At 40.5% G+C, this 72,089-nt stretch overlaps 1 protein-coding gene across 1 annotated transcript; it reads right to left on the bottom strand.

Annotated features, from left to right (window-relative positions):
* Positions 1-33,764: 33,764 nt before the first annotated feature.
* On the bottom strand, positions 33,765-38,395 carry LOC110542718 (cystatin 10-like). The gene is made up of 3 exons (XM_021629245.2): positions 38,147-38,395; positions 35,038-35,151; positions 33,765-34,035 (listed from the first exon to the last, which is right to left on the bottom strand). Exons 1-3 carry the CDS (start codon positions 38,393-38,395, stop codon positions 33,952-33,954), a joined length of 447 nt encoding a protein of 148 aa, XP_021484920.1. The 3' UTR covers positions 33,765-33,951.
* Positions 38,396-72,089: the final 33,694 nt, after the last annotated feature.

The raw sequence follows: 72,089 nt of genomic DNA, 5'->3' as shown, positions 1-72,089 counted from the left end.
ACAAGAACTAAAGGAATTTTGGAAAACTTACATTTTTTTTCTGCCCTGCAGACTATCAAAGCAGATGCTGAGACTTATGGCCAACTGTTGGGCAGAATGCATGGAGCCTTATGAATTAAGTGGGAAATAGTAAAATCTGGAGAGGACAGGAACTCCACAAGGAGAGCAACAGAACCAGAAAATTTGAACACACGGGTCTTCCCAGAGACTCATGCTCCAACCAAGTGTCCAAGTGGGTTCCATAGTAATGGGAAGAGGGACTGCCTCTGACATAAACTGATTGGCCTGTTCTTTGATCACCTTCCCTGAGGGGGGAGCAGCCTTACCAGGCCACAGACGATGACAATGCAGCCACTCCTGATGAGATCTGATAGACTAAGATCAGAAGGAAGAAGAGGGGGAGGGGCATGCATGAAGAAGGGGGAGGGAAGGTGGGATTAGGAGAGGAGGAGGGAGGGGTTTATGGGGGGATACAAAGTGAATAAAGTGTAATTAATAAAAGTTAAATAAAAATAGAAAAAACAAAATAAAATATAAAAAAGGAAAACTTACATTTTAATTTTTTTTTTACTTTTATTAATTACACTTTGTATCCCAGCTGTAGCTCCCTCCCCTATCCTCTCCCAATCCTATCTTTCCTCCCTCTTCTTCTCCCACACCTCTCCCCCAGTCCAATGATAAGGGAGGTCCTCCTCCCCTTCCATCTGACCATAGTCAATTAGGTCTCATCAGAACTGGCTTCCTTGTCCTCCTCTGTGGCCTGGGAAGACTCCACCTTAGGTGGAGGTGATCCAAGAGCCAGCCCATGAGTTCATATCTGAGATGGTCCCTGGTCCTATTAATGGGGAATCCTCTTGGATACTGACCTGCCCTGGGCTACCTCTGTGCAGAGGTTCTAAGTTATCTCTTAGGCTCCCCATTGGTGTGGTCCTTGTTTGGAGTACCTGTCTCAGAAAAGATCCCTGTGCCCAGATTTTTGGTTCTGCTGCTCCCCCTGTGGAGCTCCTGTTCCCTCCAGATCCTTCTATCTCCCCCCTCCTTCGCAAGATTCTAGGCACTATGTCCAAAGTTTGGCCATGTATCTCAGCATATGTTTTGATACCCTGCTGGGTGGAGTCTTTCAGAGGCCAGCTGTGATAGGTTCCTCTCCTGTTCCCTGAAAAACTTATATTTTTTTCAGAAACCATCACCAGAGACAAAGCTGGATATTATATTAGAGCCACTACCTTCCGGGAGAAGCATAATCCTCTGTGTAGAGTAACTCCAATTGAACCCGATTGCATGGACTGGGGAATTGAGTCCATTGATATTAAGAGATGCTGATGAGCAAAGGTTGTTAATTCTTTTTGTTGATGTTGTTATTGCCAGTAGTATGTTTGTGTATTTATGTGTGTATGTGTGTGTGTGTCTGTGTGTCAGTGTGCATGCTTCCCTTTTGGTTTTGCTGGTATAAAATTATTCATTTTCTGTTTTCAAGGGTGTAGTTAATATCCTTGTGTTGGAATTTTCCTTCTAGTATCTTCTGTAGGGCAGGATTTGTGGAAAGATATTGTTTTGACTTGGTTTTGTCAAGCTAGGTATGGTGGCTTACCTCTTTAATACCAGCACTCAAGAGGCAGAGGCAGGTGGGTCTCCATGAGTTGGAGACCAGCCTGGTCTGCAAAGACAGTGTCAGGGCACCTTGTCTCCAAAACCATAAAAGAAGATGTTTCTCCATCTATGGTGGTTGAAACTTTTGTTGGATATAGTAGTCTGGGCTGTCATCTGTGCTCTCTTAGAGACTGCAAGACATGTGCCCAGGCCCTTCTGCCTTTTAAAGCCTCTGCTGAGAAGTCTTTTGTAATTCTTATAGATCTGCCTAAATTTGTTAATTGGCCCATTTCCCATGCAGCTTTTAGTATTCTTTCTTTGTTCTGTACATTTTGCGGTTTGATAAATATGTTGTAGATTATTATGTGGTAGAATTATTTTCTTTTTTTGATACAATCTATTTGGTGTTCTGTGAGCTTCATGTATATTTATAGGCATCTCATTATTTAGGTTAGAAAAATTTTCTTCTATGATTTTGTTGGGAATATTTTCTGGGCCTTTGAGTTGGGATTCTTCTCTTTGTATCCCTATTATTCTTAGCTTTGGTCTTTTCATAGTGCCCCAAATTACCTCGATTTTTCGTGTTAGAAACTTTTAAAATTTAACATTTTCTTTGACCAATGTATCAATGTCTTTTATTGTATCTCCTATGCCTAAAATTCTTTCTTCTTTCTTCCATTTCTTGTATTTTGTTGATGATGCTTGTGTCTATGGTTTCTGTTCACTTACTGAGGTTTTTTATCCTCAGGAGTCCTTCAGTCTGTGCGTGCATGTGTGTGTGTGTGTGTGTGTGTGTGTGTGTGTGTGTGTGTTTTCATTTTCTTCACCTGTTTTATTGTATTTTGCTGTATTTCTTTAAAATATTTATTCATTTTCTCTTTTAAAGCCTCTATCATCTTAAGATTGGATTTTAGGTTATTTTCCTTTGCTTCAGCTGTGTTAATATATACAGAGCTTTAGTAAGATGACTAGGTTCCTTTGGTACCAGATTGCCCTGACTCTTGTTGATCCTGTTCTTAGGCTCCCCATTGGTCAGCTGGTCGTACCCAGTGATGGCAGGTCTACGACAGTCCCTGATAACAGCAGACCTCTGGAAATGCAGGTAGTGCTGTGGGCTGGTAATGAAGCACACAAGGGAACAGGGAAGGGGGCTCACTGATGGTTGGCTTGGTTCTGGGGCCACCAAGCAGGCAGAGGATTCGGGTGTAGGAGTCTCATCCAGTTGTCCTGGGTGACAGCAGACCTCTCAAATGTGGGCAGAGTGATAAAACAAGAAATGGAGCGCACAGGGGACAAGGCTACATTTATTTTCAAACTTTGAATTCACTCTCGTTTTTTAACTAGAGGGTTAGACAGATTTCCACTATGGAAAGCAGCTTGTGAAGAAAAGTTGCACTTGGCTTATAGTTTCAATCTGTGACCATTCATCCCCCTTATCTTTGGACCTATGGTGGGACAAAGCAACATGGTAGGCACATACTATGGGAAAAGTTGCTTACTTTGTGGCAGCCATGAAGCACAGAGAAAGGAAAGAGCCAAAGGTCCCACTGTGTCCTACAAGACCCCGCTCCATTGATTTAAGTTCTTATTAACGGGACATTTAAAAGGTTTTATCCCCTCTCAGCAACATCACAGGATAGGAAAAAATTCTTTAGCACATGGCTAATGATGCTATTAAGGATAGATGGTAATTATGCTCAGCTTTGTCTTTGTTGGCACATGTGTTCTGAGAAGAAGGTTGTGCTTTTCTGATACACGAGTGACACATGCATTCTTCTGTCTCTCAGAGATGACTGTCCCATCCACTCAAACTGTATTTACCCAGTGTATAGCCACAGAAGCTAAGTGTGAAAATGCAGCACTTTATTCTCTAGGTGCCCAGTCTGTTGTTAATCTGCAAAGCAAAGCAAATCAACTTCTTTAAGAAACCCCTTTTCGGAGAGGGGCAAGATGGTGGCACCGGGAGGACTCTCATTCTGAGCAGCAGCAGCAGGATCAGCACAGTGACCAGTAATCAGAACTCGCAGCCATAAAACAGAGTCATTGTGTTTCCCAGGTGAGAGGATACCCCACGGTGGGGGATTCAATCAGCTTTTAACTCACCCAGCTAAACCGTGTAAGAGATCCCGGTTCCGCCAGACGCTTGGCTGCCGGCCACCAGCCCCAGCACCAGCCCCAGCACCAGCCCCAGCCCAGAGCCACAAGCCAGTGTCTCTGGTCACAGTCCCAGACTGAACCGTGTGCACCACACTATCAGAGACTGGAATTTTCAGTCGAGAGATAACCCCAGGGTACAGGAAATGATTGGGACTGGCCTTAGGTCACCCAGACATCCCTTGGAAAAGACTCGGGTTCCACGGGAACCCCAGGACCCAGCCCGGAGCCAGAGCCCGAGACCCAGGCTCCAGCACAAAGCCCCGCTTGCCTGTGCACCTGATTCGCCACCTGAGATAGAACTGTGGGCACCAGGGCACCAGCGAATGAATTTCACTGTCCAGGGCAAACACACAGGGAGGGAAACGGCTGGTCTGATCTCAGAGCACTCAGCTGACACCCCTAGCCTGAAAAGGTCCCCGGAAAAATTACCCAGCTTAGGAAGGCACCCAGGCTCCCAAAGGCCGCAAAGGCAGACACAGGCAGCTTCTGCGCACCAGACAACTGGCAGAGACTGAGCCTCAATCACTCAACTGTGCTCCAGGCACAGGCAGTTTCTGTGGCCAGCCAGCTGGCAGACACTGAGCAGTGTGCACCAGGGCAAAAAAAAAGACCCTGGGAGTCCGTGTCTTCAGAGAATCCACAGGGAAGGAAGGAAACTGTACTGACTTAAATCAACCAATCCTTCCCTAGAAAAAGTCTAGTAGACCAGTGGGGCGGAGGCGCGATCACTCAGCTGTGCTCCAGACACAGGCACAAATAGTTGCTGCGCACCCGATGTCCAACTGGGTCACAGCAGCTGATCATTAAATTTACAACAAGAAACCCAGAAACAGGGCAGCTGCCCTCAGGACTTCCCTGGGTGAGAGGAGAACCCTCTTGACTAACAAGGACCACAGTTACCACTCAGGTCTATATACCTGAGGTGAGCAACTCCTGAAAAAAACACCAGCCTTCCAGGGACTATACCCAAAAAGCTGAGAAGACATCCTTCAGGAAAAACCAGCTTTCTGCAAAGGGGATTCTCTCCACCACAGGATCCCCAGGAACCACCAGAAAATAACCACAAACACCTAAGATAGCACAATGGGTAGAGGCCAGCGTAAAAGCTAAAGCAACAAAAGATAGAGCAATATGGCATCTCCAGAACCCAGTTACCCAGGGGCAAGTAGCCCTGGACACCCCAGCATAACTGAAATCCAAGAAGATGACCTAACAACTATGCTCATGAAGATGATAACAGAGGAAACAAATAAGATACGTAAAGACATAGAGGAAGATAAACTCAAACAGAATATTGCCATCCGTAAAGAAATAGAGGAAGCTGCAGCCAAACAGTTTATGGCCTTTAGAAAGGAAATGCTTAAAGCACTGAAGGAAATAAAAGAAACAGAGTTGAAGGAACTAAAAGAAAAACAGGAAAGTACAATCAGACAGGTGAAGGAAGTAAACAAAACAATTCAAGACCTAAAAATAGAATTGGAAAAATTAAAGAAAACACAAATGGAAGAAATAATGGAAAGGAAGAATCTAGGGAAGAAAACAGGAACTACAGACGTAAGCATAACCAACAGACTACAAGAGATGGAAGAAAGAATCTCAGGTGTAGAAGATACAATGGAAGAAATAGATGTATCTGTCAAAGAAAATGTTAAATCTAAAAAATTCCTGACAGAGACTGTCCAAGAAATCCAAGACAATATGAAAAGACAAAACGTAAGAATAATAGGTATAGAGGAAAAAGAAGACTCCCTTCTCCAAGGCCCAGAAAATATTTTCAACAAAATCATTGAAGAAAATTTCCCCAAGCTAAAGGAGAGGCCAATTAGAATACATGAGGCCTACAGAACACCCAACAAATTTGACCAGAAAAGAAAATCCTCCCGCCACATAATAATCAAAACAGTAAGTATAAAGAACAAAGAAAAAATACTAAAAGCTGCAAGGGAAAAAGGCCAAGTAACATATAATGGCAAACCCATTAGAATCACACCTGACTTTTCAACAAAGACTATGAAAGCCAGAAGGGCCTGGACGGATATCATGCAGACCCTAAGAGAACACAGATGTCAGCCCAGGCTACTATACCCCGCAAAACTCTCAGTCCTCATAGATGGAGAAAACAAGATATTCAATGACAAAAACAAATTTCAACAATACCTACAAACAAATCCAGCATTACAGAAGATACTAGAAGGGAAAATACAACCCAGGAAAATTAGCTACATTCAAGAAAACACAGGAAATAAATAACCTCACTTCAGTAAAACAAAAAGCAACCAAGCACACAACCTGATGGCCACAGCCAATATCAAAATCAAGGGATCTAACAGCCACTGGTCATTAATCTCTCTCAACATCAATGGACTCAACTCTCCAATAAAAAGACACAGATTAACAGAATGGATATGTAAACTAAACCCAGCAATCTGTTGCATACAAGAAACACACCTAAGACACAAAGATAGACATTACCTGAGGGTAAAGGGTTGGAAGACGACTTTCCAAGCAAAAGGACCCAAGAAGCAAGCAGGAGTAGCCATTCTAATATCTGATTAAATAGACTTTCAACTAAAATTAATAAAAAGAGATGGGGAAGGACACTTCATACTCATCAAGGGAAAATTCCACCAGGAAGACATCACAATCCTGAACATCCATGCCCCAAATACAAGGGCACCCACATTTGTGAAAGAAACATTGATAAAATTTAAAACATATATAGATCCCCACATATTAATAGTGGGAGACTTCAACACCCCACTCTCAACAAAGGACAGGTCAACAAAACAGAAATTAAACAAAGAAACAATGTCTCTGACAGAGGTCATGAATCAAATGGACCTAACAGACATTTACAGAACTTTACACCCAAACACAAATAATTTACCTTCTTCTCAGCACCTCATGGAACCTTCTCTGAAATAGACCATATAGTGGGTCACAAAGCAAGCCTCAACAGATAAAAGAAGATTGAAATAATCCCTTGTATCTTGTCTGATCACCATGGAATAAAGCTGGACCTCAACAATAACAGAAATAGCAAAAAGCCTACACACACATGGAAACTGAACAACTTGTTACTAAATGACAGCTGAGTCAGGGAAGAAATAAAGAAAGAAATTAAAGTCTTTCTAGAAATCAATGAAAATGAAGACAAAACATACCCAAACTTGTGGGACACAATGAAAGTAGTGCTAAGAGGAAAGTTCATAGCACTAAGTGCCTTCAAGAAGAAATTCGAGACAGCTCATTCAAGCACCTTAATGGCTCACTTAAAAACCCTAGAAAAAGAAGAAGCAAACACACCAAGAAGGAGTAGATGGCTGGAAATAATCAAACTCAGGGCTGAAATCAATCAATTAGAAACAAATAAAACAATTCAAAGAATCAATGAAACCAAGAGCTGGTTCTTTGAAAAAATCAACAAGATCGACAAACCCTTAGCCAAGCTAACTAAAAGGCAGAGAGACACCACCCAAATCAACAAAATCAGAAATGAAAAGGGGGATATAACTACAGACACTGAGGAAATCCAAACAATCATTAGGACTTACTTCAAAAGTCTATATGCCACGAAATGAACAATTTTCTTGATTGATTCTACTTACTAAAGCTGAATCAGGGCCATGTAAATCAATTAAATAGTCCTATATCCCCCAAAGAAATAGAAGTGATCATCAAAAGTCTCCCATCCAAAAAAATCCCAGGACCTGATTGCTTCAGCGCAGAATTCTACCAGACCTTCAAAGAAGAGCTAACACCAATACTCTTCAAACTATTTCACAAAATAGAAAGGGAAGGAACACTACCAAACTCATTCTATGAAGCCACAGTCACCTTGGTACCTAAACCTCACAAAGACTCAACAAAGAAAGAGAATTTCAGGCCAATCTCCCTTATGAACATTGATGAACATTGATGCAAAAATACTTAATAAAATATTTGCAAACTGAATCCAAGAACACATCAAAGATATTATCCACTATGACCAAGTAGGCTTCATCCCAGGTATGCAGGGGTGGTTCAATATACAGAAATCCATCAATGTGATCCATCATATTAACAAACTGAAAGAAAAAAAACCACATGATAATCTCCCTAGATGCTGAAAAAGTATTTGACAAAATCCAACATCCATTTATGTTTAAAGTATTGGAGAGATCAGGGATACAAGGCACATATCTAAATATAGTAAAGGCGATATACAGCAAGCCTATAGCCAACATCAAACTGAACAGAGAGAAACTTAAAACAATCCCACTAAAATCAGGGACAAGACAAGGCTGCCCACTCTCTCCATATCTCTTCAACATAGTGCTGGAAGTCCTTGCTTGAGCAATAAGACAGTTGAAGGAGATCAAGGGGATACAAATTGGAAAGGAAGATATCAAAGTATCACTATTTGCAGATGATATGATAGTATACGTGAGTGACCCCAAAAACTCTACCAGGGAACTCCTACAGCTGATAAACACCTTCAGCAAAGTGGCCAGATACAAAATTAACTAAAAAAAATCAGTAGCCCTCCTGTATACAAAAGACAAAAGGGCTGAGAAAGAAATTAGGGAAACAACACCCTTCACAATAGCCACAAATGACATAAGGTACCTCGGAGTAACCCTTACCAAGGAAGTCAAAGACTTGTATGAAAAGAATTTCAAGTCTCTGAAAAAAGAATTAGAAGATATGAGAAGATGGAAAGATCTCCCATGCTCATGGCTTGGCAGGATTAACATAGTAAAAATGGCCATTTTACCAAAAGCAATCTACAGATTCAATGCAATTCCCATCAAATTACCAACACAATTCTTTACAGACCTGGAAAGAAAAATTCTCAACTTCATATGGAATAACAAGAAACCCAGAATTGCTAAAACAATCCTCTACAATAAAAGATCTTCTGGAGGTATCTCCATCCCTGATCTTAAGCTGTACTATAGAGCAACAGTTTTAAAAACTGCATGGTACTGGCATAGAAACAGAATGGTGGATCAATGGAACCGAACAGAGGACCCAGAAATGAACCCACACACTTATGGACACCTGATCTTTGACAAAGACGCCAAAACCATTCAATGGAAAAAAGATAGCATCTTCAAGAAATGGTGTTGGTCCAACTGGATGTCTACATGTAGAAAAATGAAAATAGATCCATACTGATCACCCTGCACAAAACTGAAGTCCAAGTGGATCAAAGACCTCAACATAAAACCAGACACATTAAATCGGCTTGAAAAAAAAGTGGGAAATACCCTAGAACTCATTGGTACAGGAGAAAACTTCCTGAACAGAACACCAACAGCACAGGCTCTAAGAGCAACAATCAATAAGTGGGACCTCATGAAACTGAAGAGCTTCTGCAAAGCAAAGGACAGAGCATCAAAACAAAGCGACCGCCTACAGATTGGGAAAGAATCTTCACCAACCCTTTATCTGACAGAGGACTCATATCCAGTATATATAAAGAACTAAAGAAGCTGAAAAGCAGCAAACCAAGTAATCCACTTAAAAAATGGGGAACAGAGCTAAACAGAGAATTCTCTGTAGAGGAATATCGAATGGCAGAGAAGCACTTAAAGAAATGCTCAACCTCACTAGCCATTAGAGAAATGCAAATCAAAACAACCCTGAGATTTCACCTTACACCCATGAGAATGGCCAAGATCAAAAACTCAAGTGACAACACATGCTGGAGAGGTTGTGGAGAAAGAGGAACCCTTCTCCACTGCTGGTGGGAATGTAAACTTGTACAACCACTCTGGAAATCAATCTGGCGCTTTCTCAGACAACTAGGAATAGCGCTTCCTCAAGATCCAGCCATACCACTCCTGGGCATATATCCAAAAGAGGCTCAGGTACACAAAAAGGATATTTGCTCAACCATGTTTGTAGCAGCTTTATTTGTAATAGCCAGAAGCTGGAAACAACCCAGATGCCCCTCAACTGAAGAATGGATGCAGAAATTGTGGTACATCTACACAATGGAATATTACTCAGCAATGAAAAATAAGGAAATCATGAAATTTGCAGGTAAATGGTGGGATCTGGAAAGGATCATCCTGAGTGAGTTGTCCCAGAAGCAAAAAGACACACATGGTATATACTCACTCATATAGACATACAACATAGGACAAACCCACTAAAACCTGTGCATCTAAAAAAACTAAGCAAGAGAGAGGACCCTAACTAAAATGTCCAATCCCCATCCGGAAAGGCAAAGAGGATGGACATCAGAAGAAGAAGAAAACAGGAAACAACCTAGGAACCTATCACAGAGGGCCTCTGAAAGCCTCTGCCCTTCAGACTATCAAAGCAGATGCTGAGCCTGATGGGCAACAGTTGGGCAGAGTGAATGGAATTTTATGTAAGAACTGGGAAATAGTAAGAGCTGGAGAGGACAGGGTCTCCACAAGAGAGCAACAGAACCAGAAAATTTGAACACAGGGAACTTCCCAGAGACTCATACTCCAACCAAGGACTATTCATAGAGATAACCCAGAACCCCTGCACAGATGTAGCCCAGGGAAGTTCAGAGTCCAATTGGGTTACATAGTAATGTGAAGAGGGACTGCCTCTGACAGAATCTGATTGGCCTGCTCTTTGATCACCTTCCCCTGGGGGGGAGCAGCCTTACCAGGCCATAGTAGAGGAGAATGCAGCCACTTTTGATGTGAACTGATAGACTAAGATCAGAAAGGAGAGGAGAACTTCCCCTTTCAGGGGAGTGGCATGCATGCAGAGGGAGGAGGGAGGGTGGGATTGGGAGGGGAGGAGGGAGGGGCTTATGGGGGGATGCAGAGAAACACTTAAAGAGATGCTCAACATCGTTAGCCATCAGGGAGATGCAAATCAAGACGACCCTGAGATTTCACCTTACACCCATCAAAATGGCTAAAATTAAAAACTCAAATGACAACACATGCTGGAAAGGTTGTGGAGAAAGGGGAACCCTCCTCCATTGCTGGTGGGAATGTAAACTTGTATAACCACTTTGGAAGTCAATCTGGTGCTTTCTCAAACAATTAGGAATAGTGCTTCCTCAAGACCCAACTATACCATTTCTAGGCATATACCAAAAATTTTCTCAAGTACACAACAAGGACATTTGCTCAACCATGTTTGTAGCAGCTTTATTTGTAATGACCAAAACCTGGAAAGAGCCCAGATGTCCATCAACGAAGGAAGGGATACAGAAATTGTGGTGATTTTACACAATGGAATAGTACTCAGCAATCAAAAACGAGGAAATCATGAAATTTGCAGGCAATTGGTGGGATCTAGAAAAGATCATTCTGAGTGAAGTATCCCAGAAGAAGAAAGACACACATGGCATATACTCACTCATATAGACCTATAAGATGTGATAAACATCATGAAATCTATACACCTAAGAAGATAAACAAAAAAGAGGACCCAGGGTAAGATGATCAATCCTCACTTAGAAAGACAAATGGGCATTGGACATAGGAGAAAACAAGTAACAGGACAGGAGCCCACAGCAGATGGCCTGTGAAAGACTCTACCTAGCAGTGTATCAAAGCAGATACTAAGACTCATAACCAAACCTTCGACAGAATGTAGGGAATCATATGAAAGAGGGGAGGAGTTAGTATGATGTGGAAAGGATAGGAGCTCCACAAGGACCAAATATATCTGGGCACAGGGGTCTTTTCTGAGACTGACACTCCACCACTTTTAAGAACAGAGTTTATTGGTACTAACATTATTGTACCCATTCTTCCTCTCTCAGCCCCTACAACTGGTTAGGATTATAATTATTCCCATGTTTGCTTGTTTTTTTCTGAATTTGACTATCTTGTATAAGCAGAACTATATAATTTATGTCTTTTTATGTATCTTATCTTACTCAGCATAACTTCAAGATTCCTCTGCACTGAAGCATGCATCAGAAGAATCTTATTATTTTGTAACTTGTAGGAATGAATATACGTTTTATCAGTCCGTTCATCCATTCGGCAACACTGGAGACAATACCGTGTTATGACATTGCTGGTAGGAACAGGGTACACAAATAGCTGCCTCTGATCTAAGTGTATTTCTATATTTCCTGAAAAGTAAAACTCCTAGCGTTGCATGCTTGGTTTCTGAGGAACAATTGTCTGACACAGACAATCTCTGTCCACCCAGAACCAGCCCTGAAAAACTAATCCATAATAAAAAAAAAAGTATATCTAGATTTGTATTATGAAACTGTAAATGAAGAAATAACCTTTTTATTTGATGCCTACAAATGGCTGTTACAAAGGAAACATCATCTGCATACATGTCAGCCCATGCTTGCTGTGTAACCTTTTTAGTTTTCTGTAACCTTGAACATATTCCTTCTCTAGAAACACAAGCCTTTGTATAGCTTCTATTAAATCCTGTATGAGGACCAGCTTTTCCTGTTTAGGTCTCATGTTGTATGAGTGCCCCTGTCCCCACGTTAATATACATAATAAAATGTGTCTGTTTTCCTGTTATCTATACATTGTCACTTTATTTTATAGGTTAAAATAGACTAAACTTCATGAGAAAAAAAAAAAACAAGTTTAAAGATCCCCTAAGTGGTTGTGGTAATGATTCTATCTGTACACAAGTGATTCTATGGAAACAGATTATATCATAAATGCTAGCTTTATTAAAGCACAGTCTTTAGGGTACTCTTTTCTTCCTGTTTAATCTAGATTCCCTCATTTTTCCTCCTTTCATTTCCTGATCCCACATGGCTCTTATTAATTTCTCAAAGCTTGTAAGAAAAAAGTGTTCAGGTCCTACTTATAAAATGGCATAAATTCTGCATGCATATTTGTCAGTGAGTGTTACTCTGGCTTGCCTCTGTTTAACCACATTGCAGCCACCATATATGCACTGTTACTTGATGCTGTGTCTTGCCTTGATAGAGACCGTATCAGCAACCTTTTGGGGCTACTCTATGTGAATTAAACTACTCTGTGCTTGCTGCTTCATTTAAATGACTCTGGAGTCTTGTATGTGGACAAATCATGATGTATTCATAAAATTGTCCTTGATATTGGTATGATTGCTCTATTAGTATTTTGTTTTCAGAGTTTGTGCTGTGTGTGTGTGTGTGTGTGTGTTTGTGTTTGTGTTATTAGTGCTGGAGACTGAACACAGATTCCATGTACTGTACCACTAAGCTGCATCTCAAGTTCTTCATTTTGGGGGAACAGGATGTCACTACACAGCCCCAACTGACTTCAAACTTAAGATCCTCTTGCCTCCTGAGTGCTAGGTTTACAGGCGTAAGCCACCATGCAGAGTTAGCTTCCAATGCAATTTTTAGCACTAAATGACAAAATCTGCATAAAAAAAATCCATGAGACAAAATATTTCTATTATCTGATAGTTTCATCTCCCCGGTATGGACTCATAGAAGTGGAATGTCTGTGTAATGTTTCCTTTGCAAGTTTTAAAACCTACAGCTAAAACTACCATCACCTCATTTCTACCAACTGTAGATGAGAGTTCTTGTCACTCACCTTCTCCCAGCAACAGAACACAAACAGCAAATGCACTAAGACAAATGGTGTTGTAATGTTCTAGGAATATACTGAGAGACCCCGTGGAAACTTTGTGCTGGTATGGTTTTGGCCTTACTAATAGAAAGGAGCATATTTTAACACTCTCGTATTAGATCCTAGCACTCTGCAAAGGATGATGAGCTCCTCTGAACTTCTCCAAGAATTAATAAACAAGTTCATAGATGTGTGATTTGGTTTTGTGGCCTAGCACTGCCTCAAGGGAAATTACACATTATAGTGTAGTATTGCCCTGGAAGAGGGTTACGGGGAGCTTTAAACATTCCAGCCAGCTACCAGTGCAGACTAATCAAAGGAGACCACTCTGGAGGTAGGAGGTGTGTGACTAGAAGTCATACATTAGCTCTATTAACTTCAGCAAATATAGTTCCTGGGACACAGGAAAATCTGTTTATCAAGTGGCTCATGCACTTGGTAAATAATTTTTGAAGTCTCATAAGAACCTGTACATTTTGAAGTTGCAGAACATGAGGAAGAGGCTTTTAGGGTAGATTTTTTTTTTCAATGCAGTTTATTCAGGAACCTTGAACAATCCTCGGACCCTGGGGAAAGCCAGCCCACAGCTTAAATAGCCTCTGGGTAGCCAACCCCAGCGTGCCACGGGGGCAATGCAGATACGTCCACATACATGGAAGCAAGCCAGATCCTCAGCCTTAGCCAAATGTGGAGTTGTTCGTGACAGAGAGCACTCACCATCGGGAAGGTGGGAGGCAGAAACCAGCTCCATCTTTAAGGCATAGCATTCCGCAGCTCTCTATAGTTCCCCCTTTTTTGTTTTAGACGCATCAGGCAAGAGTAGAGGTCTGATCTCTGATATTAGAAATAAATTGGGACTTTGTACTGATGTTCATTTAGGTGTCATCCACCCAAAGAGCATCAGACCCGTCCGATACCTTTTTCTCAGAGGCGGGACCTGGGGCATCAATCCGCATGCAATCAGACATGCTTTTCTTTGGGTCCAAAGCGGCTGACCTGAGTGCAGTGTTTAGCCTCGCATCCTGAGCGTAACATTTTAGCTTTTTATGGTAGTCAACCATGCTTGGGGAGACTGTCCTGCTTCAATGGCTGTAAAGGCCTGAATGATCATGGCTGCATTACACTGTTGTGAGACTCTAATCTTGCATATATACCACAGGCAAACCAAGGAGACCAACACCAGAAGGCCTGCTAACGCTCCCATGCCCGCCCATTCCTTCAGATGATTCATGGCTGCAGCAATCCATGATGATAATCCTGTGGCTAGTCCTGCGTCCACTCTGGTAGAATTTACTGTGACAATGGCCACTCTCAGCTGCTCCATCGTAGTATCGAATTCTCCAGTCCAATTACCTAAAATATAGCTCGACAATTGTTTAGACAGATTTGCAGCACAGGAAAAATTCTCATTTGTTTATATCCCCCATTTTTATTCATTATTAGCCAGATAGAGCCAAGTAATTGTGGTAATGATACTTGCTTTTTTGCCCAATGCTGGAATGCTAGTGAATTTAGGTATGCCCTGGTTACTCGCATGCCTCGCTGGGTGCCTGTGCCCATTGATGCCCCTCACGCTATGACTCTCTTCAGACAGAAAAGGGATCTTGGAACTACAGCCACCATTGTTACTGCCATCTCATTGGCGGCTGTTGGAGCTACCACCAGGGCATTAGCCAGGAGCCATACTGGGCAGACTGCTCAGACCCTGAATAATCATTTAGCCAATGTAGCTCATGCCTTAGATGTACATAAAGGAATTAATGCTCAACTAAAAGGAAGCTTGATGGTGTTCAATCAGAGGATTGACCTTGTGCAGGAGCAAATTGATACCCTATGGCAAATCGCTCAACCTGGCTGTCAGTGAAAGTATGCTGGACTTTGGGATTTTTTTTTAATTTCATAGCAGATGTTCCTATATACCAAGCACCTTTTCAGTGACCTGTGCGACCTGAGTCTCCCTCTACCGCATGTTTTCATACTGTCCACACATGACCATCACTGTGGGCCCCGTTTCTTGAGAGTTGCACTCTGCTCAGAGACCCAGAGTGCAAGCTAGTCATAGCCCTTATATAGATACACCAGGGATCCACTTGAAATTAAAATCATGATTGTCACCTTTGACAGCCAGGAGACACTGGCCCTGAGAATGTTTGTATTCCTAGTAGAGTGCAAAAGGGATCTTGTGAAGGTCTAGATTGGAGTCAATTAGAGAGGTTAAAGGAGTAGGAGTTTGCTCTAGATGCTATCAGAAGTATGTGATTAAGTTTGAGAAGTAAGCTTGTCCTTGAGAGCATAATTTGGATAGATTTGGAGACACTGGACATAGAGAATTGTTTATGTCTCTACTGAGGGGCCATCAGACACACTGCTCATGTTCAATTTGCTCCAGCAAGGCTTTCTTTTCACCTTTCCATGATCTTAGAGCAACTGACTGGGGCTTTGTGCAGCCCAAGATCATCTTTCTAAGATGCAAATGAGTTGTCTTTTATAGTACAATTTAAATTTGAAAAGTAGAAGAACAATTTTTTAAATACCAGGACAACCAACACATTCCTGATCTGCATCATTTTGAGCATTCTCTGACAGGTGGGTGTGGTATTTACCAATCTTATCTGTATTTATTTACCTAATGTGCATTATTTTATGTGGATGAACTCGATTTATAATTTCTCTATCCCACACCTTCAACCTTCTTATTTCATGTGCCCAGCAATCCAGGACTAAGTACCTCACATACTGGCCTGTCAAGCCTCACGTCACTCCTTTAAACACCTTTTTACTATAGCAGATGGTTTAGGGAAGAAACAGGTTTGGACACAGAGTTCAGCTGTTGGCCACCACTGCACTTGCTAACAATGCTGTGGAGGAAATGACATAATTTAATGCATGACTGTTCCAGGTTTGACCCTTTCCCTAGCCACTGTGAAAAGACCCCAACTGTGCATAAGCCTGAGAAGTACAAGTGCCCAGGCATGATGATTTCAGACAAATCTTTAGCTAAGAGCATTCTTTGTGGTCATAGTCAATGGGAACTATCCCCAACTTTAGGTGGCAGAGTGCAGGGAATTTTATGGAAGAAGGGGAAGATAGAAAAACCTGGAGGGGACAGGAGCTCCACAAGAAGACCAACAGAGCCAAATAACTATGGTCCCAGGAGGCCCTGCAGAGGCTGATCTTCCAACCAAGTACATGCAAGGAGAGGACCTAGAACCCCTGCTCAGATGTATCCCATAGTCAGCTGAGTCTCCAAGTGGGTTCTCTAGTAAGGGGAGCAGGGGCTGTCTCTGACATGGACCCAGGGGACAGCTCTTTGACTACCACCCCCTGCTGGGGGGCTGGTTGAAGCCTGGCCAGGCCACAGAGGAAGATACAGTCAGTCCTGATGAGACCTGATAGGCTAGGGTAAGATAATAGGGAAGGAGTGGACTGGGAAAGGACATAGGGGGAGGAGGAGGAGAGAAGGTAGGTTAGGGAGGAGGTGAAGGAGGGGACTACAGGCAGGATACTAAGTGAATAAATTGTAATAATAAATAAATTAATAAATAAAAATTTAACAAAAAAGTGGCCTAAAAGAACAGTATCATCCTGTATGTGTATGTATGATATGATAAGATATGCATCATATATATCACATGTACACGTGTCGCAGGGCTAAGGGTCTATTAAAAAACTGAGACTTCTGGTAATTCAATGACCATATATTTTCTTCTGTGGAAACCAGCAAATAAGTACCTTCCCTAAAGTCTTAAGAAGATTTATTGTCATAAAAACTGGTACCCAGGGCAGTTCAGAGTCCAATTGGGTTACATAGTAATGTGAAGAGGGACTGCCTCTGACATAATCGGATTGGCCTGCTCTTTGATCACCTCCCTCTGGGGGGGAGCAGCCTTACCAGGCCACAGTAGAGGACAATGCAGCCACTTTTGATGTGAACTGACAGACTGAGATCAGAAAGGAGAGGAGAACCTCCCCTATCAGTGGACTTGGGGAGGGGCATGCAAGCAGAGGGAGGAGGGAGGGTGGGATTGGGAGGGGAGGAGGGAGGGGCTTATGGGGGGATGCAGAATGAATAAAGTGTAATTGATGAAAATTAAAAAAAAAAAAAACTGGCCAGCACTACTTTGGGGACACGGAACATGTATACTAAAAAGGTATATACACATATTTAACTTACATGACTTAATAGAAATAAAATTACACTAATATGAAAATAAAAACTGGTATTAACCAGACATTCATTTCTCTGTCTAATACTGTCAGAGAGAATGAGCTCAGATCAATCATTTTAAAACTAAAATCAATTATTTTGAAATGTTTCATTCAAAATTTACCTTATAATCAATAATGCTAGAGCAAAACAATTCCTTTAGCTATTTTTGAATATATTTTATAAGAATCTCCTCCTGATATTTCACCAGAAACAAAGACTGCCAGTCATGTTTTTCAGTATTGATTTGGGAAAGGTCTGTTTATAGGAGGGCTAGAACACTTGCTTCAAACTATTCCAAGGTGAGAATTATTTCAAACATGCTCTGTCTCTGATTCACATCCTCATTTCTTCATATGTTGAAGGAGATCCCAGATATTAAAGGTCATAATTTCCAAATTGCTTGATGGAGTTCTAGGTTCTGCCTGTTTGTATGTGTATAGCTCTGTTCAACTGCTCAAGAATTTAGTTAAGCTCTGCTTTCCACAAAATGAAGAGAAGTCAAGCTATAACATATTTCATCTTCAAACTTATAGCAGGCCTAGTTCCCAAAGTCCTGCTTGGTCCTGCACATATGGATTAAGAGCCAAGTATGTGATGTGTAAGAGTCTGGCCCACACAAAATTGAAACACGGTACCCCTCAGAGGAAGGGTACTCTAAATTGGATCTTATTTAGCTGTTTTATGTAAAGGTGGGGTGTGATTCCGTGAGCAACAAAGAAGCCTGGGAAGCAAGATTCTGGTTGTTCAAAGATGGCATGGGGCATGGGGTCGCTCCCTCCTGTCACTACTGTGAGTCGGTTGTAGATACCCATTGAAGCAGTGCAGGCAGAGGGAAGAGTAGGCATTCCCAGTTGATTTACACTTAGGTTGAGGTAAGCACATTATACACTGTGTGGCTTATTCTGATTAGAAAAGTTTTCTCTGTGTCTGCCAATCTGCTGAACATAGGGAATTGATGCCATTTAGTGTTACATGTTCCATAACCTAGTGAGACTCACACTTAGATTTCCTCAGTCAGGGGTTACTCATCTCAAGCTCCCATCAAGCAGGGCACTGCTGAAGGGAGTCTGAGGTCTAAGTATTAGCACATACACAGTATCCTATTTTATGTTTTGTTTTGTTCGTTTGTTTCGTTTGATTGTTTGTTTGCTGGGAAGGTGGGGAAACTCATGGCAGAGAGTGCCATTCTTCCAATTCCACAGCAGATGTTGCTTTCAAAGTTTTTCTGACTGAGATGCATGCAGGGAGCTTGATCTCAGATCCCTTACCTCTTCCCTTAATCAAGGGTGGGACCTGTGACTTTGCTCTGTTAGTGTACAGTGCAAAGTAACTGAGTCTGCAGGTAGGACTGAAGCCAGGGGCTCCTACAGAGGTACCTTCTTGCCGCCTGTCTGTTAGCTCCGTAAGTGAAATTGTCGTCCTGCCATTTAATAGAACCAAAGAATTAAGACCAACATTTCTTTCCTATTCCACCTCCCAATGAAGATTCAAACAAAGGTTGAAGCCTCGGGAGGATCATGTTAGATTCAAACTCCCTCACATACATCAGATGCCTTCAGTACATCCAGGTGATATCATGGTAACAGGCTAGGCATGTGCAGGCTGTTGTCCAGAAACAAGGTTGAGTCTCTGGCCTTTGCTATGCCTGTATCTACCTGTTCAGGTGTGGCTGTAAAGATCCCAGGAGAGCAGTAGTCTGCTGGAAGTTTTATGCCTTGGGCACATCCAAGAACCTATAGTCAGGCTTAGTAGCATGTTATTTCTTTGGAACTTTGAGTGCCATTTTAAAAAGAAAAAAAAATTTACATTTGTTTGTTTTTTGTTGTTGTTGTTTTGTTTTGTTTTAAAGAACCCCTGGTGAGTGTGTGAAGATTCACAAGCTCACAGATTGGCTACCTGGAAGATAATCCCAACTCTTGATTTACTTAGGTCATGCCCTGGGATTAAGATTTGATCCTTTGTGGTACACTTCTGTTTTGTTCCTTGTTTTTACCCTCTTCCTATGTCTATCCTGTTTGTCTTTCTGAATGTGGAATGAGCATCTTACCCAGGGTCCTCCTTGTTTAGGTGTATGGATTTTAGTATGATTATCCTATATTATATGTCTAATATCCACATATAAGTGAGTATATCACAGAGGGCCTCTTAAAGACTCTACCCAGCAGGGTATTAAAGCAGATGCTGAGACTCATAGCTAAACTTTGGGCAGAGTGCAGGGAATATTACAAAAGAAGGAAGAGCTAGAAAGACCTGGAAGGGACAGGAGCTCCACAAGGAGAGCAACAGAAGCAAAAATTCTGGGCTCAGGGGTCTTTTCTGAACCTGATACTCCAACCAAGGACCAAGCATGGAAATAACCTAGAACCCCTGAATAGATGCCCTGCATAGATGCCCATGGCAGCTCATTAGCCAAGAGGGTTTCCTAGTAATGGGAACAGGAACTGTATCTGACATGAACTCAGGGGCTGGCTCTTTGATCATCTCCACCTCAGGGTGGTCAGCCTTACCAGGCCACAGAGGAAGACAATACAGTCAGTCCTGATGAGACCTGATAGGGTAAGGTCAGTTGGAAGGGTAGGAGGACCTCCCCTATCAGTGGATTGGGGAAGGGGATAGGGAGGAGAAGAAGGAGAGAGGGTGGGGTTGGGAGGGGACAAGAGAGGGGGCTACAGCTGGGATACAAACTGAATAAATTGTATTAAATAAAAAAATTTAAAAAGATTTGATCCTTTAATTCTTTTGCTTTTCTTTATTGAAGTTATGAATGATCACACTTAATAATCTTGTTCTCTATGACTTAAAAGGATGTAAAATCTCAAGATTACCTACCTGAGCATGTATGTCTTTTAATTATACCAGTTCCCATCAGGAAGATGACTCAACTTATTTTTTGTGCATTAACTTTGAGATTTGATTTATCTTAATTTTTATTACTAATTCTTCTGTATGATAATTTATTATTTTTTATTATGTCGACATAATAATTTTGAAACGCACATCACCCCAGATATCTAGAAACAGGACATAAATGCAAAACTCTGTGTAGAGCTACACTGCTATGTACTGGATTTTTGAGAGATGATAGAGCTTTCTAGAGCACTGTTTTGCCAGATGGCTTTAAAGAAAAACTTATGAAGTGTAAGAAATCGTACCATTTAGTTTATCAGTAAAACAAGGACATCGGGCAGCAAGAAACTAGGAGGTTTTGTGTGAGAGAGAAGCCATATTTCATGCAACTCAATCTTGGGGCACCTTGTGCTGTTCTTAAAGTAAGACTTTAGGATGAGCATGGTGAGGCTGCCACCCAGTGGACCTATGAACGCAAACAGCTTCCTCCAAGGCTAGAAGTTTAGATTTTGATAATCTGAGGCTTTTAATGAATGCTTAAAACATATAGAACATGCGAATGACGTACTAGGTTTAGTGGACCTTCAATATAATTTCCACCAGACATTTTTAGCTGCTCAATGGTATGAACATACTTCTGCACAGGTATTAAAATTACTGCTGCTTCCTTCTGAACTAGTGACAAACATGTTTAAGACAGACTGTTTTGGCTAAGGTTTACAGACTTATTATTATTATTAAAAACAGATTCTTCTCTCATACAATACAATTAGACAACAGGTTCCCTTCCTTCTTTTTCAGATTGTACAGCTCTAAAAACAGCCTACTACTGGGTGCCTTTCTGAAGCATTTCTCATTACAGGGTGATGATGACATGTTAACAGAAACAAGCATTACTTCCTTGTTCTTCAAGTACATGGCTATCTGCCCAATTTCCTTTCACTTGGAGGGGTCACTCTCTTCAGAGAAACATTGAACTTCATTACCATACGCTCATTTCCAAATGAGAAACATTCAAACAGAGAACATTCAGCCACTAGCACCCTGGAAGCTGTCTCAGTTCTCTCTAATCTTAAAATCTTTTAAAAATTATGGGTATCTGTGTTCTGGTTCCATGTATGTTTGTGTACTAGGTGCACATATAAGGACATTGTTTATCTCTTCTCCAAAAAAAAGATCAAATATTTTCCTTGATCAATGTTATTGAGCTCCTAAAGTGCCCTACACATTGAAAAGTCATTCAAAATGACACAGTGATCAGATTTACCTTTTGTCTTAAAAGTGTTTGTAATGCCATTGATAGAATGATTTATCCAGAAGGCTGGATAATGGTTTTAAAGGAGCTGTGACAGTAACACATTAAATGTCATTGAAATGTCACTGAAGATGAATAAAATAAATTTTAAGAATTGTAAGAAGTAGGTAAAAAGCTGTTGTGATTGGTAAGTAGTTACATACAATAGAAAATTCTTTTCTCTAATATTTCTTTCCCCATGCCTCAATCTACTCCTTTTGCTCATCCTCCTCTTTAAATATGGATGGTCTTGTTGTACTGCCCAGTTTGTCCTTGAGCAGAAAAGCTTAAACCATTCTCTTGCCTCAGTTTCTCAACCGCCTGGGGCTTGTACCTGGCATCTTAGAGTCAATCTCCTAATCTTGTTGGCTGCACAGAAAAAGACGTGACCGTTAGAGGCTGGAATGTACTCAAGAAGCAAGTTGACAGATGAGCCACCACAGGCCCAAGCATAGAACCTTAAGCTGCATTTAGAGACTGTTTGAGGCTGTGGTAGAAGAACTAGCGGATATAGATCCCTGAGAATAAACTGCCTTGCTTCAGGAGAGTAGGAAGTCATTCTCCCCAACCTTTCCAAAGTCCCAAAATGCGGTATATGTCTGGCCTCCTCTACCTGTCTAAAGTCATTGTTTAAAGTGTTATGTTATCTTATTTCTGAATTTACTCTAGTGTTCACAGTGCCTCAGAGAGAGGTGCTTTTGTATGTAAATGTTACTGCTGCTTGAGAATATGTCCCAAAATAAAACCTAAAGTCCTCAGGCCAAGTTAGAAACAGAAAGAAATCAAGCGTTAGTAGCAGTGGGAAATCAACAACTAGAAGAAAAGACATGAGGACTTCCTGCAATGCACGTTTGTTCATCTGTAGACGAGCATGCACCTGGAGGTGACAGAAGGGTCTCATGGAGGTGATTTCATGACTGCTATCTTTACTGTCTTCCCTGCAGGTGAGCTAGTACATTTTAAGATCTGGGATTTAAGATGTCAGCTGAACTCAAGGGGAGAAGGGTCTTCCAACACCTAATTCCAGAGAACAACTTGTGAAACAAAGCAAAAGGTAGCTGACAGTATCTGTGGCTGAGACACGGGTAGAATCAGCCAGAGGCCTCTAGGACACTGCTGAATACCCAGCATAGTATCTGTTGAGACTCAAATTTTAAATTGAATAATCAGATCCATGTTAGTATTGTGACAAAAGGCAATCATTGGGGAAAGATTAAGCTCTGAATCCCCAAATGTGGAAGAAAAACTCAATAATTCTTAATATTGTAAAGAGCATACAAGCAGCTTTGGGCTTGAACAAAGCGTTCCACATAGGACCCCATGGACACCATACTCAAGTCCATATGTGTGTGTATGTATATAAGCATGACAACATGCATTATTTTGTTATTTTTACTTAAATTTTTTTGAGAAGTTTGTGTATGAGAATCATATTAACATCATTTCATCTACCCATTCCCTGACAGCCCTCCCCAACGTCCTTCAAATTTAATGACTCCTTCCAATTTCTCGACTTCTTTTATTGTCATTGTTACACTTATGTGTGTTTGTGTGTGCATGTGTGAGCATGTGTTTTGTACAGAACCTACTGAATCCACTTAGTGTTGCTTGTGTGTTCAGGTATTTAGGACTAACCTCTGGAATTGAATGACTCAACAGGGACTTGTCCCATAGTCTATGTACTTTAAATATCCTCCTAAGTGACCCAGAGCACCAAGTACAACATATTCCTAGAAAAATAGCAACAAGATGTCTGTAGCTACTTAGTTCAGATACACCCTTTTGAAAACGTTCTTTCTTTAATGCTTTGATTGGGAGAACTGACTGCATTCAACAGGTGGTGGCCACTGTGTTTCTAATGTATTTCATGCACACTTTATTCCAACAAAAGTCATATTTCTTCTTCTATGACTGAAATTCAAGATTTACTAAGATTTACAAGTTTTCTTGTTAATTTCTGGCATTACACTAGGATCAAAATGCCCCTTTTATCAGATTTTAACTAAACTTATACAGTTTTAACTAAATTTCAGTCTTTTGTGCATTCAAAGCTTTCTCCCTCTCTGCTCTGAAAAATAGGGGCAAAACAAATAATGTGAAGTGAGGTGTGTCCAGAAAATAAATATTCTCAGGATCTCTGTTGTATCTCTCTCACACTGGGGACAGGAGCCAGGGCTTCAGTAACTCATAGACATCCAGAGGGACAGTGGAGCCTGCCTTCCTACAAGTTACCGTGCATTGATGGGCTTTGATTATCAAGAAGACAGAAAGTGCTGTGAGGCCTGGTGGTGCAAGTCCAGCTGCCTCAGAGGCTGAAGAAGGACGGCTTTATGTTCAAGGATCACTGAGGCTACCAGGAAATTTCATAGTCAGTTCTTACTAACTTAACAAGACTATTTCTCAATAATGAAAAAATAAATAATAATTTAATAACATGTTGAGGATACAGTTTTTTGTGTTAGAACATATATGGGGCACTACATTCAACTTGCACTACTGCCACAAATAAATTAAAATTGACAGTAAATAGAAAAGAGGAGAAGGCAAACTTATGGTGCAGTCAGCTTTCACCATTATGTTCTCTAGAAGACTCTAGATTTCTGTTCTAGGAATATGTGGTGCTGTGGAAGTGATAGAGAAGGAAGATACTTTAAAATACAGTGTGAAAATGAATATTTAAAATTTTATCATGCAATTCCATTTTAAGAATGATCGATGTTTGTAATGAAATGTTACTGTCACTTGTCCACATTTCAAATTAGAAGAAAAGAATATTCTAAAGAGTCTGGAGGCTCTACTGATCATTCACTGAAAACAACTTGGAAGAGACTAGAGAGATAGGTTGGTGGTAAAGAGCACTGGCTGCTCTTCCAGAGGCCTGGTGTTGAATCTCAGGACCTAAATGGAATCTCATGGCCTTCTATAACTCAAGATCTGCATTGTATTAAATAAAAAAAAATAAAATACATGAAAACAGTTCTCATAACATCTTCAGCTATACCTGTATATGTGAAGATGTAGATAAACAAAGTTGTGCATGTTCACATGACATATAAACATGTATGTTTTAAAATTTTAATTATTTTTATTAATTACAGTTTATTCACTTTGTATCCCAGCTGTAGCCCCTCCATCTTTCCTCCCATTCCCACGCTCCCTCCCTATTATTCTCCTATGGCCTTCCCCCAGTGCATTGATAGGGGCTGTCCTCCTCCCCTCCCATCTGAATGTAGTCTATCAGGTCTCATCAGGACTGGCTGCATTATCTTCCTTTGTGGCCTGGTAAGACTGCTTCATCCTCAGGTGGAGATGATCAAAGTGCCAGCACCTGAGTTCATGTCTGAGACAGTCTGTTCCCATTACTAGGGAATCCCTCTTTGGCAATGAGCTGCCATGGGTTATATCTGTGCAGGGGTTCTAGGTTATCTCCATAATGGTCCTTGTTTAGAGTATCAATCTCAGGAAAGACCCCTGGGATAGAATTTTTTGGTTGTGTTGCTCTCCCTGTGGAGCTCCTGTCCCCTCCAGGTCTATCTCCCGCTTCTTTCATAAGATTTTCTGCATTCTGCCCAAAGTTTGGCTGTGCGTCTCAGCATCTGTTTTGGTACCCTGCTGGGTAGAGTCCCTCTGTAGTAGGCTTCTCTTCTATTCCCTATTTTTTTCCTTTCTTCTGATGTCTCTCCCATTTGCCTTTCTGGATGAGGATAAAACATCATACCCAGGGTCCTCCTTCTCGCTTAGCTTCTTTAGGTATACAGATTTTAGTATGATTATCCGATATTATATGTCTAATATTGACTTATAAGTGAGTATATACCATGTGTGTCTTCTGCTTCTGGGATACCTCACTTGGATGATCTTCTCTAGTTCCCACCATTTGCCTGCAAATTTCGTGATTTCCTTGTTTTTAATTGCTGAGTAGTATTCCATTGTGAAAATGTACCACAATTCCTGTAGCCATTCCTCAACTGAAGGACATCTGGGTTGTTTCCAGCTTCTAGCTATTACAAATAAAGCTGCTCCGATCATGGTTGAGAAAATGTCCTTGTTGTATACTTGAGCATCTTTTAGATATATGTCCAGGAATGGTATAGCTGGATCTTTTTTCTTTCCACAGAACCAGAGAAGTGTGTTTATTGGTTTATTGTAAAGGACAAACTAAAGGGCACAAACACATGGCAGGGATCTGAGAGGTTCTGAACTTGGAGAAGAGCATAATAGGAGATGAAAGAGGATGGATGGATTAAGAGAGGATGAGGGAAGGGGCTATAGTTGGAATAAAAAAGCAAATAAACTCTAATTAATATAAGAAAATCATTCATAGTATAGCTGGATCTTTAGGTAGCACTATTCCTAATAGTCTGAAAAAGCGCCAGATTAATTTCCAAAGTGGTTGTACAAATTTATATTCCCATCAGCAATAGAGGAGTGCTCCACTTTCTCCACAGCTTTTCCATCATGTGTTGTCAAATAAGTTTTCGATCTCAGCCATTCTGATGGGTGTAAGGTGAAATCTCAGGGTTGTTTTGATTTCCATTTCCCTGATAGCAAAGAATGTTGAGCATTTCTTAAATGTTTCTCTGCCATTTGATATTCCTCTATTGAGAACTCTCTGTTTAGCTCTGTACTCCATTTTTTAATTGGATTACTTGATCTGTTGCTTTTTAACTTCTTGAATTTTTTATATATACTGGATATTAGCCCTCTGTCAGATATAGATTTGGTGAAGATCTGTTCCAAATCTGTAGGCTGTCGTTTTGTTCTGACAACAGTGTCCTTTGCTTTACAGAAGCTTTTCAGTTTCATGAGGTCCCATTCATTGATTGTTGATCTTAGAGCCTGTGCTGTTGGTGTTCTGTTCAGGAAGTTGTCTCCTGTGCCAATGAGTTCTAGGCTCTTCTCCACTATTTCTTCTAAACCGTTTATTGTGTCTGGTTTTATATTGAGGTCTTTGATCCACTTGGACTTCAGTTTTGTACAGGGTAATAATTATGGATCTATTTGCACTTTCTACATGTAGATATCCAGCTAAAACAGCAATGTTTGTAAAAGATGCTATCTTTTCTTCCATTGTATGGTTTTGGCATCTTTGTCAAAAATCAGGTGTCCATTGGCATGTGGGTTTATTTCTGGGTCTTCTACTTGATTCCATTGATCGACCAGCCAGTTTCTATGCCAGTACCATGCAGTTTCTTTTACTGTTGCTCTGTAGTACAGCTTGAGATCAGGGATGGAGATACCTACAGAAGATCTTTTATTTTAGAGGATTGATTTTGCGATTCTGGGTTCTTGTTATTCCATATGAAATTGCAATTTTTTTTTCTTTCAAGCTCTGTAAAGAATTGTATTGGCAATTTGATGGGAATTACATTGAATCTGTGATTGCTTTTGGTAAAATAGCCATTTTTACTACATTAATCCTGCCAAGCCATGAGCATGAGAGACCTTTCCATCTTCTGATATCTTCTTCTATATCTTTCTTTAGAGACTGAAAGTTTTTTTTTTCATATAGGTCTTTGACTTGCTTGGTTAGAGTTACACCAAGGTAACTTATGTCCTTTGTGGCTATTGTGAAGGGTGTTATTTCTCTAATTTCTTTCTCAGCCCCTTTTGTTTATAGGATGGCTACTAATTTTTTTTTTTAGTTAATTTTGTATCCAGCCACTTTGCTGAAGATGTTTATTACATGTAGGAGTTTCCTGGTAGAATTTTTGGGGTCACTCCTGTATACTATGTTGTCATCTGCAAATAATGATATTTGACTCCTTCCTTTCCAAAATGTATCACATTGATCTCCTTTAATTGTCTATTGCTCTAGCAAGGACTTCAAGAACTATGTTGAAGAGATATGGAAAGAGTGGGCAGCCTTGCCTTACCCCTGATTTCCATGGGACTGATTTGAGTTTCTCTCCATTTGTTTATTTTTTCTTTTCTAATTCTTTATTAATTATACATTATTCATTTGGTATCCCCCCTGTGGTTCTCTCCCTCCTCCCATCCCAATCCCTCCCTTCCTCCATCCTCTGCATACATGCCCTTCCTCAAGTCCACTGATAGGGGAGGTCCTCTTTTCCTGTCTTCTGATCCTAGTCAATAAACAATGGCTGCATTGTCTTCCTCTGTGGCCTGGTAATGCTGCTTCCCCCTCAGGGGGAGGTAATTAAAGAGCAGGCCAATCAGTTCATGGCAGAGACAGTCCCTATTCCTATTACAATGGAACCCACTTGGATACTGAACTGCTATGGGCTACATCTGTGCAGGGGTCTTAGGTTATCTCCATGCTTGGTCCTTAGTAGGAGTATAAGTCTCAGAAAAGACTCCTCTGCTGAGATTTTTTGCTTCTGTTGCTCTCCTTGTGGAGTTCCTGTCCTCTCAAGATCTTACTGTTTCCACTTCTTTCATAAGATTCCCTGCACTCTGACCAAAGATTGGCCATAAGTCTCAGCATCTGCATTGACAGAAAGCAGGGCAGAGCCTTTCAGAGGTCCTCTGTGGCAGGCTCCTGACTTGTTTCCTCTTTTCTCCTTCTTCTGATGTCCATCCTCTGCCTCTATGGATAGGGATTGAACATTTTAGCAAGAGTCCTCCCTCTTGATTAGTTTCTTTAGGTGTACAGATTTTAGTTGGTTTATCCTATATTATATGTCTGTATGAGTGAGGATATACCATGTGCCACAGAGGATCTCTGAAAGGCTCTGCCCTGCAGAGAATCAAATTAGATGCTGAGACTTATGGGCAAACTTTGGGCAGAGTGCAGGGAATCTTATGAAAGAAGTAGGAAACAGTAAGATCTGGAGAGGACAGGAACTCTACAAGGAGAGCAACAGAACCAAAAAATCTGAGCACAGGGGTCTTTCCTGAGACTGATATTCCAACCAAGGACTATGCATGGAGATAACCTAAGACCCCTGCACAGATGTAGCCCATGGCAGTTCAGTATCCAAGTGGGTTCTATTGTAATAGGAAGAGGGACTGTCTCTGACATGAACTGATTGGCCTGCTCTTTAATTACCTCCCCCTGAGGGGAAAGCAGCCTTACCAGGCCACAGAAGAAGACAATGCAGCCACTCTTGATGAGACCTAATTGACTAGGATCAGAAGAAAGGAAAAGAAGTCCTCCCCTATCAGTGGACTTGGGGAAGGGCATGCATGCAGAGGGTGGAGGAAGGGAGGGATTGGGATGGGAGGAAGGAGGGATCCGCAGGAGGGCTACAAAGTGAATAAAGTATAATTAATAAAGAATTTAAAAAAGAAAAGAAATGCTCAACATCCTTAGTCATCAGGGAAATGCAAATCTAAACGACTCAGAGATTTCACCTTACACCCATCAGAATGGCTAAGATCAAAAACTCAAGTGACAACACATGTTGGAGAGGATGTGGAGAAAGGGGAACCCTCCTCCACTGCTGGTGGGATTGTAAACTTGTACAACCACTTTGGAAATCAGTCTGGCGCTTTCTCAGACAATTAGGAATAGCACTTCCTCAAGATCCAGCTATACCACACCTAGGCTTATATCCAAAAGATGCTCAAGTACACAAAAAGGACATTTGCTCAACCATGTTTGTAGCAGCTTTATTCGTAATAGCCAGAAGCTGGAAACAGCCCACATGCCCCTCAGTGAAGGGATAGAGAAATTGTGGTACCTCTACACAATGGAATATTACTCAGCGATAAAAAAACAAGGAAATCATGAAATTTGTAGGTAAATGGTGGGACCTGGAAAGGATCATTCTGAGTGAGCTTTCCCAGAAGCAGAAAGACACACACGGTATATACTCACTTATAGAGATATAAAATAAGATAAACCTACTAAAAACTGTACATCTAAAGAAACTAAGCAAGAGAGAGGACCCTGACTAAAACGCTCAATCCCCATCCTGAAAGGCAAAGAGATTGGATATCAGAAGAAGAAGAAAAGAGGAAACAACCTAGGAACTTGCCACAGAGGGCCTCCAAAAGCCTCTGCCCTGCAGACTATCAAAGCAGACGCTGGGACTTATGGCCAAATGTTGGGCAGAGTGCATGGAATATTATGTAAGAAGTGGGAAATAATAAGAGCTGGAGAGGATGGGAACCACACAAGGAGAGCAACAGAACCAGAAAATTTGAACACAGGAAACTTCCCAGAGACTCATACTCCAACCAAGGACTATTCATGGAGATAACCTAGAACCCCTGCACAGATGTAGCACATGATAGTTTAGTGTCCAAGTGGGTTACATAGTAATGGGAAGAGGGACTGCCTTTGACATGAACTGATTGGCCTGCTCTTTGATCACCTCCCCATGAGGGGGGAGCAGCCTTACCAGGCCACAGAAGATGACAATGCAGCCACTCCTGATGTGATCTGATAAACTAAGGTCAGAAGGAAGGAGAAGAGGACCACCCCTATCAGTGGACTTGGGGAGGGGCATGTATGAGAAAGGGGGAGGGCGGGTGTGATCAGGAGGGGAGGAGAGAGGGGCTTATGGGGGAATACAAAATGAGTAAAGTATAATTAATAGTAAAAAAATTAAAAAATTAAAAAAAAAACAAGGAAATCATGAAATTTGCAGGTAAATGGTGGGATCTGGAAAAGATCATCCTGAATGAGGTATCCCAGAAACAGAAAGACACACAGGATATATATTCACTCATAAGTGGATATTGGACATATAATATAGGATTCAACTACTAAAATCTGGTCACCTAAAGAAACTAATCAAGAAGGAGGACTCTGGCTAAATGCTAAAACCCCATACAGCAAGGTAATAAGGATGAACATCAGAAGAAGGAGAAAACGGGTAACAGTACAGTAGCCTGCCACAGATGCCGATGAAAGGCTCTACCCTGCAGGATATCAGAGCATCTGCTGAGACTTATGGTCAACCTTTGGGCAGAGTGCAGGGAATTTCATGAAAGAAGTAGGAAACAGTAAGACCTGGAGAGGACAGGAGCTCCATAAGAGAGCAACAGACCCAAAAAATCTGGACACAGGGTCTTTTCTGCGACTGATATTCCAACCAAGGACCATTGACGGAGATAAAGTAGAACCCCTGCGCAGATGTAGCCCATGGCAGTTCAGTGTCCAAGTGGGTTCCATAGTAATGGGAACAGGGACTGTCTCTGACATGAACTGATTGGCCTGCTCTTTGATCACCTCGCCCTGATAGGGGAGCAGCCTTACCAGGCCACAGAGAAAGACAGTGCAGCTACTCCTGATGAGACCTGATAGACTAGGATCAGAAGGAATAAAAGGAAGACCTCCCCTATCAGTGGACTTGGGAAGGGGCAAAGCAGTGCAGAAGGAGGAGAAGGGTGCAATTGGGAGGAGAGGAGGAAGGGGGCCATGGGGTGATACAAAGTGAATAAAGTGTAATTAATAAAAATTAAAATAAAAAATGGAAAGAAAACAAATTTAAAGAAAAGAAACCAGGAGAGATGAGCAGAAGGGCATTGACAGAGGACTCTGGGTAGAATAGTAGGAGCAACCTAATGATTATGAATCTTGGCAGCTTCCTCAGGCCTCAGGCCATGTCTATAAAGGAAGGTCCTCCCACTGTAAGCCCTGGCAGGAATACTAGCCACTCCTGGTGATATGGACTCTGAGCCTCTGAGATTCAGTAAGTAATGGCAAAACTTGCAGGGTGCTGCAGGTAAGCTGTCAGAGCAAAGAAAAGCAGAGACATAGAGTTTCTTAGAGTTATCCCTGGAAACATAGTGAGACTTGGTCAGTTTTGACCACTTGTCATATAAAGCAGAAATCTGAGACTCTCCTGTATCACTACTGCTGCCAGAGCGTCCTAAGTACAGAGCTGGTCTGCTTCTTCCATGCCGTCCATATGGAGACCACATAGTTACAGTGAGGGGAAAAATTAACCAGGTACCATCAGGCCACCTCATGCCTTTTTATGAAGCTGAAATACAAATTTTATGTCGAGTAAATGTACATGCCTACATTCTCTAGAAGATACAAATGTAGTTTTAATATTAAAAATGTGGTGATTCACACCTGTAATCCCAGTATTCAGGAAATAGAGGCAGAAAGGTCAACAGTTCAAGTCATTAGACTACAAAAATCATACTTCAAAAAGCAAAGATACACTCACCTAGCATGTAGATGGCTCTGGGTTCAGTCTCAGCACTAGAAACAACATTTAGTGTATTAACTTTTAAAAAACCTAACAAGTGCATTATATCTTTCTCTACCTAAGCATCTCTTGGTAAAGTCAGTGCTTTCATAATAATTTGAGAGTGTAATCGCAATACTCAATGTTATCCTTTAGTGGCATACTGAGAGCCCACTAAGATATTAGGTACTAATAGTCCTTTTTCTGTTCTTGTTCATTCCTGAAATATTGTCTACTATTTCTCAACATCTTCCTCAGCATGTATTGTTGTTGGTGTCCCCTTTATCTGGAACTAAAAGTCCTACAATTTTTAACTACAGTCTAAATGAGTACCACAGTTCTGTGCTCAACATTTGAAGTCAATATCCTTTTACTATTTAGAAACATTCCTTTGAAAATATCACTGCCCACAAAAGTTGGAAATGAATTGAGTGCAATCAAATCAAGTAGACAGGAGGAGCTGGCCTGCTGTGCTTCCTGGATCAGGAAGACTGTTGGGGAAAAATCTGTCTATGTGGAGAATTTGGATATAGAATTAGAGAGATATGTGTGTTGGGTGGTAAGTAGGTAGAGTCCTGGCAGAAGCCTAGAGATAACTTGTGGTGCAATCAGGAGGTTAGACTAGGCCAAGGCACTGGGTTTGTGGACCCAGGCTAGACATGGCTGGTTGGGAACTAGGTAAGGATGGGGATGTCACTGAGACTCTAAAGGCTAGACCTTGGAGAAGGAGGTGAGAAACCTGGCTGGGTAGAGATGTCAGAAGCAGCACAGAAGGGACCTGGGAGTGGGTCATGGATGATTTTTTTTTCTGTGTTCATGAAGTCAGATTACAAGTGTTTATGAGAATTTTTGCTTCAGAGTTCATAAAAAAGATTAGCCTGTACTCTTTTATTGTTGTATCTTTGTCTAGTTTTATTAGCACAATGCAGGCTTCATAAGGCAATTTGGTAGCATTCCGTTCTTTTATATTTAATAAAATAGTTTGAGAAATATTTGTGTTAGTTCTTCTTTAAAGTTTAGGTAGAATTCAGTAGTAAAAATCTATTTCGTTTTAGAGGTTTTGTTTGTTGTTTGGGAGGTTTTTTAAATTGCTTTTTCTATTTCATTGTTTAGTATAAATGTGTTTACGTTGTTTGCATGCTCTGCATTTAAATTTGATAGTTCTTATGTATCTGGAAATATACCCTCTCACTTGGATTTTCCAATTCATTGAACCATACGTATGCTCTAATTCTGTTGGTATCTGTTGTAATGTCTCATTCTGTTTGTTTTTCTTTTTTGTCTCTGTCCTCATCAATTTGCATATTCTGTCTCTCTCTTTTGGTTGTTTACCTAAGGGTTTGCTAATCTTGTTTATGTTTTCAATAACCAATCTGATTTATATATTTCATTGCTTTCTGAGTTCAATCTTTTTCTATCCTTTTATTTGCAGTTGAGTTTTTCCTTCTTTTTCCACGGTCTTATTTTATATCATGAAAAGAGAAAGGCCTGAGAACATTCATCTATTGCCTCACAGGTTCACAGGAGCATTTAATATAAAGAAAGGGGAGATTATAAGCTCCTACACCTACCATAGATAGGAGTATAAGTGAATCGTTGTGTATAGCATTTCTGGGGATTTGAGGTATGACAATCATCAACCCCATTGGGTCATTCATGCATACGTGGGATTGGCCCTAGTCAGGGAACCATCACTTGCTTCACTGACTACTTTTCAAGGCTGTTTCCTAAGTTACATGGAAACACCGCAGTGTACCTCTCTGACCTTCTGCACCTCCCAAGAACCAGAAACATTTGGAAACTGGGATACCAGCCCATCTCTGCTCCATCGATTCCAAGAACTAGGTTTCCAAAGTAGGTAGTTTTTCCTGTGGTATGCATATATAAGTGTGGTGTTCTACTGCTCCATGCTCCATTCTCCTTTCTCACATGCCTTGAGACAGCAACAACTCAGAAGGAGCTAGTGGTACTTTTTATTGAGCAAAGGATGAACAGTGGACTCCAAAGTGGTGCATTTGAAAAAAAAGCAGAGAAAAGGAACAAGGGAATAGCCACTGAGGGGTTCATGGCCTGTCTACAGCACCCTTCTCCACTGGTGTCTGAAGAGACATCTTCTGGGGCTGAGATCCCTATCTGAGAAAAGAGGAACTTAAGGAGAGGATTGAGTAAGGGAAAATCAGCAGTGTAGCCTGACATAGATCCTCAGGGACTGTGACAGTGGAAGCTTGTCATGGATATCTTGTTCTCCCAAGGTACAGTGTAGATCTGGAAATCGCAGGTTACTTTCTGAAAGGGGGAAAGAGAGGGACAGTTAGTGTAGGTTATAGCTCAAATGAAAGGTACTCAGCCTGAGATGCTATAGCGGAGTGGGAGTGATATGAATGAGGTCACTAATTTCTGCCTATAAGCTCTGCTAAGGTCTAAGGTGCTCAGACTGACTCTTCAGGGTCCATTTATTATTTTGCAAATTACAAACAGTCCTTCAGATGGAACATGTCCTTTACTCTAGTGGATCATGGGATTCTGTATCCTCCTTCCCTAGCATAACTCCCAAAGAAGCAGCTCAGAAAGGAGATACAAAATCACCAGACATCAGTGCAAAAATTAAGGCTCAGTGTCTCTGAGTTCCTCCACCTCTAGCACATGGGCCAGAACTGAGGGGGCCATAGACAGAAGAATCAGGGCTCTGAAAAACACTTTTGAAGGTGGCAGTATGTTGGGAGGGTGACAAGAGGAATTCACCTGTCCCTACAACCCTACTATTTTAAGAACCAGCCTCATCTCTGGAGAGGCTAGAAGCATAAGGAGCATCACTGAAGCATTTTACCTAGAGGGCCATAGTTCCTTCAGCATAGGGGCAGGGGTTGAGCAAAGTTTCCTCACTCCAAGAACTACCCCTGCATATCTATCATTCCAGCAGGCAGAATTACCAAAAGAGCTAGTACTTCAATTTCCAGGGTAAGCTCACTTAGAAATTGGAATTTACAATATGGCTAAAGTACATCATATTCTCTATATGAACCTGAATGTCATACCTGAATGTATGTCAAACCTGAATGTCTCTGGGCCAGGGGTCCTAGAGGTCCTAGAGGTCCCCTGACCCAGAGACATATGTCAGGGTAGTGACATATGCATGTACAGGTATATGGACACTCACACACATCTTTCCTCATATTTCGTGAATACAAACCTTCCCAGATGTATGTGCATACATAAACCAACATGTTTGCACACACCCCTGCCTGTCTGGTAAGCCCTAATTGCACAAGTTTTAGTCCATGTGAATACCTTCTGCTGATCTGGCTGTTCATTGAAGGGACAGCCAGCCAAATCAGACTGGGCTTTGGTACACGTGGTTCGGCCTAGTTCTATTTTCAAGAAGTAGTTCATCCCAGCCACGACCTATAGTGAGAAGAACAGGATTATATACACCTCTCCAGTCAGGTTCATATGCATGCAGATGGTTTACGTTATAAAGATAACGTGTTCATAGCTGCATCCAGGAGCTGCCAGAACTGTTACCTGGAGATCGCTCTAGCTACCTTTCAATAAGATATCCAAAAACTTGTATTACAACTCATTTCATTCCGAACGACTCTCTGCAAGGGTGCCTTATGTTTCTGAGGAAGAACAGAAGCAGGATACAGAAGGCAGAAGCCAGGGGCTGACAATTGCTTGAGTGGCCTCAAGAAGGGAAGATTGCGTTCTAGAGAGATAGCCAGGTATCATAACCACATCTCAGGGTTGTTCTGGGCATAAGAGGAAGCTCTAGGTTGCACACAAGACTATCTAAACACTGCTGACTTTGACTCCAGTGGAAGTGACAGTGGTATACTCTAGGAAGACCTCAGGCTGACAACTTCCCTTCAGCTCTATCTACACCACATAACACAACACACAGAAAGCCTACGCCCTCCATTTACTAGTAGTCATTAAGATTCTTTTGTTTACTGGGCAGGGTGGGATGTGGAATGTTTTCTACATGATGATGTTTTAGGGGAAAAAAAAAAGATGGTCCTAATAGCTCATCTTTAAATGTGACTCTCAATGACAATGTTTTTCATGTGTATAAAACACTTTCACACCTTCTATTTGTTTGTAATTAGAAATGAGTTTAACCATTTCCATGCATCAGTCATCCCAGATGAAAGCTGTCAGGAATGTAGAAAATTACAAGGTGAAGTACCCGAAAACTGGGTTCAAATTTTTGAAGAACCCGGACCAAGATTCTTGAGGCTTCTGTTCCTGGATTTCCCACCTGTAAAACTAGACCCACAAACTCTATGGTATATAACTCCCACATTTTCCTCCAAATTGGCATCATACAATAACATGGTCCAACAAGAATCATGACATCTGGGAAGGACATAATATGTCCAAGTTTGTGATATCACTGCAGCAGGAAAAATGGAGTTTATCTTTAGTCATTACAGAATTTTCAAAAAGGACAGAAATGAGATTCAAACATATGTGTGTTGACCATGTTGTCACTGTGTTTTTATGAAATTAAACATAGTCTATCCGATAGAATCTTACCCTTCCTTTTAAGCTGAAAGGAAGATTTAGATGCTGGCTCTGCCCTCTTCTCATCTTGGTAACTGCCCTATTTGATGAGGGTTGATTCCATGATGCAGAAGCACAATCCAAGGAGATCCCCTCTATGTAGAAGGGAGTCAAAATCTAGAGTATTGGCCATGATACTTCCATCTCAGGATAATGGCACAATCCTCAAGGCTCCTCCTCAGGATACTCAGGGCCACCATAGAAAGGGAAGTAAGTCTTATTATGACAGTTTGAAAGAACTTATTCAGTGGACTTAGGAAGGCACCTGCCTGGCCACTAGTTGAGGAAACATTAGAACAACAAACCTGAGCACTAGTTGTCAGAGTCATGTGTTCCTTACAGATAAGGAGTCCTGAGAAATGTTGTCTCATAGGATTGCACTATGGAACAATATAAAGCACTTGTACAAGCTAAAATGGCTACAATGCCCCTTGGTTATAACATTGTACACAGAGCACAGGGCTAAACAAGGTCTCATTGAACAGAACATGACTCTTTGCCATAAATGGATAGATCCTTTCATAATGCCAAGATCAGGAAAGCTGAGTGGAGACTGGTAAGGGAAAGGCTACTGAGCGAACTGTACAAGGATGACAGAACAAGCAGAGGATGTCCATCATCACACATCAGCAAATTGAATACAACTGCAAGAGGGGTAACAGTGTGTCTTTCGACTCCCTATTTTCTAAACGGAATCTTACACATGTATACAATGCCCTTGCTTGAAAGAACCATTCACTGAAGGAAGTATTTAGTTTTAATGCATTCAAAAACTAAATGCACATAATCTCACACTCCAATATAAATACCATTGAGAGACTGTAAAGAATGAACTAAGCATGGCTGAATGTAACACTGGAGTGAAGGAGTTTCATGAAAGGTATGTGTTATTTTTGTGGCTACTCTGAAAAATATACCTTTTTAGCAACATATGTTGCGTGTGTGTGTGTGTGCATGTGTGTGTTTGTGTGTGTGCATGTGTGAGAGAGAGAGAGAGAGTGGAAGGGAGGGTAATAAAGAGAGACACAGAAAGTAACAAAGAGAGAAAGGAGAGAAGAGAAAGAGGATATAGAGAATTTTGACAAAAATAGGGGGAAAGAGATCAGAGCTAGAGAGAGAGAAAGGAAGAGAGACATAACTCAAGAGTACATACTGTTCATCAGGAGGACTTAAGTTGGGTTTCCAGCATCCGGTGAAGCAGCTCACAACTACTTCTGGCCCTCACAGGTACACACACACACACTCTCTTTCTTTCGCTCTCTCTTTCTCTCTATCACACACAGGATATACACACATACACATTAATAAATGCTAACATTTAAAGCTTTTTTAAAAACATTAAAAGAAAGATACTTCAAAGACCATTCAGTGAGTCTTCTGTGTGGTCTGCTTTTCTTATCTGCTAGTCATTTACACAGTATTTCACACTGACCACAAAGAGTTGGTGGTAGATAATTAGGCATGGCAGATTCTGACCCTGACTCTGACAGCCGTTGTACTTCTGGCCAACTGGAAATGGAAAACAGAATGGAGGTATGAGCTAATCACCCCCAAATCTCCAGCTGTATTTCTGTATCATCCAGAGGGGACAATCCTGAACACACAAAGGGCTGTGGTGCTGCAAACTTTACTTATAATATGGCTTTATTGCTTGAATAGCAAGAAGAGATATATTTAGAATATGGTTCAGTTTGTACCACCTGCAATGAAGACTATCCTCCGTTGGAGGCACACAGAGGTTGAAGCAGCATAGTGAATAAGAGAGTGATGGGATACACCAGATAGACCTCTAAAGGACGAACCCATCCAACCATTCCTTGGGCTAGGCACCCACCTGTTGTTCGGCGCTCAACACTCGTATTGGCTTGCTAAGGTACAGGTCATTGTTCCTATCATTGTAGCTTCTAACAGCAAAATTCACTGCTTTCTGCACATCTTTATCATTTGGGTCGGCTGGCACCACTCCACCTAGTAGCTGCTCCCTGACTTCAGCATTAGTACTGGCTGCAGGGCTCACAGCTAGTACCAATGTCAGGACCAGAGAAGCCAACAGAGGCAATGAGGAGCTCAGCAGGATGGCCATGTTTGATTGGAGTTACAGCTGCAGTGGAGCAGAGAAGAAAGTGTCTAGAACGACCCTGATCTATTGCCTGGTTTTTAAACCTGAAGAATCAAGCTGCCCAGGTGCTCCTCCCTCCAGTCCACCTTTCCCCACCCCTAGATCAACCTTTTTCCAGACTGCACCACTCTCTGATTCTTTCCTTCTTCCACCCCTGGGCTGTCCTTTTCCCCCTTCCTGGTTCCTTTCCTTGTCTCTTCTTTTCCTTTCCATTGCTACTTGGCTCTTCTCTCTCCATTCTCTCCCCTTAGATTTTGCTACTAAGAGCTCCTATATCGATGTCACCTTTGTTTCCAAAAGACTCATCACTCTTCTGGCTCAGAAAAGCATGTAGTCTTGAGCTCAATTACTCCTAAAGGGAGAGAATGATAAAAAGCAGATTGGCTCTCTGAGGTCTTTGCAAGTCAGGGGCATCCATTGTCAAGAACTGGAAATCCTCAGCTCAAGGATGTTATTTCAGAGGTTCCAGAAACAACCAGTGCCCTTTTCTGGGGAACTTCTTTGCCAAATACACTGAATCAACCTTTATTTGGGAAAAGAGTAAAGGATTCTCTTTACAGAACTCACTGATATAAACTCACAGTCAATAAATGAATCTCTTAGAGCCTCCCTCTGGGCTTGACCCTGTAGAGCTTAGAAACAATTTCGATGACTAAGCCCTGTATAATATGACATTATAGCATGCAGCCCAGCACAGAAGTGCTATATAGTTTAAAATTGACACATTAAAATATATAAAGAATTAGGTATAAAATTTCCAATTTATAATTCAGCATACCAATGTTATTTCACCCTGTAGGAATAATTCTTAAAAGATAGCTTATGTTCCTTGATGCACATGTGTGTAAAATTTTGGATTCTGTGTTTGTACTGTTAGCCCTTCAGGCTAGCCCTATTTCTAGCAACTCATGACAATATCCTGAAAATCATGATATAGTACAGTCAACCATCAGAGTGTGTTCTGAGGAGAATGAAGAAAGTTCAAGGAATTGTAAGTGCTCTGTTCGCTGGAAAAAAGAGAAAAGAACAATGAAAAGGAGACAAGTACCACTGGGCACTTGTGGAAGGTAGCTTTTGAGATCCTAAAAAAACAAGAGATCCTGTCTAGGCCATTAAACCAGAGGCCCAGGCAGAGAGAATGACCATGAGACATAACAGGCATAGCCTCTTCTGGAAACATGGAACACTCGGAGATGTCTGAGCAGGGAAGGGGTATTGTAGAGTATCTTACCTTGATAGATGTGAGGATGCTGTATGTGGGACCCAGGATCAAGCTAATGATAGGGCAAGTAAATGAAAATGAGTATCAGAGTCTGTTTTTGTTGCTCTACTCAGGGAGCCCCACTGTGACTCTGACACTCTCCCCTCCATTCAGAACACTTGCCTGATTTTCCTGAGCTCACCAGAGGGGGAATATACCTAACATAGGATGAATGCTCAAATTTTTGTATGTGTGTGCCAAGGAATCTTAGTGAGTGGATAGATGGATGGATAGATAGATAGATAGATAGATAGATAGATAGATAGACAGATATGCTTAGCTTAGAAGGTAGCTTAGAAAGCTTTCTGATGCCTCTGCTGCCGCTGATCATACCCAGACTGTCTGTACCTGAAGCTTTGATATTATTCCTGCCTCAGGCATAGAACCACAGTGCTTTTCCTCTTAACCATATTGTCAGTTTTCTTTTGCCATGGCCCACTGGGCTTGGTTCTGAAAACCTGACTAGGGACAGCAAGGTAATGAAGAAATGGCAGACACACAGACATATGTAGAATAAAGCTGGAATCATGTGGAGGTCTCTAATTACTACCCTGCCACACAGAACCGACTGCGGTGTGTTTGTAAGGTTCAGCACAGAGTTGGGGATTGGCTAGTCTGCATAGGAGGTCTCTGTAGAAGAGCATCCTCAAGCTGTAAACATCCTGGAGGAGGAGGCTTAAATTGCCAGTCTATACACAGAGATCTGTTACTCATAAACAATCATACATGGACTCCCAAAGAAAATTTTTCCATTTCTCTTGATTTGTGGATTGTCCCATATGTGCAAGGCCTGGGAAGTCCTAAATATGGCCATGTTCATGTCAAAATATGCATTCACTCAGGGATGCTTCTGTTCCCTACAGTCTTTTTCTCCATGTGTGTGAACATTGTCAGCTATGTGAGGCTTATCCAACCTCAACTTGACTATGAAGGGAAAAGCTCACCTATGTTCCTAGGAGTGAAATGGGTAGAGGATATTCTGAATAGACAGTTGGTGTCATTTATTCTCTTGGTATTATTCTTTGTACAGAAAGATAATGCTATAACAAATGACTTAAAAGAGAAGATATCGTGAGTTGTCAGAAACACCAGATGGCTCTTAGTTGATTAAATGGCATCAAGGACAGGATTGGGAGTGGTGGGGCAGTGGTCAGTAGCAAGCATCTGCTGTGGACTTGGGGTTGATACTAAATGAGGCCAGGCCAGCAGAAATGCAATAGGGGATTCTAGTATCTCTGAACATTAAAGTGCAGAGGAAGCAACAGGTGCTGATGTAGAAGCTGTATAGAGTGCTAAAGAATATCATAAATAATATGGAATATGTAGCTGAGACAGCCGAGGAATGTTGCTATCATAAACAACAGCTGCTCTATGTGGATAAGATAACCTTATTTAGAGGAAGCTTCCTAGGACTTGTACGACTTGTAAGGAGAAGTCAGCAACTCACTTTAAAACTTCAAAGGACAGATTGACTTTGTTATTATGAGTCAATGATGTTAGAGACTTTAAGTGGAATCCATCATTACTTTGTTGTTTAAAAAACCTTGGAGTCCTTAAGAGTTTCACTAAAGCACTATCAAAGCCTGGATGGCAGCAAAACTGTTTAAAAAATGGTTCACTGACTATTTGAAGTGCTTGTTGAGACCTATTGCTTCACAATATTCCCTTCAAATGTCACTGCTCACTAGCAATGCACTTTGTCACACAAGAGCTCCAATAGACAATGGGCTAAAATATTAGAGCATGTTCTAAACCACTGAAAGCATCTGTTCTACATCCCATACAGCAGAGAATCAATCAAAATACCAAGCCTCATTGTTTGAATAACCCATTTGTAAGGCTGTACCACAATCAACAGTGAGTCTCTGGTGAAGGCACCTGAAATTCATAGGAAGTGATCAAAACAGCAATATTAACAAGAGTTTACAAGATGATTACTGCTTTCACGGATGTCTTGGAAAGGTGCAAGTCCTCACTGGAAGAAGCCATTGCAGAAGTAGAAGAAAGTGCAGGAGCTCTGGAACGGAACGATCAGGGAAGCCTGAACTAATTGACATGTGTCTTCATGTGGGCAGCACATGGAGGACATGGTGCTGGTGTAGGGCTAGAAAAAATATCCTTATTTTGTCACTGGGACATTTTGGTCTTAGTGCTTTTCCTTTGGAGATCAGGGAGTGACCATGTTAAGTTCTACATTGGCTTCACTTGTAGAATGGCACTGCACAAGGGACACGTTTTCATGCCCTTGCTTATTGAAGACATGGTTTTCTATTGTGAAATTGTACAATGACCAAGATGCAGCTAGCATATAGAAGTTTCCTGGAAAAGGTCAAGTGTGTGCAGTTAAGGTGAGATTTTATAAAGTATCAGGGAACATACTGTCTATTAGCAATCACATAAATGCAAAGAATAATGTCCATAAGTAGTACAAGAAAACCATCCCTGATAACACACTGTGTTATTTTTAAAATAGAATAACTGATTCTTCCTCCACATATAGTTTTCAATTGCCAAAGGTCATGAACTAGGAGTAGGGTTCCTGGTCTGTTCCCCATCTATCTTGGAATCCTGACAGGCTTGATTTTGTGCAAACATTTTATGTAAGCAACCACAAGTTCTCTGAACTTAGGAGTCCACCAGTCCCATCATGTTGGGAAGATACTCTTTCACACCAGTTTACCCTGATTTTTACAATTACCTTTTCTACAATGTGCCCTGAGATCTCTCTCTCTCTCTCTTTCTCTCTCTCTCTGTGTGTGTGTGTGTGTATGTGTGTGTGTGTATGTTTGTGTGTGTGTGTGTGTAACTGATAAATAAAACACCAATCAGCATCGAAAATGAGGTGACATAATTCAGAAGGTAGCAACCCCCCTCATATTAAGGGATGCTGTGATCTCTGAGGGTCACACCTTGATCAACAACTTAGCTGTCCATATCATACAGCTGGCACTAGCACTGGGCTTCTTTGATAATCTATGACATCAGCAAAAAGAGTTATCTTCCTGTATAAGAGAGCTCCATTTAAGCTCCTATATGTGTGGAAGCTTCTAAAATACTAGGTGCCATACAGCCCTTGTAAGCATCATTAGTATGGGTGAGTTCTTCTAGATAACTTTCTCTGCCACCTTCACACCTCTCATCATTTAAACTCCTTCAGTCTCCCTTTTATATTATCTGTGTTCTGCTATCTCTTTTCATTTTTAATATCTTTCTTTATCCCTTCACTGACTTCGTTCTAGTTTTCTGGTTTCTACAAACTCTCCTCATTTATCATGCATTTCTTAATATTTTTATTTTATGTTAATTACAGTTTATTCACTTTGTATTCCAGCTGTAGTCCCCCTCCCTCATTCCCTTCCAATCCCACCCTCTCTCTTCTGCTCTCATGCCCCTCTCCAAGCCCACTGATAGGGAAGGTCCTCCTCCCCTTCCATCCTGCCCTAGTTTATCAGGTTTCATCAGGACTGGCTGTATTGTCCTCCTCTGTGGCCTGGCAAGGCTGTTCCTTCCTCAGAGGGAGGTTGTCAAAGAGCCAGCCACAGTGTTCATGTCAGAGACAGTCCCTGTTCCCATTACTAAGGAACTCACTTGGATATTGAGCTGCTATGTGCTACATCTGAGCAAGAGTTCTAGGTAATATCCATGAATGTTTCTTGTTTGGAGTATCAGTCTCAGAAAATATCCCTGTGCCCAGATATTTTGGTACTGTTGCTCTCCTTGTAGAGCTCCTGTCCTCTTCAGGTCTTATTAACTCCCACTTCTTTCATATGATAACCTGCACTCTGCCCAAAGTTTGGTTATGCATCTCAGCATGTGCTTTGATACACTGCTGGGAAAAGTCTTTCAGAGGCCCTTTGTGGTAGGTTCCTGTCCTGTTTCCTGTTTTCTCCTGCTTCCAATGTCAATCCTTACACCATCAGAATGGCTAAGATGAAAAACTCAAGTGACAACACATGCTGGAGAGGATGTGGAGAAAGGGGAACCCTCCTCCATTGCTGGTGGGAATGTAAACAGGTACAACCACTTCAGAAATCAATCTGGTGCTTTCTCAGAAAATTAGGAATAGTGCTACCTCAAGATCCAGCTATATCACTCTTAAGCATATATCCAAAATATGCTCAAGTACACAAAAGAACATTTGTTCAACCATGTTTGTAGCAGCTTTTTTCATAATAGCCAGAACCTGGAAACAACCCAGATTTCCATCACGGAGGAGGAATGGATACAGAAACTATGGTACATTTGCACAATGAAATACTACTCAGCAATTAAAAACAAGGAAATCATGAAATTTGCAGGTAAATGGTGGGATCTAGAAAAGATCATCCTGAGTCAGGTATCCCAGAAGCAGAAAGACACACTCAGTATATACTCATTTATAAGTGGATACTAGACATATAGTATAGGATAAACCTACACAAATCTGTATACCTAAAGAACCAAGCAAGGAGGAGGACTCTGGGTAGGACAATCAATCCTCACTCAAAAATTGATGTGTATTTTTCCATCAAATTTCCTTTTTTCTTACAGATATATTAAATTTCATTATATATATATATACATATATATATATATCACATTTTCATTGTATATTCTTTAGTTAATGGACATTTTAGCCATCTCCATTTCCTAAGCAAAGAACTCTTGAAATTTATAATTACCAAAAGGAGCAACAAAATTAAAATGTGTGTGAAAATCCATAAAAGACACCTTACCACACAAAGTAAACAAATGGCAAATAAGTAAATAAAAATGTGATTCACATTGTATGGCTTCAGGGAATAATAAAAAAAGTTAATGATGAGATGCAATCACATTCCTGTTAGAAGGGCCAAATCAAGCATACAGATAGCATCAAATGCTGATGGGCATGCAGAACCTCTGGGATCCTCTTTTATTCATAGTGTAATTGCAAAACAATGGAGCATCTCTGAAAGGTAGTTGGGTTATTTCTTAAATCCAAAACTAAATGTACATTCATGATGCAATCCATTAACCATGCATCTTGGTGTTTCGACAAAAGAAAACCTGCAATAGATGTTTCATTAACTTTGTTTATAACTGTGAAACTTGAAAGGAACTGGTATGACCTTCAGTAGGTAGATAAACAGGTAAATGGATAAACAAGGGTAACCTCCACTATAGACACAATGAAATAATTAAAATTCCAACCTATGGAAGACATTGAAGAAACCCAAGCAAACATTTCAAAGAAAAGACGCCAGTAAGAAAAGGCTACATTCTACTGGATCTCAACTGTAAGACACCCTGGAATAGGCAAGTCACAAGTAGCAGTAAAAACACTATAGTCAGGAGAAGCTGAGTTTGTAGAACAGAGGACTTTTCAGGGCAGTGAAATCATTTAACATGATGCTACACTAATGGATCTGTCTCATTTATTATATTTGTCTAAAGCCACAGACTGGATAGTCTTTCTTAATTGATTTGAGGGATAATGGGGTGTGGATACAGGTATGTTAGTTACAGCAAATTCTCTCCTAAAATTCTCTTTTAGGAGAGAAAAGATTAGAAAAATCAGCACAGCAAAAGTTAGCCTGTCACCAAAATACCATCATGAATCTTAGCTTGGACTTCTTGGAGCACAGGTTTGGCTATACACTGTAAACCCCCCACCACCACCATGTTCCTTTGAGGCACTATCAGGCAGAGGTCATATAAACATATTGGATGTGGTACCTGCACAGCAGGAGGCCCTAGGGAATCTGACCCACTGGCCAGATCCAGACTAAGGCAGTACCAGATTCTCCCTGCCTAATGAGCTCACAAGAAGGCTGGCTGTTTAATTAAGTTTGACTGCTTTATCTGTTAGCTGCTTAATTAACTTGTTAAATGAAATAAATACACGTTTAGTAAGAAATAAGTGATTTCTGGTTCTCTTGGAAACCTTTCTGCCATTGACTTCCTCATTGTAGGCAGCATTTGTGTAGAGAGTAATTGGCAATTGAGTCCATTATAGCAAACTTTGGCAGGATTTTAAGTAAGGTGAAAATGGGAATTGGTCCCTGGACTGTGTCATGGGACTGCTAAAAATGGAAATATTGAAAACAGTAGTTTGGTTGAATGGAGACTCTGAATGCTTGATTGAGGTATGGTAAGCTGGGAACAAGTTAAGATAAAGTATTTCTTTTGAGGAAAGAAGCTACAAAGCAGCAATGGAAAACTAGCAAAATCTATAGACTTGCCTGGAAAAAAAAAATGACATTTAAATTTATAACAAGGTCGGGGGGGATGGTGGCGCCAGGAGAACACTGCTTCTGAGGAGCAGGACAACATTGTTCGTACAGCAACCAAAAGACTGAACTCTGGGCCCTAAAACAACAGCGATCGTGTTTCCCAGGTGAGAGGAAACCCCCAGGGTGTGGGAATCGGTTGGGTCCACTCTCAGGCCACGCAGCCAGAACCCAGAAGAGATCCCGGGTCCCGCAGGCAATAGGTTGCCAGACTAGAGCCACACACCTGCCTGTCCCGATCACCTTCCCAGGCTGAACTGAGGGCACAAAAACACCAGAGACTGGGAGTCCCAGAAGCCAGAAAAACCCACGGGGAAGGAAGGAAGTGGGACTGGCCATGGGTCACCCAGTCTTTACCTGGAAAATGTCTCACAGACCAGCGGGTACTAGCTGCCATCACTGAACTGGGCTCAAGCCACCAGCATGGAGTGTGGCTTCGTGCCCAGCTCTCTGGCACAGACAGAGCTGTGTGGCCCAGTGCAACAGAGACTGGGAGCCCCTTTCTGGAGTAAACCCCACAGGAAAAGAAGGAAACAGGGACCCGAATTAGGTCATCCAGTATATCCCTGGGAAAGGTCCCACAGACTAGCGGGTGTGCATGCCAGCCCAGAGACCTGCTTTGAACCAACTATTGCTCACAGACAGAACTGTGCACCCTAGGACACCAGAGACTTGGAGTCACTGTCACTGTTGGGAGAAATCCTCACAGGGAATGAAGCAAAGCAGACAGACTTAGGCCACCCAGTATATCCCTGGAAAAGGTCCCACAGACTGTCCCATCCCAGGGACATGCTGTGCAACAGATAGCTTGCTGTTACCAGGAAAGTGGTACTCACCTGCCACTTGGGTACTGGGGCAGACCTATAAAAGCCCGGGATCCCCAAGATCAACCCCCAGATACTACTCCAAGGAGCAACCAGTTATCCCTAACAAAACTGACCAAACCAAGGAACACACAGGTCACAGCAGCATTTCACTAAATTTACAGCAAGAAACCCAAAAGAAGGGCAGTTGTCTCCAGGACTTCTCCGGGTAAGAGGAGACTAACAAGGACCACAGTTACCACTCAGGTCTCTATGCCTGAGGTGAGCTGTGGCAATTCCTGAAAAACACATACCTACAGTGACTATATCCAAAAAGCTGAAGAGGCTTCCTTCAGGAAAAACCATCTTCCTGCCAAGGGGATTCTCTCCACCACAGGATTCCAGGAACCACCAAAAACTAACTCCAAACACCTACGATAGCCCAATGGGTAGAGGCCAGCGTAAAAGCTCAACCAACAAAAGACAAATCAATATGGCATCTTCAGAACCCAGTTATCCAGGGGCAAGTAGATCTGGACACCCCAGCATAAATGAAATTCAAGAAGATGACCTAACATCTATGCTCATGAAGAGGATAACAGAGGAAAAAAATAAAATGTGTAAAGACCTAGAGGAAGATAAACTCAAACAAATTATGGCCATCATAAAGAAATACAAGAAGATAAAAACAGGCAGATTATGACCATCTGTAAAGAAATAGAAGAAGATAAAGAAAAACAGATTACAAAGAAATACAGGAACCAAAAAGTTTGTGGCCTTAAGAGAGGAAATACTTAAATCACTGGAAGAAATAAAAGAAACAAAGGATTGTTCAAACAAACAACTGAAGGAATTGAAGGAAACACAGAAAAATACAGTCAGACGGATAAAGGAAATCAATAAAATGGCTCAAGAGCTGAAGATAGAATTGGAAAAATTAAAGAAAACACAAATGGAGGAAATTGTGGAGAGAAAGAACTTAGGGAAGAAAACAGGAACTACAGAGGTTAGCATAACCAATAGACCACAAGAGATGGAAGAAAGAATCTCAGATGTGGAAGATACAATGGAAGAAATAGATGTATATGTCAAAGAAAAAGTTAAATCTAAAAAATTCCTGACACAGACCATCCAAGAAATCCAAGACTACATAAAAAGACAAAACCTAAGAATAATAAAAATAGAGGAAAAAGAAGATTCCCTCCTCAGGGGCCCAGAAAATATTTTCAACAAAATCATTGAAGAAAATTTCCCCAACATAAAGGAGAGGCCAATAAGAATACAAGAGGCATACAGAACACCCAATAAATTAGACCAAAAAAAAAAAAAAATCCTCCCGCCACATAATAATCAAAACAGTAAGTTAACAGAACAAAGAAAAAATACTAAAAGCTGCAAGGGAAAAAGGCCAAGTAACATATAATGGCAAACCCATCAGAATCACACCTGACTTTTCAACAGAGACTATGAAAGCCAGAAGGGCATGGACAGATATCATGCAGACCCTAAGAGAACACAGATGTCAGCCCAGGCTACTATACCCAGCAACACACTCAATCCTCATGGACTGAGGAAACAAGATATTCAATGACAAAAACAAATTTCAACAATACCTACACACAAATCCAGCATTACAGAAGACACTAGAAGGGAAAATACAACCCAAGAAAACTAGCTACTTTCAAAGAAACACAACAAATAATTAACCTCACTACAATAAAACAATAAACAACCAAGCACACAAACTTATGACCACAGCCAACATCAAAATCAAAGGATCTAACAGCCACTGGTCATTAATCTCTCTCAACATCAATGGACACAACTCTCCAATAAAAAGACACAGACTAACAGAGTGGATGTATGAACAAGACCTAGCAATCTGTTGCATACAAGAAACACACCTAAGTCACAAAGATAGACATTACCTGAGGATAAAGTGTTGAAAGACAGCTTTCCAAGCAAATGGACCCAAGAAGCAAGCAGGAGTAGCCATTGTTATATCTGATAAAATAGACTTTCAACCAAAATTAATCAAAAGAGATGGGGAAGGACACTTCATACTCATCAAAGGAAAATTCCACCAGGAAGACATCACAATCCTGAACATCTAGGCCCCAAATACAAGGGCACCCACATTTGTTAAAGAAACAGTGATAAAATTTAAACCACATATAGATCCCCACACATTAATACTGGGAGACTTCAACATCCCACTCTCAACAAAAGATAGGTCAACAAAACAGAAAGTACACAAAGAAACAATGTCCCTAACACAGGTCATGGATCAAATGGACCTTACAGACATTTACAGAACCTTACAGCCAAAGAAAACAGAATTTACCTTCTTCTCAGCACCTCATGGAACCTTCTCCAAAATAGACCATATAGTGGATCACAAAGCAGCCTCAACAGATACAAGAAGATTGAAATAATCCCTTCTATCCTATCTGATCACAATGGAATAAAGCTGGACCTCAACAACAACAGAAATAGCAAAAAGCCTACACACACATGGAAATTAAACACGTGTTTACTGAATGAGAGTTGGGTCAGGGAAGAAATAAAGAAAGAAATTAAAGTCTTTCTAGAAATCAATGAAAATGAAAGCACAACATACCCAAACTTGTGGGACACAATGAAAGCAATGCTAAGAGGAAAGTTCATAGCACTAACTGCCTTCAAGAAGAAATTCAAGACAGCGCATTCAAGCAACTTAATGGCTCACTTAAAAACCCTAGAAAAAGAAGAAGCAGACACAACAAAAAGGAGTAAACAGCTGGAAATAATCAAACTCAGGGCTGAAATCAATCAATTAGAAACAAATAAAACAATTCAAAGAATCAATGAAACGAAGAGCTGGTTCTTTGAGAAAATCAACAACATAGACAAACCCTTAACCAAGCTAACTAAAAGTCAGAGACACACCATCCAAATCAACAAAATCAGAAATGAAAAGGGGGACATAACCACAGATACTGAGGAAATCCAAACAATCATTAGGACTTACTTCAAAAGTCTGTATGCCACAAAATTTGAAAAATCTAAATGAAATGGACAATTTTCTTGATCGATTCCACTTACCAAATCTGAATCAAGACCAGGTAAATCAATTAAATAGTCCTATATCCCCCAAGGAAATAGAAGCAGTCATGGAAAGTCTCCCATCAAAAAAAAAAAAGCCTAGCACCAAATGGTTTCAGTGGCGAATTCTACCAGACTTTCAAAGAAGAGCTAACTCCAGTTCTCTTCAAACTATTCCACAAAATAGAAAGGGAAGGAACACTACCAAACTCATTCTATGAAGCCACAGTCACCTTGGAAACTAAACCTCACAAAGGCTCAACAAAGAAAGAGAATTTCAGGCCAATCTCTCTTATGAACATTGATGCAAAAATACTCAACAAAATACTTGCAAACTGATACAAAATCACATCAAAGATATCATCCACTATGACCAAGCAGGCTTCATACCAGGTATGCAGGGGTGGTTCAATATATGGAAATCCATCAATGTGATCCACCATATCAACAAACTAAAAGAAAAAAAAACATGATAATCTCCTTAGACGCTGAAAAAGCATTTGACAAAATCCAACATCCATTCATGTTTAAAGTCTTGGAGAGATCAGTGATACAAGGCACATATCTAAACACAGTAAAGGCAATATAGAGCAAGCAGATAGCCAACATTAAACTAAAGGGAGAGAAAATTAAAGCAATCCCACTGAAATCAGGACTAGTCAAGTTTGTCCACTCTCTCCATATCTCTTCAACTTAGTTCTGAAAGTCCTTGCTAGAGCAATAAGACAGTTGAAGGAGATCAAGAGGATACAAATTGGAAAGGAAGAAGTCAAATTATCATTATTTGCAGATGATATGATAGTATACCTGAGTGACCAAAAAATTCTAGCAGGGAACTCCTACAGCTGATAAACACCTTTAGCAAAGTGGCCGGATACAAAATTATTTTTAAAAAATCAGTAGCCCTCCTCTATACAAAAGACAAAAGGGCTGAGAAAGAAATTAGGAAAACAACACTCTTCACAATAGCCACAAATAACATAAAGTACCTTGGTGTAACCCTAACCAAGCAACTCAGACTTATATGAAAAAAATTTCAAGTCTCTGAAGAAAGAATTAGAAGAAGATATCAGAAGATGGAAAGACCTCCCATGCTCATGGCTTGGCAGGATTAACATAGTAAAAATGGCCATCTTACCAAAAGCAATCTACAGATTCAATGCAATTCCCATCAAATTACCAACACAATTCTTTACAGATCTTGAAAGAAAAATTCTCAGCTTCATATGGAATAACAAGAAACCCAGAATTGCTAAAACAATCCTCTACAATAAAACATCTTCTGGATCTTAAGCTGTACTATAGAGCAACAGTAATAAAAACTGCATGGTACTGGCATCGAAACAGGTGGATCAATGGAACCGAACAGAAGACCCAGAAATAAACCCACACACTTATGGACACCTGATCTTTGACAAAGATGCCAAAATCATACAATGGAAAAAAGATAGCATCTTCAACAAATGGTGCTGGTATAACCTGATGTCTACATGTAGAAAAATGCAGATAGATCCAAACTTATCACCCTGCACAAAACTGAAGTCCAATGAATCAAAGACCTCAATATAAACCAGACACAAGTACACAAAAGGGATATTTGCTCAACCATGTTTATAGCAGCTTTATTTGTAATAGCCAGCATCTGGAAACAGCCCAGATGCCCCCCCAGCTGAGGAATGGATACAGAAATTGTGATCCATCTACACAATGGAATATTACTCATCGATTAAAAAACAAGGAAATCATGAAATTTGCAGGTAAATGGTGGGAACTAGAAAAAATCATCCTGAGTGAGGTATCCGCAAAGCAGAAAGACACACACGGTATACTTGAGCCTCTTTTGGATATATGCCCAGGAGTGGTATGGCTGGATCTTAAGGAAGCGCTATTCCTAGTTGTCTGAGAAAGTGCCAGATTGATTTCCAAAGTGGTTGGACAAGTTCACATTCCCACCAGCAATGGAGGAGGGTTCCCCTTTCTCCACATCCTCTCCAGAACGTGTTGTCACTTGAGTTTTTGATCTTAGCCATTCTGATGGGTGTAAGGTGAAATCTTAGGGTCGTTTTGAATTGCATTTCCCTGATGGCTAAGGATGTTGAGCATTTCTTTTTTTCTTTTCTTTTTTTTTAGAAAGGAAATCTTTTTTTTTCTTTATTAATTACACTTTACTCACTTTGTATCCCCCCTGTGGTTCTCTCCCTCCTCCCATCCCAATCCTTCCCTTCCTCCACCCTCTGCATGCATGCCCCGCCCCAAGTCCACTGATAGGGGAGGTCTTCTTTTCCTTCCTTCTGATACTAGTCAATTAGGTCTCATCAGGAGTGGCTGCCTCGTCTTCTTCTGTGGCCTGGTAATGGTGATTCCCTCTCAAGGGGAGGTAATTAATGAGCAGGCCAATCAGTTCATGTCAGAGACAGTCCCTGTTCCTATTACAATGGAACTCACTTGGATATTGAACTGCCATGGGCTATATCTGTGCAGGGGTCTTAGCTTATCTCCATGTATAGTCCTTAATTGGAATAGCAGTCTCAGGAAAGATCGCTGTGCTCAGATTTTTTGGTTCTGTTGCTCTCCTTGTGGAGTTCCTGTCCTCTCCATATCTTACTGTTTCCTACTTCTTTCCTAAGATTCCCTGCACTCTGCCCAAAGTTTGCCCATAAATCTCAGCATCTACATTGATAGTCCACATGGCAGAGATTTTCAGAGGTCCTCTGTACATTTCTTTAAGTGTTTCTCTGCCATTAGATATTCTTCTATTGAGAACTCTTTGTTTAACTCTGTACCCCATTTTTTAATTGGATTACTTGATTTGTTGCTGTTTAACTTCTTGAGTTCTTTATATATACTGGATATTAGTCCTCTGTCAGATATAGGGTTGGTGAAGATCCTTTCACAATCTGTAGGCAGTCGTTTTGTTTTGATGATGGTGTCCTTTGCTTTACAGAAGCTTTTCAGTTTCATGAGGTCCCATTTATTGATTGTTGCTCTTAGAGCCTGTGCTGTTGGTGTTCTGTTCAGGAAGTTGCCTCCTGTGCCAATGAGTTCAAAGGCTCTTCCCCACTTTTTCTTTTAACAGGTTTAGAGTGTCTGGTTTTATATTGAGGTCTTTGATCCAATTGGACTTTAGTTTTGTGCAGGGTGACAAGTATGGATCTATTGGCATTTTTCTACATATAGACATCCAATTATACCAGCACCATTTGTTGAAGATGATATCTTTTTTCCATTGTATGGTTTTGGCATCTTTGTCAAAAATCAGGTGTCCATAACTGTGTGGGTTTATTTCTGAGTCTTCTATCCAATTCCATTGATCCACCATTCTGTTTACACAGCAATAAAAAACAAGTAAATCATGAAATTTGCAGATAAGTGGTGGGAACTGGAAAAGATCATCCTGAGTGAGGTATCCAAGAAGCAGAAAGACACACAAGGTATATACTTACTCATAAGTGGATATTAGACATATAATAGAGAATAAACCTACTAAAATCTATACACCTAAGGAAGCTAATCTAGAAGTAGGACTGTGGATGTGATGCTCAATCTCCATTCTGAAAGGCAGGGAGGATGGACATCGGAGGAGGGAGAAAACAGGGAACAGGACAGGAGCCTACCACAGAGGGCCCTTGAAAGGCTCTACCCTGCAGGGTATCTAGGCAGATGCTGAGACTCATAGCCAAACTTTTTGCAGAGTGCAGGGAATCTTATGAAAGAAGTGGGAGATAGTAAGACCTGGAGAAGACAGGAGCTCCATAAGGAGAGCAACAGATACAAAAAGTCTGGGCACAAGGTTCTTTTCTGAGGCTCATACTCCAGCCAAGGACCACTCATGGAGATGGCTTGGAACCCTTGCCCAGAGGTAGCCCATGGCAGTTCAGTGTCCAAGTGGCCTCCATAGTAATGGGGACAGGGACTGTTTCTGACCTTAACTGATTGGCCTGTTCTTTGATCACCTCCCAGTGAAGGTGGAGCAGCCTTACCAGGCCACAGAGGAAGACAATGCAGCCACTCCTGATGAGACTTGATAGACTAGGATCACAGGGAAGGGGAGGAGGACTTCCCTTATCAGTGGACTGGGGAAGGGGTATGAGTGAGGAAGAGGGAGCAAGGATGGGATTGGGAGGGAAGGAGTGAGGGAGTTACAGGAGGGATACAAACTGAATAAAGTGTAATTAATAAAAATAAAAATAATTTTAAAAACTCACAGTTAAAGGGCTCAGTGGTTAAGAGCACTTGCTAGTTTTGCAGAGGACCCAGGTAGAAAACAGAGGTGAGCACTCCAATGACTGGAGCTCTGTGTGAAGAATATTACCCTGCAGACTGGAATTTTAATATTAATTTGAGATAAAATCCTAAAGTTAAACAGGATTTGCTATTTTCTAAAAAAAAAAAAAATATTTTTAAGAGACCCACATGAGAGCCCCCTCTTTTTGAGGAGAAATGGAAGACAAGCAGATGGGGGAAAGACTGGGAGGAGAGGTGAGAGGGGAAGCTGTGATTGAGATGTAAACAAATAAATAACTTAATAAAACTCATTTTCTAAATTAAAAAAAAAACTCAGGAAACAGTTGTCACGCTACTTTAAAACAGTCTCCTCTTGGAACAGCTCTAAGAGGGATTCTTGCCTTACTCTCACACTAGAAATTTTCGTCAGTGCAAGTTTGGATTAGTTACTGTAATATGAGCGGTTTAGTTTTCTATTTAGCCTATCTACCCTTTCCTGGGTATGTACAGCTAAAGGAAAAGTTTTGGTGTGGGGATTGAAGGCTCTCTAGACAGCCTGTGCCTGTCAAATGTAGTTCTGGCAACCTTGCCCTTCTGCCCCATTCCCTTTGCCTTGCTAAAAACCATTACAATTACATTACTAAAGCTAACCTCCAAGGTCCATACCGTTTTTTCTCCAATTCCTTCTCCTAAGGATACCAAGGTCCAGCTATCAAAGTATTGAAACCTAGCAATTAAATCCCCCCTTAACTCACCTATTACAATGGCCAATTAAAATCAAATACTTCACACTAATATAACAATAACCACGATATATATTTTCTCTTGATCCATTTGGTAAACACTCAAATATCAAAGTTTTACCATCTTTTTTTTAATTTTATTTTATTTTTTTTTTATTTTTTTATCAGTTACATTTTATTAACTCTGTATCCCAGCCGTGTCCCGATCCCTCATTCCCTCCCAGTCCCTCCCTCTCTCCCTCATCTTCACCGTGCCCCTTTCCAAGTCCACTGATAGGGTGGACCTCCTCCCCATTCATCTGATCCTGCTTTATCAGGTATCTTCAGGACTGGCTGCAAAGCCCTCCTCTGTGGCCTAACAGGACTGCTCCTCCCTTCGGGGGTGGGGAGACCAAAGAGCCAGTCATTGAGTTCCTGTTAGAAATAGTCCCTGTTCCCCTCACTTTGGGAAACCAATTGGTTACTGAGCTGCCACAGGCTACATCTGAGTGGAGGTTCTAGGTTATATCTATAAGTTTTACCATCTTATTGGGAAGTTTTCACCGAATCTTGAAGGTGAGATGCAAATGGGCTTGGAAACATGGAATCTACAATCAACCCAAAATAGGTGGAGGAGACACCCCTGTTGCCTGAAGACATAAACTGATGGTCAATACTAGGTATCTTTCATAGTGGTTCACTCATTGCTACCTTTAAAAACTTGTTGGGGGAAACTCTACCAGGGAACTCCTACAACTGATAAACACCTTTAGCAAAGTGGCCGGATACAAAATTAACTCCAAAAAATCAGTAGCCCTCCTCTATACAAAAGACAAAAGGGCTGAGAAAGAAAGTAGAGAAACAACACCCTTCACAATAGCCACAAATGACATAAGGTACTTTGGTGTAACCCTAACCAAGCAAGTCAAAGACTTGTATGAAAAAACTTTCAAGTCTCTGAAGAAAGAATTAGAAGAAGATATCAGAAGATAGAAAGATCTCCAATGTTCATGGCTTGGCAGGATTAACATAGTAAAAATGGCCATCTTACCAAAAGCAATCTACAGATTCAATGCAATTCCCATCAAATTGCCAACACAATTCTTTACAGATCTTGAAAGAAAAATTCTCAACTTCATATGGAATAACAAGAAACCGAGAATTGCTAAAACAATCCTCTACAATAAAAGATCTTCTGGAGGTATCTCCATCCCTGATCTTAAGCTGTACTATAGAGCAACAGTTATAAAAACTGCATGGTACTGGCATAGAAACAGAATGGTGGATCAATGGAACTGAACAGAGGACCCAGAAATAAACCTATACACCTATGGACACCTGATCTTTGACAAAGAAGCCAAAACCATACACTGGAAAAAAGATAGCATCTTCAACAAATGGTGCTGGTCCAACTGGATGTCTACATGTAGAAAAATAAAAATAGATCCATATTTATCACCCTGCAGAAAACTGAAGTCCAAGTGGATCAAAGACCTCAACATAAAACCAGACACATTAAATCGGCTAGAAAAAAAAGTGGGGAATACTCTAGAACTCATTGGTACAGGAGAAAACTTCCTGAACAGAACACCAACAGCACAGGCTCTAAGAGCAACAATCAATAAATGGGACCTCATGAAACTGAAAAGCTTCTGTAAAGCAAAGGACACAGTCATCAAAACAAAGTGACTGCCTACAGATTGGGAAGAATCATCACCAACCCTTTATTGGACAAAGGACTCATATCCAGTATATATAAAGGACTAAAGAAGCTGAAAAGCAGCAAACCAAGTAATCCACTTAAGAAAATGGGGAACAGAGCTAAACAGAGACTTCTCTGTAGAGGAATATCAAATGGCAGAGAAGCACTTAAAGAAATGCTCAACCTCATTAGCCATTAGGGAAATGCAAATCAAAACAACCCTGAGATTTCACCTTACACCCATCAGAATGGCCAAGATCAAAAACTCAAGTGACAACACATGCTCGAGAGGTTGTGGAGAAAGGGGAACCCCTCTCCACTGCTGGTGGGAATGGAAACTTGTACAACCACTCTGGAAATCAATCTGGCGCTTTCTCAGACAACTAGGAATAGTGCTTCCCCAAGATCCAGCCATACCACTCCTAGGCATATACCCAAAAGAGGCTCAAGTACACAAAAAGGACATCTGCTCAACCATGTTTGTAGCAGCTTTATTTGTAATAACCAGAAGCTGGAAACAGCCCAGATGCCCCTCAACTGAAGAATGGATGCAGAAACTGTGGTACATCTATACAATGGAGTATTACTCAGCAATGAAAAATAAGGAAATCATGAAATTTGCAGGTAAATGGTGGGACCTGGAAAGGATCATCCTGAGTGAGTTGTCCCAGAAGTAAAAAGACACACACGGTATATACTCAGTCATATAAACATACAACAGAATAAACCCACTAAAATCTATACATCTAAACATACTAAGCAAAAGAGAAGACCGTTATTGAAATGTTCAATCCCCATTCTGAAAGGCAAAGAGGATGGACATCAGAAGAAGAAGAAAACAGGAAACAACCTAGGAACCTTCTACAGAGGGCCTCTGAAAGCCAGAAGAAGAAAACAGGAAACAACCTCGGAACATGCCACAGAGGGCCTCTGAAAGCCTCTGCCATGCAGACTGTGAAAGCAGATGCTGAGCCTGATGGCCAACTGATGGGCAGAGTGAATGGAATTTTATGTAAAAAATGGGAAATAGTAAGAGCTGGAGAGGACAGGAACTCCACACGGAGAGCAACAGAACAAGAAAATTTGAACACAGGGAACTTCCCAGAGACTCATACTCCAACCAAGGACTATTCATGGAGATAACCTAGAACCCCGACAATGCAGCCACTTCTGATGAGAACTGATAGACTAAGATCAGAAAAAAGGAGAGGAGGACCTCCCCTATCAGTGAACTTGGGGAGGGGCATGCAAGCAGAAAGGGGGGGAGGGGGGACTGGGAGGGGAGGAGGGAGAGGCTTATGGGGGGAAACAAAATGAATAAAGTGTAATTAATAAAAGTTAAATAAAAAAAATTAAAAAAATTTATAAAGTTATTTTCCCATTAAAAAAAACTTGTTGGGGGTTGTCCCCAACACCACTGACAACACAGTGCAACAAAATAGACTTTAAATGGCCCTTGATCTGCACATTGCATGTTTAAAGCAAGAGGAAGGCCTGATTGGCACAGGCCAGTTCTGCTGTCTATTCTATTTTTACTTCTGAGTGGGGAGTTAAGTATCCTCCCTTGGGTCCTCTTTATTACTTGGCTTTTTTGGGTTTGTGAGTTGTAGTATGATTATCCTTTACTATATGGCGAAAATATGCTTATAAGTGAGTACATAGCATGTGTGTCTTTTGGAGTCTGGGTTACATCACTCAGGATGATCATTTCTAGTTCCTTCCATTTGCCTGAACATATAATGATTTCCTTGTTTAAAAAAAAAATCTGAGCACAGGGGTCTTTCCTGAGACTGCTATTCCAACCAAGGACTACACATGAAGATAACCTAAGACCCCTGCACAGATGTAGCCCATGGCAGTTCAGTATCCAAGTGGGTTCCATTGTAATAGGAACAGGGACTGCCTCTGACATGAACTGATTGGCCTGCTCTTTAAGTACCTCCCCCTGAGGGGGAAGCAGCATTACCATGCCACAGAAGAAGACAAGCAGCCACTCCTGATGAGACCTAATTGACTAGGATCAGAAGGAAGGAAAAGAAGTCCTCCCCTATCAGTGGACTTGGGGAGGGTCATGCATGCAGAGGGTGGAGGAAGGGAAGGATTGGGATGGGAGGAGGGAGAGAACCACGGGGGGGGGAGGATACAAAGTGAGTAAAGTGTAATTAATAAAGAAAAAAATTTTAAAAAAGCAGAGTAGTATTCTATTGCGTAAATATACATTTTTTTAATCCATTCTTCAGTTGAGGGACATCTTACTTGTTCCCAGATTTTGGAATTTTACTGGAATTGCTTTAGGGTTCTCTCCATTGAGTTTGATGTTGGCTATAGGCTTGTTGTACATTGCTTTTATTGTGTTTAAGTGTGTGCCTTGTATCCCTGATCTCTCTAAGACATTTAACACGAACAGTTGGTGGAATTTTGCCAAAAGCTTTTTTAGCACCTAATAAGATGATCATGTGGTTTGTGTCTGTCAGTTTGTTTATATGGTGGATTACACTAATGGATATCCTTATACTGAAATACCCCTGAATGTCTGGGATGAAGCCTACTTGCTCATGGTGGATGATAGTTGTGATGTGTACTTGGATTAGGTTTGCAAGTATTTTTTTTTGAGTAATTTTGTGTCAATGTTCATTCATAAGGAAAAAATGGTCTGAAATTCTCTTTTTTGGGGGGGTCTTTATGTCGTTTAGGTATCAGGATGACTATGGCCTCATAGAATGAGTTTGGCAATGTTCCTTCTTTTTCTATTTTGTGGAGTAGTTTAGGGAGTGTTGATATTAGCTCTTCTTTGAAGGTCTGTTAAAATTTTGTGCCAAAACCATCTGGCCTTAGGCTCTTTATGGTGAGGAAAACTTTTAATGACAGCTTCTATTTCATGAGGAGTTATAGGATTATTTAACTTCTTTACCTGATCTTCACCTTGGTAAGTAGACTCTATGAAGAAAATTGTCTATTTCATGTAGACTTTTTTAAGTTTTGTAGAGTGCGACTTTTGACATAAGACCTAACAATTTTTTAGATTTCCTCAGTGTCTGTAGTTATGCCCCCTTTTCAATTCTGATTTGGTTGACTTTAATATCGTCTCTCTGCCTTTTAATTAGTTTAGCTAAGGGTTTGTCTATCTTGTTGGTCATCTCAAAGAACCAGCTTAGTTTCACTGATCCTTTGATATGCTCTCTTTCTTTCTGATTTATTTTAGTCCTGAGTTTAATCATTTCTAGCTTCTCCTTTTTTCCTGTATATTTCATATATGCTGTTAAGTTACTAGTATGAAATCTCTCCAATTTCTTTATTAACACACTTAAGTATTATGAACTTTCCTCTTAGCACTGCTTTCATTGTGTCCTATATGTTTGGGTATTTTGTGCCTTCATTTCCATTGAATTCTAGGAAGACTTTAATTTCTTTCTTGACCCAGTGGTCATTGAGCAGAGAGTTGGTCAGTTTCCAAGCATTTGTAGACTTTCTGTTCTTTTTGTTGTTGTTTAAGTACTGCATAATCTGTGATGATCTGAAAAAATACAAGCTTCAGTTATTTCAATTTTCAAGCTGAGGCTTGTTTTGTGACCAAGCATATGGCCAATTTTGGAGGCAGTTCCATACGGTGCTGAGAAGCAAATACATTGTTTTCTGTTTGGGTGAAAAGTTCTGTAGATCTCTGTTAGGCCCATAAGATTCATGACATCTGTTAGTTTAATTTTTTTCTCCATTAGGTTTCCATATCAATGGACTATACTTTGGCAAGGGTTAGATGCTGAAGACTCCCATTATTGATGTATAGGGATTGGTGTGTGATTAAAGCTTTAGTAATATTTCTTTTACACATGTGGGTTCTCTTGAATTTGGGGCATGAACGTTCAGAATGGAGATGTATTCTTGGTTAATTTATTCATTGATGAATATAAAATATTCTTCCTTGTCTCTTTTGATTAATTTCTGTTGAACATCTATTTTATTAGATATTTGAATGGATACTCTAGCTTGCTTCTTGGGTCCATTTGCTTTGAAAACCTTTTCCAGCCCTTTACTCTGAGATAAAAGCTATCTTTGCTGCTGAGGTGTGTTTCTTGTATGCAACAGAATGATGAGTCCTCTTCATACATCCATCTGTTAGCCTGTTAGTCTTTTCATTGAGAAATTAAATCTATTTACGTTGACAGATATTAATGATCAGAGATTGAAAGTTTCTGTCATTTTGATGTTGGTGATTATATTCTTGTGTGTTTCTCTTGTTTTGGTTTTGCTGTAGTGGAGTTATTTATTTCCTGTGATTTCTTGGGTGTAGGTAACATCCTTGGGTTGGAGTGATATTTTTTCTAGTATCTTCTTTAGGGCTGGGTTTATGCATAGATATTGTTTAAATTTGATTTTGTCATGGAATATATTGTTTTCTCTATCTATGATGACTGAAAATTTTGCTGAGTATAGTAATCTGGGCTGACATCTGTGGCCTCTTAGGGTCTGCAAGAAGTCTGTTCAGGCCCTTCTTGCTTTTAGTATCTCTGTTGAGAATTCAGGTGTGATTCTGATAGGTATGCCTTTACAGGTTACTTGTTTTTTTGTTTTTTTGTTTTTTCCTTACAGGTTTTTTTTAAAATATTTTTCTTTGTTCTGTATATTTAGTGTTTTGATTATTGTGTGGCAAAAGGATTTTCTTTTGTGATCTAATCTAATATATGGTGTTTGGTATGACTCTTGTGTATTTATAGAAATCTGTTTCTTTAGATTGGGAAATTTTTCTTCTATGATTTATTGAAAATATTTTCTTGGCTTAGGAGTTGGAAATTGTTTTTCCTTTATTTCTCTTACTCTTAGGTTTCATCTTTTCATAATGACCTTGATTTTGGGGGTGTTTGGTGTCAGGAAGTTTTTAGATTTAACATTTTCTTTGACAAATATATTGATTTTTTCTTTTTTTTTTTCCTTTGGCAAGTTTATTTTTTTAATCAGTTACATTTTATTAACTCTGTATCCCAGCCGTGTCCCGATCCCTCATTCCCTCCCAGTCCCTCCCTCCCTCCCTCATCTCCACCGTGCCCCTTTCCAAGTCCACTGATAGGGGGGACCTCCTCCCCATTCATCTGATCCTGTTTTATCAGGTATCTTCAGGACTGGCTGCAAAGCCCTCCTCTGTGGCCTAACAGGACAGCTCCTCCCTTCGGGGGTGGGGAGACCAAATTTGTTTTCTACATCTGAGATTCTTTCCTCTGTCTATTGTATTCTATTGGTGATTCTTATGTCTATAGTTCCTGTTTTCTTCTCTAAGTTTCCATCTCCAGGATTTTCTCCTTTTGTGTTTTATTTATTGTTTCTATTTCCATTTTCAGGTCTTGAACCATTGTATTCAGTTTCTTTACTTATTTGTTGGTATTTTTTCTGTATTTCTTAAATGATTTATTCATTTTCCCTTAAAGGCCTCTCCATGTTTGACTGTACTTACCTGTATTTTTTGAGGAATTTATTCATTTCATTTTAAAGGTCTCTATCATCTTCATAAACATGCATTTAAGATCATTTTCTTGTGTTTCAGTTACCTTAGAGTTCCCTGGATTGCTTTCAGTGGGATAACTGGGCTCTGATGGAGCCCTATTGCCCTGGCGGTGTGTGTGTGTGTGTGTGTGTGTGTGTGTGTGTGTGTGTGTGCATTCTTATTCCGGCCTTTAACCATGTGGTTGTCTCTGGAGTTGGCTGGTTCTTCCTGGTGGCCACTGAATTTCTTGGGGGCTGTAGGAAGTGCCCTGGGTAGGAGGCTGAATGTTCCTGGAGCAATACTCTTCAGGATGGTGAAAATGGTTGTGGACTGGCTGCTGAATCTCAAGTAGTTGTTTCCCATTTAGACCTGTAAGCAGTGGATTTGAGTGGTGGTGTCTAGCCTGTATGATCCTGAGGACTCACAGGTCTCCTTGGGAACCCAGGAACCCTCCTCTTACCAAAGGGACTCTGAGCCCTGCTTACTCCACAGTCACTGAAATCCAGCTGCTCAGAACACCAACCATGCTGGGCACCTCCATCTTGGAATGAGATCCTGTATGATCCTGAGGTCTGGCCTGTCTCCTCAGGGAAATGGGTAGAGCTGTGGGCTGGAGCCTGGGACCATTTTCCTGAATCCCAGGATTCAGGTGACCAGAGACTGGAACTGCATGCCCCTGTAATTTGGGAGAGTTTCTTAAAACAGTGCAAAGAACTGGGTGGCTAGAGGCTGGAACTGCTGGTTCCCAGCACCTGAGGGTTCTCCTTTTACATGGAAACACAGATCCTGGCATTTTGGAGTCCACAACACAGCCTCTCACTCACTACACAAATACTGAGGTCCTAGTACCCACAAACCATATGCCTTGGTGCCATCCTCTTAGATCTCTTCTCAGTTGACTTTTAAACCTCTGGAAGTTCAATAATGTTAATTTTTGAGTAAGCTTGTTTCTACTAAATGCTGGTCATTAGCTATCAAATTAGTTTTAACCAATACTAAATAATATTCCTTGGGGCAGACTTTCACTGGCTCTGCCTGATGAAACAGAACTTTTCAGAGCCTAATTCATCCACTTTAGGATTTGCTGGAAAATCAACTACCTTGTGATATAGTTAAGTCACAACATATGACTTAACAGAATACATGCTTACTAGTGATCATTAGTTCATGTGCTAACAGACATTGCTGATGCCTGTTGGCAGATCTGAGCTGAATAAACCTGAAGTCTGTAACATCTCAGGTTTTAGGCATCAAAAATCTAATGATATGTTCACTGAAACTTGGTTATATGTATTGTTGTGGTCAACAGTGCAGACTGGGGGAGACCAGACTTATTCTCTATCAGAATTTCTCAAGTTTCTAAACAGAATAATACAGTGGATGTCTCACAGAATCAGAAGAGGAGAGATGGAAAGGCCAAATGCATACCTAGCACCATAATATTTATGTTGGGTGTCACTGATCATAAGGTGTCAGAAACCAATGCAAGGTTCACGACAGAGAAACTGACCTTTGCTTTACGTAAAAGAAGGTGCACACATGTCACATTTACATAAAAGAAGGTGCACATATGTCATATTTACATAAAAGAAGGTGCACATATGTCATATTTACATAAAAGAAGGTGCACACATGTCACATTTTGCCATTCACTACAAAGGAAGCTAATAAAGTGAACAGCACACTTAGAGTTTCCACAGCTGACTGGGCATCATGGAAATCCTGCTTCAGAATAAAACAGCTTTCCCATTTATCACAGTTATTAAATGATTTATAATCTAAAATCTTTCCTGCACACTTGGAAATTATGAGATTCCCTAATACCAAGAGAGATAACATGTTACACATTAAACATTCCCTTTCTGAATCTGACTGCAGTCATTAGAATTGTTAGCGTTGTAAAATTTTCATAGATTTTACAATTTGGCCATCCCTAACCTAAAATAAAAATCTAAACTTTAATGTTTATTACTTATATGTGTATACATGTCTGCTTGAATGTATATACACTTATATGTATATATGTGTGTGTGTACGTATGTTTGTAAACATACGTACACATACACATACACACACACAGACTTCATTTTCTTGTGTCACTGGAGTGGCTCAAAGATTTGACCCATAAGAAAATAACTTTTCTTGTTTTTTTTGTTTTTTTTTTAATCCTTTTCCCCGGCAGGGCTGCCATGCCAGGCCACCATGAAAGGAGGGTGTGATTAGTCCTGATGAGACTTGATAGGCTGGGGTGGGTTAGTGTGGTGCTCCTCTTTTCTGAAGGATAGAGGAAGAGGGAGGGGGAAGACGGAGGGAAGATGGGACCAGGAGGAGAGGAGAAAGGGATTTATGATTGGAATATAAAGTGAATAAATAAATAATTTGATTAAAAAATAAAATCCATAAGTCTAAAGAAAAGGAAAACATAGTTCAGTATCCAAGTGGGTTTCCCTAGTAAGGGGAACAGAAACTATTTCTGACATGATCTCAATGACTGGCTCCTTTACGTCTGTCCCCCTTCCTCCAAGGGAGGAACAGCCTTGCTTGGTCACAGGGGAGGACATGGTAGCCAGTCATGAAGATACCTGATAAGCTAGGGTCAGATGGAAGGGGAGGAGGACTTCCCTAGCAGTGGACTTGGAAAGGGGGTGGGAGGAGATGACGGAGGGAGGGTGGGATTGGGAGGGAATGAGGGAGGGGTTATGGCTGGAATACAAAGTAAATAACCTGTGATTAATATAAAAATAATAAAAATTAATTAAAATAATTTTCCAAGAAAAAAATTAAAAATAAAGGAAAATATTTTCAAAATCAAAATTGTAAGCCTTCATCACCCTGAACATCATACAAAATACTGTACTGTATCAAATCAAAGCATTGTTTTTACATTATCATTAAACTTCTCAAGTAGAAAACAAGAATTGTAGTTGATTGCCCTTTGACAACAATCCTAGTAGACATATGAAAGTAGATAACAAGTCTGGAATTGCAGATAGTGGTGACACACACAGAGTGTTTGGGAGAGAGAGTTCAAAACTAGATACAGGGCTGAATCCTCACATACTTCTGGGTTGGATATTATGTGTATCTCTTCTCTCTTCCCATTTAGAGGCTGCTATAGATTTTAAACTGAATGACACCTCACTCAAGCCTTTGCTTATGTCATTACACTGCCTTCTCTCAAGCTAACCCTCAATTCCTTTCAATAACGACTTATTGTGATTATTGTTCTAACATAATCAAGGAAAATCACAGGTAGAAAATTCACAGGTTGGAAAGGAAAGGACATTTTATAATGTGGATATCTTTGGGGCTATTATTTTGCTTAACACACTATGTTTGTTGTTATACCTTAACCCTTCCTGGAAGGCCATAGTTAGGAAGAAATTATCTTAATTTACCATATTCCCATTTTCTAGTGGCAATGGATTGATTGGAATAAGGCAGAAGCTTAAGCTCAGCCAATCAAACATCTCATTGATGGTACAGTGTAGGGACAAAGACTGCATTATGAGGTTGTGTAGCATTAACAGATAATTCATATGTTCTCAAGCTGCCAATTAAGGTCATGGATAATGGGGTCATGAAAAGTAATGGGACAATAGGAAGGGCAGTTAGCACAGATAAGAAATGTGGTATCAGAGATGGCATGGCCAGAGGTTAGAAGTGGAGGCAACAATGGAGAGTCCTGTTCTCTCAGTCCCAACTCTCCAACCTTCTTTGTCTTCTGTCCTCTTGGTCCTTCTCAGGAACCCTGTCACAGAAAAATAATAAACATGAAAATCTAAACAATAATTGTTCAGTGTAACCCTTCATAATGTCTAAAAATATAAGTTAATTCAGTAATGTTTTAATTAATTAAGTGATAGCTCACTTATTACATGAGTAGTTACCAAATACCTCAAAATCCAAGACGAATTTCCAAGATATCATTTCTCAGTAAATCATCTCTCATATAAGCCTAACATCCTGGTGTCAGTGGAGTGGTTTGAAGATTTGAATCATAGGAAAATACTTTCAACAATAGAATTGTAAGCATGTATCATCCTGTACATTATACAAAATACTATATAAGATAAAATTATTGCCTTTAACATGATCATCAAACTTTTCAAGTAGAAAACAAGATTTTTAGTTTGATTGCCAGTTGACAGCAATCCTGGTAGCTGTCTGTACTGAGGACAATAAATAAGCATTTGTCTTGCTTCTCTTGTTCCTACCCTATTTCTCTACCCTCTGCCTTTTCTTTCTCTGCCTTTTTGGGTTTTTGTTTTGTTTTGTTTTGTTTGTTTGTTTGTTTGTTTGTTGTCTTGTTCTTTGATGGACTTCTTCCAATTCAGGCTTCCTGATCAGTTTCCCTGAGAAGTGAGCTGAACATTTTAGTTAGTGTGAATTTGGACACTACAGGTGATCAGAGAGGACCAAGATGACACACTTCCAAATATCACAGATGTGGCGCCTTTCCTAAAGGATTGTCTTATTGGGACAGTTATTGTGTGCTGAAAAGTACTGTGTACTCACTGCTGACTCACTACTTTGCGTGTCTTAAAATAGCAGTCAATGAATGAAGTAAACAGCATTTAGTTGCTGGGATGAAATCCAAAGAATGAAGCAGAAAGTGAATAGAAAGACAATTGCTTTGTTTGATAAACCATTTTTGTATCACTCTCAATTATACCACAAGTCATCCTACTTCATAGCTGATGCTACAATGTGCACATGGGCTTTCTAAAGTCATTTAATTTAATTTAATTTCTAGCTACCTTCATAGCCAAATCTTCTGAAAAACAGATATTTACTTTATACTGGTGCAATTAAAGTCACTAATTTCAATTTTCAGCTCAAGAAATATAGGCTAGTTAAAAGCTTTGTAATAGGAACAGGGACTGCCTCTGACATGAACTGATTGGCCTGCTCTTTAATTACCTCCGCCTGCAGGGGGAAGCAGCATTACCAGGCCTCAGAAGACAATGCAGCCACTCCTGATGAGACCTAATTGACTAGGATCAGAAGGAAGGAAAAGAAGACCTCCCCTTACTCTTATTTCTATGCATCTGAATGCACTGTATTTGGAGTATCACAAAGGGAAAACAAAGCAGCAGACATCTCTGGGGGGCAGTGAGGAGCTGATGACATCAATTCATCAGTTGGAATAATTCTGCATCAATTTCATACTCTCTGTGTAGACTCTGTATCAATCATCAGCGGTTGGGATAATTCTATTAGTGGACTTGGAAAAGGGCATGCATGCAGAGGGTGGAAGAAGAGAGGGGTTGGGATGGGAGGAAGGAGGGAACCACAGGGGGGATACAAAGTGAATAAAGTGTAATTAATAAAGAATTAAAAAAAAAAAAAACCTCTGCCACATATGGCCTCCAAGCAGAAATGATAAAAGTGTTCATCATTGATTGCCTGTGGGACAAATAGGAACACTTATATAAATTGGAAACCTTAATCTTAACTGATTTCTGCCATTCCCAAGCAATCACTTTCTGACAAGAAAGTGTTTATATAAAATCTTGTATGTTTCAAATGCTGTTTGTTACTCTTATTTCTATGCATCTGAATGCACTGTTGATTTGGAGTGTCACAAAGGGAAAACAAAGCAGCAGGCATCTCTGGGGGACAGTGAGGAGCTGATGACATCAATTCAATCATCAGCGGTTGGGATAATTCTGCATCAATGTCATACTCTCTCTGTAGACTCTGTATCAATCATCAGCGGTTGCGATAATTCTGCCTCAATGCCATACTCTCCATAGACCCTGTATCATTTTCTTTCTCTATTATGGGCACACATCTGTGTAGGTGAGAGGTGCTAGCATGTCTCTACAGCAAATCATTTGACGCTTATGAAATTTACAAGTGACTCAGCTCTTCTAGCAAGCATCCTGCAAATTCCTTTCCAAGTGGACAGTGTTTGGATGATAAGGCCAGGATGCAGAAGCGATACCAGTGGTTCATAACATCTCCACTTCTTTGGTTTGGTGTCTAGATCAGTGATGTGATTCCCTATGGGAGCCAAAAAACTTAGCAGTTATTCTTGTGGCCACCTATCAGTGTCAGTCTGATCTAGTTCTCTTAATTATGTGATGAATGCATAGTCAGAATAATGTCTACAAACATTCTTGCTTGAGTGAAAACACTACACAAACACTGGAAGCACTAATCATGTGGGTAAAAACAGCAGAGATTGATTGAACAAGTTCTTCACCTGACAAAATGTCAGGCTATTGTTTCAAGGACATTTTGCATGGTAAAACACATGGAGTGAAATAGATAGTAAGTCAGAGCTAATATTTGCTTTAGGCCCATCTTCTAGAAACAGACACTCAGAACATGATGGGAGGCAAGTGATAAAATTAGCTGGAGATTGGTAGGAGAATGGTATGTACAAAGCTGTTGCTGATTGCTACATTCAAAGAAGAATTTGTCCCTCTTCTCTCAGGAAGACAGGCACCCAGGAGCTTCTCATAGCCACATAAGGACCAGCCTTTGCTTTGAAGTCACCACTGCTCTTCCCATTAACACTTTCAATGGCTATGCGCACACAGCAGTGTGATAGAGACCAATAATTGCCTGTAGTCATGAGCTCCATAAATAGATGCTGAGACAAACATAGCGGATCCATCAGAACATACCCTAATCTAGGCTTTTCTGCACAGTACTGACCCTGTCTTTGCATTCTTATTAGCTGTGCATTACAGAAGCCCTTCTGTACTCAGTCTGCCTTCTCCTTCCATGCTTCTTTATAACCAGTGGCCCAAGAGACTGCCTAACAACTAATTCTTCACAGTTTTTGCTTACTGGAAGGCCCCTGTGGTCTGTGAGGAAGTCACACAGGCAGGACATAAGAAGGGAAAGATAACAGTAATAATAAAGTTAATGGCCAATTTATTTGATGAACATAGATGCAAAAAGCATCCACAAAATATCTGCAAACTGTGTTTAGGAACACATTAAGAATACTATAAATTATGGTCAAATGAACCTCATCCAAGAAAGGTAAGGTTACTTCAAAACACATACAACAATAAATGTAACATATCACAGATACACTTAAGGGTAAAAACCATCTAATCAACTTGATTGTTGCTGAAGAGGCATCTATCAACTTTAACAAAGTTCAACATGCCTTTATTATAAAATATTCTGAAATAGTAAGGTCTATATACAAGCAATGGATGCCTTTCTGAGAAATAGAATAGAATTACTCAAATAAATCAGCTCTCATAGAAAAAAATAAGGTCTATGTAAAAAAAAAAAGAAACATATAGCCAAAATCATATTAAATGTAGAGAAACTGAGAGCTTTTCCTCTAAAATCAGGAAAAAGATAAGCATGTATACTCTCCTTCTCTCCTTTGATAGAATTATCAAACTCTCCGCTATATAATTAGACAAAAAAGTATAAAGGAAATTAAAAAATAAAAAAAGAAAGAGGTCAAGCTATTCCTAATTTTAGATTACATTATTTTTACTTAAAAGGCTATATCAAGTCTACCAGAAAACTGCTGGACCTAAAAGCTACTTACAGTAAAGTTGCAACATACAAAATCAGTAATAATAATGAAAACAATAGCTTTCCTATATACTCATAATGTACTTTGAGAGAATAAAATTAGGAAAATATTCCATTTAAAATAAGCTCAAAATTTAAACATTTTGGAATATACCTAACCAAAATAGAGAAAGTCCCCTAGAGTGAAAACTCAAAATCACTGAAAAAAAATCAAAGGAGATACTAGACAATGAAAAGACCTTGCATACTCCAGGATTGGCAGAGCTAATATTATGAAAATGAGATCCTAACAAAATTTATTTACAGTTTTAATACAATACCAAAGGAAAATTCTGATTTTACATTTCAAAGAATTAGAAAAAAAAGAATTCAAGAATTCATATGGAATAAAAGACCACAAATAAACAAGGAAATCCTAAAAAGTAAGAATGCTGCTGGAACACAAATTGCATCACAGAACTATAATGATAAGGTCAGTCCTGTGCTGGAAAACCTCCTGTTATTTCTACCTCCCAGGCTTCATGCTCCTCTTGACCTATGTATTGTGATTTTTCCTGAGGAGATATGAGCAAATGTCTATGCATCCCAGATAGGACACCAAAAACCAACTGAAGAAACAATCTCACCAAAATCTCAGTTGGTGAACCAATGGATTTATTTTTTAACTTTAATTTTTTCTTCACAATTTATTCATTATATATCCCATTTGAAGCCTCTCCCTTAATTCCCTCCCAGTCCCATCCTCCCTCCATCTTCCCCCATCCTCTTCCCTTAGTCCACTGAAAGGGGGAGTTCTCCACTATTGCCATCTGCCCATAGCTTCTTAAGTGTCATCAGGACTGCTTGGATCCTCTTCCTTGGTAGCCTGGCAAGACTGCGCCATCAGGGGCTAGTGATCAAAGACAGTCAACTGAGTTCATGATAGAAGCAGCTCCTGCTCCCCTCACTCAGGGATCCACGTGGAGATTGAACTGCCAATTGGCCACATCTAAGCAGCAGGTCTATGTCCTCTCCATGCATGGCCTTCTGTTGGTGCATCAGTTTTTGCAGGACCCCCTGGGCTCAGATCTTTTAGTTTTGTTGGTCTCCTAGTAGGGCTCCTGTCCCCTCCATGTCCCTCTATTCCCACCCCTCTCTTCTTCTAAGAGACTACCTGTACTCTGCCAAAGTTTGGAACTGAGTCTCAGAATCTGCTTTGATCCCCTGTTAAGTAAATTCTTTCAGAAGACGCTCTACAGTAAGATCCTATCCTGTTTCCTCTCTTCCACCGCTTCTGGTGTCTATCCTGTTTGCCATTGTGAATGAGATTTAAACATCCTCCCTAGGGTCTTCCTTAGGGTTTAGCATCTATAGGTCTGTAGATGGCTGTCCTATATTACACCGCTAATATCTGCTTATTAGTGAGTGTATACATGCCTGACTTATGTTTCCATCTGTCGCTTTCTTAGAAAATTGGGACTAGCACTACCTTAATATCCAGCTATACTACTCTGGGCATATACCCAAAAGATGCCCCACTATTCAATAAGGATATTTTCTTAACTAGGTTCATAGCAGCTTTATTTGTAACAGCCAGAATCTAGAAACATCCTTGATGTCCCTCAATGGAGAAATGGATACAGAAATTGTGGTACATCTACACAATGGTATACTACTCAGGTATTAAAATCAAGGAAATCATGACATTTACAGGCATTTACAGACATTACAGGATGGAGCTATAAGAGATCATCCTGAGTGAGGGAACCAATGAGTTTAAATCAGATTATCTATAGGATACAGGTTGTTTCACTCCTCAGGAAAGTGTCCTCTCCAGCAACTGTTTGCTTCTGTATCCTTGGGGTAGGTAAGGCAGCTCCTCCTCTTGAGGAGTCTCTAGTGTACATCATGAACCTTTCCATTCCTTCAGGAGGAATATCACTTTCTCTGATTTCAAGGCACCAATGGCCACACAAAGCCCAACAATGCATTGTGTAACACATGTCATCCTTCACATTGTGACACCAGGCCTATTTTCTCTCCAACTCCCAAAAGGAGTCTTTCATGATTTCCTCAGTGAGGTACAGAAAGTAAAGCCCTATGAGTCCCGATGTCACACACATCTTGTAAAATTCCCATGATTTTAGGACATTACTTTTAGAAGTAAACATCTCTGCTGTGAGGAGTAGAAGAACATTATAAAGAGCACCACCTGGCCCTCAAGCCAACAGAAAGGACCACACTTCCCCCATGAAGGGAACAGAGTACAAACAGGCATTGCAAGTGGGCCAACACCAGTGGAACCTCATCGTTAGTGCCATGAGAAGAAGACAAGCTGTGGTTACTCCACCCATCTATCTATTTGAAAAATTTTGTCTTTGAAAATTGAGTCTAGCTGAGTTTTTGTGTTTGAATATATGTATTGTTATCATGCTGGGGCAGAGTAGGTGTTTAAAGTTGGTAAGCCATGGATCTGTGTGTGTGTGTGTGTGTGTGTGTGTGTGTGTGTGTGTGTATGAGAGAGAGGGAGAGAGTATTTAATAGCCAAGAATGAATGATACTTAGGTTGATCTGGCAGACTCCCCTCTTTTCATGCTTACTACTCTATATCTGTTCCTCATATGAAGCAAGTTCCCACTTT

The sequence above is a fragment of the Meriones unguiculatus genome, chromosome 4, assembly GCF_030254825.1.
Source record: "Meriones unguiculatus strain TT.TT164.6M chromosome 4, Bangor_MerUng_6.1, whole genome shotgun sequence".
In the NCBI taxonomy this organism is placed as follows: Eukaryota; Metazoa; Chordata; class Mammalia; order Rodentia; family Muridae; genus Meriones; species Meriones unguiculatus.
This window is presented reverse-complemented; position numbering and strand designations above follow the sequence as displayed.

Excerpts from the sequence above, each read along its gene's own strand:
- LOC110542718 (XM_021629245.2), bottom strand. The coding sequence starts at position 38,395 with ATGGCCATCCTGCTGAGCTCCTCATTGCCTCTGTTGGCTTCTCTGGTC. Across the intron at positions 35,152-38,146 it reads TGTTGAGCGCCGAACAACAG|GTCGTGGCTGGGATGAACTA; the intron begins GTGGGTGCCTAG and ends TTCTCACTATAG. Across the intron at positions 34,036-35,037 it reads AACAGCCAGATCAGCAGAAG|AAAGTAACCTGCGATTTCCA; the intron begins GTATTCACATGG and ends TCCCCCTTTCAG.